The 72089-nt window shown below is 39.4% G+C and overlaps 2 long non-coding RNA genes across 2 annotated transcripts; one reads left to right on the plus strand and one right to left on the minus strand.

Annotated features, from left to right (window-relative positions):
• Window positions 1-2244: 2244 nt before the first annotated feature.
• Window positions 2245-8637, minus strand: LOC114251637 (uncharacterized). The gene is made up of 2 exons (XR_003625115.2): window positions 8090-8637; window positions 2245-4915 (listed from the first exon to the last, which is right to left on the minus strand). It is a non-coding gene; the product is annotated as an uncharacterized LOC114251637 (long non-coding RNA).
• Window positions 8638-17997: 9360 nt separating this feature from the next.
• LOC114251407 (uncharacterized) lies at window positions 17998-32065 on the plus strand. The gene is made up of 2 exons (XR_016325601.1): window positions 17998-18155; window positions 30577-32065. It is a non-coding gene; the product is annotated as an uncharacterized LOC114251407 (long non-coding RNA).
• Window positions 32066-72089: the final 40024 nt, after the last annotated feature.

Here is a 72089-nt window from a genome sequence, read left to right on the forward strand (position 1 = left end):
CTCTTGGGAGTCCGCACGGGTAGGTACCACCGCCCCGCCTATTTCTGCCGTGAAGCAGTAATGCGTTTCGGTTTGAAGGGTGGGGCAGCCGTTGTAACTATACTGAGACTTTAGAACTTATATCTCAAGGTGTGTGGCGCATTTACGCTGTATATGTCTATGGGCTCCAGTAACCACTTAACACCAGGTGGGCTGTGAGCTCGTCCACAAATCTAAGCAATAAAAAAAAAAAAAAAAGGCGTTTGTATATTTCTAATGTGTATTATAAGACAGGTTATCTGATATTATTAAGCGATTACTAATAAGCTTATAGAGAGCACAATGTGAATGTACTTCGCTATGTTGAACGTTAATACCAACTAATCAATTATCAGCATTTCATTAAGATAGACGCCCAGTCGTCAATTCGAGGGCCGCGAATTATGTCAGGGCTTAAATACTCAAAAGATGACAGGTAACTACGTATTTGAGACGTTCACGTGATGATTTCCATGATGAAGACATGACATAGTATTTTTTTTCCTCCTGCCTAAGCTGATAGCCTTGAGAGGCTCAGCGTAACCTTAACTAGTAGATGAGCTCACGGGGCTCAAACCGAAGTGATGCTAACACTGGCCCTAGCAAGAGCAGTGCTTCGCAGAATCTACCACCGGATCGGAAACGCGACCCATTGAGAAGATCCGGCGAGAAACTCAGTAATAAAAATGCATCTGTGTAGTTCACACGCAGTAGAAGTAACATTTTCATCAAGTATTCTATCTCATTTTCTCGTAGGATAAACATACACATGTACGTATATTTTTGTCTCTTTCTGGTGTCACCTTTTTGTTTTATCATGTTTTTAATCTTGACATTGCTTAAGAAGTATCCACATCAAAATTTAAACTAAAAATATATATATCTGTTTTATTGTGCTCATCCTTAGCAACGTTGAAATTGATAGCATCACTGATAACTACTGTATAGAACACATCTTGACTTTAACATCAACTATTAAACTCATTATACTATTCTCGATTAGCAAAGGAATGAGTGGTCTGAAACTTATTTTTTTTTAATTCTCGTGTGAACGCACCAGAGATATAAGGTTGAAATATGAACCGTATTTTACAAAGGTTTTGTTCTCTTTAAATTATATAATGGTACTTACGATCCCTTATAATTATATAATAATGCTTACGATTGCCTCACGGCAGAAATAGGTAGAATCGGACTACGCACTTATGTAATCTGAAACATCACCATCGTTTATCACAGGAATAAGGTTAAGGAAGGTTTTAAGAATTAAGGAGCTATGGGAAGATAGGTAAAGATAGTGCAATTTCAACTGGTCGACAGAGAAATATTAGAAGTTATTGGAGATAGCCGAAGCCATACTTACTTGTATCAGTGAGACAGATTATTACCGTCGTCATGATAACCGCCTTATCGTTGCCGCCGCTGACTACTCCCCGAATCCTGATCACGCAAGAGCCAGTCACCGTTGACGCCCTAGACACGTCCTTACGGATCCATCAGATCCAATAACCTTTGCCTATGCCTTTGCCTTTACCTTTGCCAATTAGAGGCCTTCAGCTCTAGCACTAGGAGCAGGCTTAGGGACCCCGGTAACCGTACTCGTCGAACTCGACAAAGAGTTCTACATGCAACCTAACCCACGCATCAGCTCGCTGAGTTTCTCGCCGGATCTTCTCAGCGGGTCGCGATTCCGATCCGGTAGTAGATTCATTCGCGAAGCAACTGCTCTTGAGATGTTAGGTCTTCTTCGGCGGCGCTCGGGCAGCTGTTAGCTAATCCCACCCCTCCTGGCTGAGCCTTTGCTCGCCCGCCTGTCCTGGTGAAACTGGAAAGGCCTCAGGGCCACCAGTAATCCTTCAATCATAAAAAAGAAGATGATTACCGCAAATATCTTTTGCTTTATTGACTTAAGGTCTGAATATAATTGCCGACTGGGATTTAATTTGAAAGTTTTTTTACTAGCTTTGTATAGGTGAGCTCCCACTTTATCTGATAGTGGCCGTCACTATCAATCGTGGACGTCAGCAATATAATACTGGTTTGAAGAAGTAAACCATAATCTTTTCAAAATTATCTAATCTAGTAACAGAAGTATACACTTACCGGAGTTACTCAACAAAGGGAAATCCACAGGCATGCCAGTACATCCAGGTCATGTAGATGAACCAAATATGCAGTGTTAAAGTGCTTGTGTAGTTCAGTACTAAATTGAATTGAAACGCCAAATAAAAAACAACATTTTACTAAGTACTTTTTTAACGTTACAATCTTATCAACTAGTCTACATAAAACGATATATATGATAGTAGATAGATGATGCCTAGAGACGTCTTTTGTTTTAAATATTACAATGTCCTCGTATTACCTACGATATGATAATAAAAAAGGTCAATAACACTATGAACTACGGGACCTACTTTAAATTATTAATATGTGTTTTTTTGGAACATCAATTTTATTGTATTATCATTAGATTTCTTTAATTACACATTTTTAGTGCGTACTAGCTGACCCAGCAGACTTGGTAGTGCCTCAATCGATAAATAAAAGACCTAAGCTTTTGTATAAAATAAACTTAAAACAAACAAAAGAAATCCGTCCGACGGGGGACAAATCAAAGGAAAAAACAAAATAGTTATTTTTATTTAATTCCGAGCATTTTCATATTTATCTACCTTTTAAACCTTCTCTGGACTTCCGCAAATAATTTAAGATCAAAATTAGCCAAATCGGTCCAGCCGTTCTCGAGTTTTAGCGAGACTAACGAACAGCAATTCATTTTTATATACATATATACATTTCTCTTTTTAGTAAATATATATGTTTGTTTATATATGCGTTTTCGAGTGCACAACATGATTTGTTGTTGTTTAATTTTGTATCAATCGTAAATGATTCTTTTAGGATTGTATTTGATATGTAGTGTTTGTTTGCTTTAGAATTTTATCTGTCTTATCTTGTTACATTAAGTTTATTGTTTCTTTGTTATATGTTTCTCAAAGTTGTAGTATTATCCCTTATTACGTTTCTTAATTCGGTCTGATAGGGAATGTTGCTTGAATTTCGTCCTATTAAAAAGCAATATTTTGCATCGAACTTACAGTATAAGTATAGTATAACTTTAAATAAAGTATCATTGCTCGGAAACTATACTTTAGACTGAGTTCTTGTTGCGAATATAAAATTAGAACAGTATACGAATTTCATTGAATGGATCGTTTTCAATTTTGCCGTCAAAAAAGTAACGATTTCATGAATTTAAACTTTCTCTAACTTTAAATTTTTTTGTATTTAGGCGTGTTCTTAATTAAAAAGTGCTTCATCCCAATCAAGTCAATCACTCATTTATAGCTAATTTTATATAATATTCATTAATATTTTTCATTTTACACATTTGATAACGCCAACACGAATGACAATTTAAATAGGAACTCTTTAATTTATTATACAATGGTATTTAGTTTCACTTTGTTTCTTTTGACATGTTATTTATTTTATCCTTGAGTTTTTTGTCTCGCGAAGTTATATGTACCAATTACTTATGCAATTATTTAATTCAGTTAATCGTGTCTGTGTCTTTCTCGAGCCGTAGACAAAATTAAAGCTAATTTTACGATTAATTATCGCGTTCATTTTTGAAATAACATAACGAAAATAATGAATGCGAAATCTCGCAAATGTTGTTTTGATTTAACGATTTTTTGGTCTGATTTAGAGTTAATTACTTGATCGATTTTCTATTGAAGTACTGTTAGCGTGTTCAATAGTTACATTTCTCGTAATATTAAACGGACATTTTAAATAGAGTTGTTTAACTACGGTTCACAACCCATATCTACTACAAATATCTAAATCTATACTAATATTATAAAGAGGAAAGCTTTGTTTGTTTGTATTGAATAGGCTCCGAAACTACAGAACCGATTTGAAAAATTCATTCACTGTTTGGAAGCTACACTATTCCCGAGTGACATAGGCTATATATAATCTTTTTTGACAAAAATTAGGGATCCTTACTAAAACTCCAATAATGTAAATCCAAGGTGTAAAAAATTACCTAAAATAATCTTTACATCGCGTGCTCTGCGAAAACTATTGATGATAGAATAAAATAATGTACTACGACTTTGTAGAACACATTATTATTTACAAAAAGTGTCGCTACAGCATATGTCTAACTATTATAGTTTTGCTGTAATAAGTGTTCTTTTATTTAAGAAAATAAAACAACGTCAAATATCGTTGAAATTTTTGTTAAAGACCCGAGCAGAGCCGGAGCGGGCCGCTTGTATAATATAATACTATAAGTAGTTAATTTATAATGCAGTATTTTAATGATCTTTGTGCTTACTTCGTGGATGGTAAAATTCCAGTGCGTCTCTCCAATAGAAAATACATTTCTCTTTGAAAACGAAGACACTGCAGTCCAAGCTATAAAACGTCTATATTTAATACAATGACTTCCTATTTTACTATAACTAATTCATTCGATTCGACTAGCATTAATTTTTATTGTTAGAAATGACTCATCCTCGTTGTTATTCATAACAATTCATTTTAACCCATCAAGGCTTAAAAAAATAATTGTGTTCAGTGATGCCTATAGCATGGTTGTAAATTAAGATTTGATATGATAAATTTGAAAATTGTAAAGCCGATTACGACACACACACACACGCGTTTCAGTCAGCTCTCGACTACAATTTTAGCGTCAGCCGATAACGTATTATACAAATGAAAGAAGAGGTACAGTAAAAGACCAACGCATACTATGAAGAATAAAATACAAAAGCACACAATACACTCTGAACAGAAGAGACGAACTCTGTCTATCCTATTGATTTGCCCCGGGTTGTCTACCGCTGAATAGTTCCACATTATTGCGGCCGAGGTTCTTCTGAAACCAAAGGAAAATGTTATCAAACGTAAGTTTTTATTTATTTTTTATTGTTTGATGGGTGGACGAGCTCACAGCCCACCTGGTGTTAAGTCGTTACTGGAGCCAATAGACATTTAAACGTAAATGCATCACCCACCTTGAGATATAAGTTCTAAAATCTGAGTATAGTTACAACAGCTGCCCCATCCTTCAAACCGAAACGCATTGCTGCTTCACGGCAGAAATAGGCGGGGTGGTGGTACCCACCCGTGCGGACTCACAAGAGGTCCTACCACCAGTAAAAAAGTCCTACCACAAGTAAATCACCAGTGTTGTACGCTTCGCTGGGACTGTCGTGAAACCTATCGTATAAAATTAAATGTTTTTGTAATTAAATTCGAATTATGCATGCCCTAAATGCGATTCACTTGAAATTTTGATGTTATTGACAATTTGGGGATTTTACAAGCATCAATGTATCGCTAGTGGCTGGCGATTAATTTTTGGAAAATATGTACATTATTTACACGAGATAAAAAATTAATTAATGTTGATCATGAATTCACGAAGTCACGTTAACGTCTCGTATTTTTGTTTCACGAGGCTTTCATTGCCTATGGTAATAATTATAGAGGTGCAAATAAAATGAGACGTACCATATGTGGATAATGACATAGCGGAATTGTTGCTAACTGGTAATTACTTCGGTATCTCATCTGAATTGGCTCTCAAACAGTGCAATTGATGTGGTCTTCTTGTTCATTATTATTATGAATAAGCACGTTGATATTATTTTTCTAATTGACTTTTTAAGTCCGGATTAAAACAATAAGTATCAGGGTGTGTTGGAAATGTGTGTTGAAAATTAGAACTAAAATAAACCGGGCTATAGTAAATGGAAAACATTTACCAAAAATCTCGTTGATATTATTTTTCTAATTGACTTATTAAGCCCGGATTAAAACAATAAGTATCAGGGTGTGTTTGAAATGTGTGTCAAAAACTAAAATAAACCGGGCTATAGTAAATGGAAAACATTTATCAAATTTAGCATAAAATTAAGTTCATTTTCATTTCGTCAATTGAGAATATAATACAAAGGGGCCCGCCACGTTGCCTCGAGAGCGTCCGTCAATTAATTCTTATTTGTGTTACATTACGTAATTCGGTTATTCGTTACGATTAATTAAAAAATCGCAAATACCATCGCAAGAAAATATAAAAATTGTTTCGTAATATTTTTGATGTCTGTCTTCGATTTCGGTATTTTTCTCAGACACACTAAGTTTTTTTTTTTATTGCCGAGCATACGACCCTCCTGATGGTGAGTGATTACCGTCACCCATGGACATCAGCAATGCCATTTGTAGAGCTAAGCCGCTGCCTATCGTTAAATAACCAAGGACGTCCTAAGAATGAAAACATTTTGCCGCGCACCATCCAGCTATGGAATGAGCTCCCCTCCCCTGTGTTTCCCGAGCGCTATGACATGTCCTTCTTTAAAAGAGGCTTGTGGAGAGTATTAAGCTATAGGCAAGGGCTTGGCTCTGCCCCTGGCATTGCTGAAGTCCATAGGCGACGGTAACCACTCACCATCAGGTGGGCCGTATGCTCGTCTGGCTACAAGGGCTATAAAAAAAAACATGAACTGAAAACTATTTCAAAATACATATATCTAATAATAGTAATGAAATATAAATTGTCAGTTTTCAAAACCGACATCTGATTATATACATTGTTTGTTTAGTTTGAGAGCACAGGTGCGCGGCGTTCCATACACAATGAACGAAATCAACATTTGTATTATAGAAAACATTTACAACACGACCTTGCCGTATACGAGCCGTGGAACAATTTCGAACTATTTGTTGTCACGAGCATAACAATTTAAACTTATAGATGAAAACAAATTATAATGCACTCGATAAAAGTCAGCGTGTGTAAAAGATAAATTCTCAAGATTCCTGTCTAAGTATTAGAAACTGATATTCTTATTATACGTTATCTATTACCGTAATTATCTGCTGTGTTATTTCGTATTGTGAGTACCAACCATCATGTTGCTTATTTCTGCCGCAATATCATTCAGTTCCGGTTTCAGTCTGAACGCATGTAAGTTCGTATGTGCCTGTTTTCGGAGTAAGGTAAATAATAAAAAAGATGTGTGGTGTCGTGGGACACCGGATAGGAATGAAGTTCCTTATTATAAAAATATTAATTTTAAGTTCTATTCGAGGTATAAAGAAAATAAAACTGGAGATTTCGCAACAACCCACGGTCGAATGACGGTAACGTGCGAACTTATTGTGGTACACTTCATTCATGGTTGTTAGTGTATTGCGCAAACGAATGCTCTGAGATTATGGTCAATTAATGATAAAAAAATATGTTATTTTTTGTACGTTATTACAAAGTTAAGTCGTACATTGTGTGCATTACTAATTTGTACGTTACTACAAAGTTAAGTCGTACACTGTGTGCATTACTAATAAAAATCTTACGTTACGGATGTTTTTTCCCGGTTAGGGTACCCCTCCGCATCGTCCCATAAGGAACTTCGTTCCAAAACTTCGTTCGAATAAGGAAATAGGCAAGAAGCGGCTCTGGCATTGCTAATGTCTGTCCATCCATCCAACCATCGGCAACCACACATTATCAAAAGGATCATATGCTCGTTTGATTTTAAATACAATTCAAAAAAAATGAGCATTTCTCGCAATATGATAAGTAAATAAAGTTTCTGGATTTGCTTGATTTTAGAATAATATTCAATGATATAATTTAGTTATTCGGATTTCAAACAGATTGAAATATTTCGATCGATCAACTCTCCAGCGACACACAGTGAGCCAATTAAAATAGGTACTTCAAATTTGATATCATGGACTCATGGTAATTGACATCAATAATGATTAATTAAAAACTGTACGTCGCGCGGTTCCCTCATTATTCATTTCCATTAATTGACAGAGAGCCAATTTAGATGAATCGTGCCGTCAATTTGCGTGATTGAGTTTTTTTTGTATTCTATTGTATTAATAACATAAAAAATAAAAATATCGATAACGTATGAATTTGTTGTAAGTTGTATTAATAATAACATAAATCTATTAATAACGTAAAAAAATAAAAATATTGAAATTAACGTATGAATTTATTGTAAGTTGTGTAATAAAAAATATCGCCGCTTACCTTCATAATAAGTACGTAACATAAAATGAATTAGATCGCCTGTTAACTCCGAAAGAACTATATTCATTTTGCCGTACAAATGTTTGTCATCTTATCTCTTCACTCTTAATTAATTTTCACGAAGCGTCACTTCTGTTTACAATTTACATAGTCACGAATTTTCCGAGTATTTTTGTTATCGACGGACGAAAGCAAACACGACCAATCTCGCTCTTACTTCGTAAACGTATGGCTTCAAGCGTGTCGACTTATTTCCACTATGCACACGTGTTGAGAAGCCTTCAATTGTTATCAAGCCGGTTGCAAATGATTAAAATACGGCTTTATCGGAACGGAATACCGGTCGTAATCGCGTGCGCCGACGTATTGTGCGGTTACGGTACGTTTCCGTGTGTACATCTTGCCAAAATTTAAAAATAGCTCAATGGTTTTAAGTATGTGCGAATAGAACCGACGTCGCGATAACGCGACATTATATTTGACGTGTTGTTTTGATGTAATTCAATATATATTGAACTAGCGGACTCGACAGACGTTGTCTTGTGAATGCATACACAAAAATTCATTAAAGTCGATCCAGCCGCTTAGTTGCAGTATAGATAAATTACGTAGAACATCCAGACATCCTAAAACATCCAGAGTGCGACCCAAACGCATACAAAAAAATTACATAATTCAAATCGGTCCAGCCGTTTGGGAGTTTAGTGACATACACACGTACAGTAGAATTATACTCGTAAAGATTCTCGAATTCGAAGTCTGATTACACATTTTCATTCACTCTTATTTGATCTCTATCCGGCTATATTTACGCTTTACTGGGACTAATCTCTCTATATATAAAAATGTATTGTTGTTCGTTAGTCTCGCTAAAACTCGAGAACGACTGAACCATTTGGCTAATTTTGGTCTTGATTTATTTGTGGAAGTCCAGAGAAGGTTTAAAAGGTAGATAAATATGAAAAAGCTCGGAATTAAATAAAAATAACAATTTTGTTTTTCCTTTGCTGTGTCCCCCGTCGGACGGATTCCTTTTGTTTGTTTTATGTTTAGAGCATATTCTTACCTGAAGGGTAGGCAACGCACTGGCGTAAACGCTGGTGACCGTGGGCGGCGGTGAATCATTTACCATCAGGTGACCCGCCTTGCTCGTTTGCCTCTTAGTTGTTATAAAAAAAAAAATGTTTATTTTATACAAAAGTTTAGGTCTTTTGTTTATCGATTGAGGCACTACGAAGTCTGCCGGGTCAGCTAGTGCTAAATATAATACTTAGTTTAGTTAGTTAACCATTAGTTAATTGGATCATGTAAATAATATGTTCACGAGCAAGTTTACGAACTTCGGCGATCACTAGGGGGCCGGTGTGCCAAACAATAACGCAAAAAAATGATGTAGGTATAATATATTTCGTGATAACTTGATAACACAATTTTGTCTCGCGTTCTATATAGAACTAACCTTATCGCTTCGTGTTTAGTACGTTTAAGAAATGATAAAGCGATGAACAATTCCTAATCTGGCGGCTTTCGTTTTTAATATCTGTCGTAGTAATATAATACGCGTAGTTCTGATAAGAACAACTGTTTGGTATTGTTTATTGTATGATAGCACTAACTAATGTCGTTAAAAGATAAACTAGTGCAGGATACGCACATTGCGATAAGCAATTGGATACTTTTTTCGAATTATTTTAGCGTTTCAAAGCGCTTTTTATTTATTTATTGCTTAGGTGGGTGGACGAGCTCACAGCCCACCTGGTGTTAAGTGGTTACTGGAGCCCATAGACATCTACAACGTAAATGCGCCACCCACCTTGAGATATAAGTTCTAAGGTCTCAGTATAGTTACAACGGCTACCCCACCCTTCAAACCGAAACGCATTACTGCTTTACGGCAGAAATAGGCAGGGCGGTGGTACCGACCTGTGCGGACTCACAAGAGGTCCTACCACCAGTGCTAAAAGATATTTATAATTGTAGCGATATTTATTTTGGCGATTCATATATAAATACATATTACGTACAATTGAAAGGTCCGCAATAAACTCTTGTTGCGAGGAGGTGGTAATTGACATCAATAATGATTAATTAAAAACTGTACGTCGCGCGGTTCCCTCATTATTCATTTCCATTAATTGACAGAGAGCCATTTTAGATGAATCGTGCCGTCAATTTGCGTGATTGAGATTTTTTTTTATTCTTTTGTATTAATAACATAAAAAATAAAAATATTGATAGCGTATCAATTTATTGTAAGTTGTTGCGATGAGGTGGTCACGACCCTCAGTATTGAGGAAACCGAAGCAAGAAGAAGACACTTGAAACGCGCTAAGGATAATTTTTAAACATTTTGCGTCACACAACCGCAATCAGGTCATCATAAGTGTCTAGTGTGTATCGCTCATTGGATGATAAATTCTGTGGAGTCATTACCTAAATGTGATACGCACAATGCATTATAGTTAATACCTATACAAGTCAAAGTATCAATGAGTATTGGTACTTATCAGTGAGTGACTTGTCCGATATGATATTATTCGATTAATAATGTAGAATGAATTGACAGGTAAACTGTAAGCCGAGAGCATGATTACACGAATTTTATTAAGATGTGTAAAAATACGAGTAGGTACGTTTAGTTAATTTTTTTTCTTTCAGATTTCATGTTTAGTGTAGATATAGTTTGATAGAATTTTATTAACTTAACAGTAAATATTTTTTTTATTGCTTAGACGGGTACACGAGCTCACATCCCACCTGGTTGTTAAGTGGTTACTGGAGCCCATAGACATCTATAGCATAAATGCGCCACCCACCTTGAGATACAAGTTCTAAGGTCTCAAGTATAGTTACAACGGCTGCCCCACCCTTCAAACCGAAACGCATTACTGCTTCACGGCAGAAATAGGCAGAGTGGTGGTACCTACCCGCGCGGACTGACAAGGGTCCTACCATCAGTAATTACGCAAATTATAATTTCGCGGGTTTTGATTTTTATTACACAATGTTAATCCTTCACCGTGGAAGTCAATCGTGAACATTTGTTGAGTACGTACTCATACGTATTTCATATGAAAAATTGGTACCGGCCTGGGTTTCGAACACCGGTGCATCGCTCAACGTGAATGCAACGGACGTCTTATCCTTTAGGCTACGACGACTTTGAACCCAGTCCAGCCATGCCCAGCCCGGCCATGCCCAGCCCGGAAATTAGCCGATTTTATTTTAATGGGATTTAATTTTTTTATCCTATCTATTCTGATAGTCTTGAGAGGCTATTTCAGCTTCTCCTTGACGTGTATGTGAGCTCACAGAGCTCAAACCGGAAGTATTGTTAACACTGAACCTAGCAGAGCAGTACTTCGCAGAATCTACCATCGGATTCGTAACGCGACCCACTGAGAAGATCCAGCGAGAAATTCAGTGGGCTGTATCTACTCAGTGGGTTAATTTACTCGTCGAGCCCTTTGTCGCAAGCGACGGGTTCGATGAGAACGGTAACCGGTGCTTGAGGTACCTAAAAGCACCGTTAGTGGATCGGGAGGATCCGTAATGACGTGCTTAGGGCGACGTCGACTGTTTACCATTCGTTCCACAGGATCGGGTATAATAATTTTTGTTACATGTCAATTAAGTGTCCAGTAGGTTTTAAAAAAAATGGTACTCACCCGAAGAGGGGATAATAATATGGCCTAAAAGACCTTGGGTATGAAAGTAGAGTAATATAATTAGAGCGTGTCCTAAAAAGACTTTGATGAACTGTGTGACAGAGGATATCCAAGAGATGGGTGTGTGTGTAGAGATGATGTGTGGTGGTCCTGAATGGAAAAAAGAAGGTTCAGGATCGTTAATAATTATATCAACGAGGTAATTAATTATATTACGTAACTAAAGCAGCACAAGATAAATGTAAAGTAAATAAAAGAGTTTAATTAAAATTTGAAAAGGCTTATGTAACAAGAAAAAATTCTTTATTTTTCTCTTCGAATATCTTTTGATATGAATATAACGGCGAAGCTCCGTAACAATGGTTTTAAATTTCCGTCATTTCCCGCATAGTATAAAATAGCTGACATAAAATTTTAATGAACGATGAGGTAATTGTGTCTTTCATCTGCGAACTGTGTTTTACGGAAGGTTCAGTGATGATGATGAAAATCGACGTATTTTATCAACCAGAATCGTGCTGTACTCTTTATTTTTTAATTTTCAATTCTTGATCTAATTGTTTGACTTCTTTTCTTAATAATTTGACAATAAATTTGCTTTACATGCTGAAACGATTGTCCTATATTTATATAGTAGTCCTAATAAAGTATTCCCTGCTTCGATGCCCTCAGAACGAGGACCTATTCACAGCTTTTCTTGTTAATAACTTACCGTAAATAGTAGGAAAGACAAATTGAATGCCGTGAAACGGCGATGAGTTTGAGCCCACTGAGTTACTCAACGGATATTCTCAGTGAGTCGCGATTCCTAGCCGGTTGTAGATTCAGCGAAGCACTGTTCTTGCTAGGGCTAGTGTTAGTAAAATCTTTTAGGATGAGCCCGTGATCTCAAGTACCCACTCGGGCGTAGCTGGCTACCTTAGGCTACCAGCGAATAGGTAGGAAAAAAGGGAAAGCTCATGAGGTAGTCTTAGCTACATAGTATAACATGAACTTGGCATAATATTGAATCTTTTTAAAAACTTAAGCTTTATTATTCTTACTTTAAAGGACTCTCTTTAAGCGACTCTCCTCACCTATTGCGGATTCCGTGTACAGCACGCCGGACTAACTTATCCATTCTGAAGGAGCTCGGAATTACGAAAAGGCTGTCCGCTATCTGCTTCCAACGTATTTCGGTCACGTCGCTCGTAGATACCCCGATAACTTGGAGAAGCTGATGGTAGTTGGTCAGGTTGACGGGAAAGATCAAGCGGACACTCACCTAGCCGCTGGTTTGATCTGGTAAAGACGCTCTTCGGCCTGCTAATAACCGAGACTATAAAGACCGCTGAGGACAGGAAGATGTAGGGAAGTATAGTGCATCGAGTGGTGAATATTTTAAACTAGACACGGCCTTCAGCAATGAAGAGATCGACTCAGAAGAAGTTTCTCGCTAATTTGGTCTCAGTCCAAGTTAAAAGTGTTAATTGCATTAAGGCTTTCTTGAAGCGTGCATGCTTTCTTTTGTCGCAAGGTAGGTAGTGGCGTTCATGTTGTGACGTCATTGAATTCTGGTAATCGCTTAAAAATATGTAATTGGAATAAGTTAACACTTATGCAATAAAATCTATATGGAAGATTTACATGAACGAATAGACAGAAGAAGTGAAGAGACATTGTTCTGATTCCAAAGAGAAATGTTTAAAATTACGCCTGAAAGATAAAAAAATAGAGTAAACAATAATTAATGTAGTTGAACGTCAATTATGCAGAGCGTGTTCACGAAATAAGCACAAAGGTTTTTGTGTTGCAAACAAAATTTAAAATTCTCGATGTTAATTGAAGCATACGTGATTGAAAATATCGATCGAATCATGTATGTAGTAGTATAATGTATGTCTATGAGGCAGTGCACTCTTTTGTATGTGGTAAACGTAACAATGAGCTGCGAATATTTATTAAAAATTGATTCTATGCTCTTAGCTTATTTTGGTACTGCCAAATTATTTTCATAATATAGATAGATAGACAAACGTTTTATTTGAGATTCGACATTCTATATATCGATAATTTCCAGACTTATCGAATCACGTTGTTTTGTCTTATTTTAAAACTACGAAATCTAAAAATCCTTTATGATGAAAATTTCAGGCATAGTCTTTGACGCTAACTCAAATTTAGAATCCTCAAGAGAACGCCAAAGTCCTGTCCTGTGAAAACAATGAGCTTCATTAAATAGACGCTTGCCGTGGTAAACTGAGCTCCCAGTACGTCTCATTTATTTTAATCCTTCGCAACTAGTATTACGATCACCTAGATTAATGTACCATAATTTTATTTCACAATAAGCTAAGCAGTTTTTCGGTGATTTTAATGGGCAGATTGAATTAGATCCGGAAAAATTGCATTATTTCATTTTAAAATTACAACCAGTGGATTATTGCAGTGAGTTGGCTATAAAAACGAAATAAAAGAATACACTAATTCTATCCGCCATTGTAGCTCCAGAGTTCAATTTATCAAGTGACATCAATCTGCAGACTGTACATCACTCCCCAATACTTCTACATCACTGTGACGTGGCTGTCCTTCAAACTAGATTTGAAAATAGTCCTTATACAGACTGGCAAAGTAGACAGTGTATTGGTTTTGGCACTGTCGACGTTAACCTGTCCTAAACAATAAAAATATTTTCCCGTTACAAAAAAGTTTGGATTTGGATCAAAGTCCACAACAAAAACAAAACATAGAAAAATGATATCTATATATATAATAATGAATTGCTGTTCGTTAGTCTCGCTAAAACTCGAGAACGGCTGGACCGATTTGGCTAATTTTGGTCTAGAATTATTTGTGGAAGTCCAGAGAAGGTTTAAAAGGTAGATAAATATGAAAAAAACTCGGAATTAAATAAAAATAATAATTTTGTTTTTCCTTTGTTGTGTCCCCCGTCGGACGCATTCCTTTTGTTTGTTTTATGTTTATTTTTTACAAAAGTTTAGGTCTTCTATTTATAGATTGAGGCACTACGAAGTCTGCCGGGTCAGCTAGTATTTAATAAATTTTTATTTTGTACTTTTCATATCTGAAATCGGATGGTGTGTAATACAATTCGTTATTATCAAAGGCCGTGTCCATTACAATCATTTTGTTGCTGTCGAAACTGTGCATGGGGGGATTAAAACCGCACGCGTTCCGGGAACTTCAAAATGAAATTTTATTCGGTTGCTGGAATTAAATTGATATCGGGAAAATCGAAATGAGTGCATATTCATTTTGAATAAACAAAGTAGAACGTGATAATGTGTATTCATTATCCTTATGTTATGTTTAAATTATGTTCGTTTATCGTAACAGATACAACAACACTTCGTCTGTCGAAGACCAGAAAAGATCGGAGCGGCCGCATATTGTTAGAACTACAAAGGCTGTTAATGCTGTTAATGCCAGAATTCCTCGAAACCCCATTAGGAAGCAAAAAATCTTATCGCGAGAAATGAAGATTCCCGCTAGGACTCTGTCGCGTATTATAAAAGAAGACCTGAAGCTCGGTGCTTATCGTCGATATACAGGACATGCCCTAAACCAATATTTACAATTAAAGAGAGTGAAAGGCAAAAAAACTTCCTCTTTACCGATGAAAAAAATTTCACGATTGAACAACACTACAATAAGCAAAATGATAAAGTGTACGCTCACAGTTTTAAAAAAGCTGCTCAAGTGGTCGGAAAGGTACAACGTGGTCATCATCCTGCGTCAGTGGTGGTTTGGTGGGACGTGGGACGTCATTAAAGAGTCACAAAATTACATTTTTGTGAAAAAGGAGTGAAAACTTCAGCCAAAATGTATTAAGATACAGTTTTGGATAATGTTGTGAAAGCTCTCAGCAATACACTTTTTTAAAATATACCGTGGACTTTCCAGCAGGACTTTGCACCTGGTCACAAGGCACGAACTACCCAAGCCTGGCTTGAAACCAACGTTCCGGGCTTTATAAGAGCTGAAGACTGGCTCTCATCTAGCCCAGACCTCAACCTTTCAGACTTCAAATCATGGTCAGTTTTAGAGGACATGGCCTGCTCTAAACGACGCGGTGACATTGAATCTCTTAAAAAATCTCTGGAGCAAACAGTGGCGAAATTTCCCTTGGAAACAGTGCGTACGTCCAAAGATTCGTGGCCAAACAGATTAAAGGCTTGTATAAAAGCCAAAGATGGACATTTCGAATACTCCTAGAATATTTTTTTGTTTTTTGCTGAGAGTTTAATAAATATGTAGTATTATTGTGTATAAATTTTAATATTATAACATTACTTCATTAAAAAAAATGCATTATCATCTGTAACAGAACTTATTGGCTGAACTCGGTATAGGTTACAGCACAATGTGAATACCGCCTCTATTTATCTATTTTATTTTCTGTAAACAATATTTTGTTTACATTGTGTATTTTGTCTTTTAACTAAATTTATTGGTATTAGAAGAAATGTTTTGTTTCGTTGTTTTATTAATTCTAGCACATTAAAATAATTTAACCCAATTAACATTAACAACAACAGGTTAACAGTGAAATTGATGAAACTGAAAATAATAAGAAAAATCTTTTCTATTGCTTATTATCGACTATTGTACTATAGTCAGCTAAGTTTCTTGCAATGATGTTATAGTATAACATCATTGGTTTCTTGTATAACAATTAACTAAGGTGACTTGTATGAATAACGCATCATTAAAACGAAATTTATGTAACATTCAAGTGTAGATAATGTTAAAGGACAGATTAAAAAGCTCACTTTCTGTCATTCATTTCAAAAGCCATTTTGAACACTAACGAGTCTCTGGATAGATTTTTCATCTTTTGTTTCTGATCGTATCGCAAAAATTCCGAGCAATATCATTCATTTTTGAAGCTAGTGTACCTTTCATTTGAGTTTCGCGTTGTGTGGGATGTTTTGTATGGAACGTACTTCGTCAGTTTAAAGGTTCATAGACCCCGAATCTATTTTGATTGAATTGTTGATTTGATATTGTTTGTTCTATAAATAAAATCGGAATGCGTTGGTGTGATAATTACCATCTTACCACCACTGCAGTATTTCGAGCCGTATAGATAGGTACTAAAACATATGGGTAGGTACATTTAATTTTAAGGGGTACATTAAATTTTTTCTAAGCTCACGGGCTCAGCGTGAGAGAATTGCTAACATTAGCCCTAGAAAGAGCAGTGCTTCGTTGAATCTACTTCTTCTTTCTTCTTCTTATCAGCCCATGGACGTCCACTGCTAGACATAGGCCTCCCTCAAGCCTCACCACAAAGACCGGTCCTGCGCTGCCTGCATCCAGCATCCATCCATCCATCCATCCATTTTATCTACTACCGGATAGGAATCGCGATCGACTGTGAACAACCTCTCGAGGTCACTAGAATAGGTAGGGAAAAAAAGTGAAAATCCAGCAAAAAACTCAGTGATCTGTGTCTATGGGCCAGTTCGCACGTCGTACTCTTCGTCGTAATCGACGAGTTCGACGAGGACGGTGGCCGGTCCTTAAAGAGCCTAAAAGCACCAAGAGCTGATCCGGGGAATCCGACAAGATATGTTTTGAGCGACTTCAACTTTGCTTTGCCCCGTCGCGTGGGTCGGATATGTAGTTAGTGGTGGCCACAATAACAGCATTATCGGGCCGCGCCCCTTTTTCAAAGTAACGTTCTGACGCTTGCTTAAGATACTTACGTAACGGTTCTAGGTTGCCCAACCCTTCAAATTATAACGCTGTTATCGTTTCATGGCGGGCTCACATAATCAGTAATTACGCACACTATAAGTTTTGCGGGCTTGATTTTTATTACACAATATTATTCACTCTGGAAGTCATTCGTGAACATTTGTTAAGTTTCAATAGAAAAATTGATACCTGCTCACGGGATTCGAACATCGGCACTGTCGTATCGCTTAATACGAATGTACCGAACGTCTTATTCTTTAGGCCATCATGACTTCAAGAGTATTTAAAAAAAGAAATACTCGTTTCTGCGGTCTCCCGATACATTCATTGAATCCGTACCTGTACACGCCATATGTTTAGGGTGTACACGAATAGGGCGCAGACGGCTTCCAGATGCACCCCAGCAAAGCGTGCCATTATTCAATTATCATCTGTAACGTTTACACGATAAAACCTACATTCGAAAAACAGGTTAACCGAAAAAAAAAAGCGCTCTTGTATGAATCGTTCGGCCTTTCTCGGCATTTTGTCGTTGGTTTTTGAGCGATTGAAAGCTGTGCGGTGTTCTGGCTTGTTTTTTCTTCGTATTAAAGGTGTAATCGTAAGGTTTGCGCAAGATATCAGCTGCAGGGGAAGCGAAGTGTTACCTGTTTTCATAACACTACACTACGTGTGCGTAGCTCGATTTACATGTGAGTATCACGTGTTTTCATATCATATCGGTTGTGTTCACATTGATGTTCGTTAAGAGTACAATATATTTTTTTGTCAATTTTTAAGCTGTGTGTTTAGAAGTTAGTTACGATAATGTATGAAAAATAAGTATTGAACAATCTTAGGTTCGAATTATCGATTAATATTTAAAAACTGAATCCTTAACTAATTTGATTTTTTTATTTTTGGTAAATGTTTGATATTATTAAATTGTCATCGATCCTTGAAACGTGTGCAAATTCTCAAGTTAATCGTTTTGAAGTCGACATGTCCGATTCAGTGTGCCTAGTGCGAGTTTTTTAACGTTCTCGATAACGTAAAAGTCAACTCAAAGGAGACGGAAAATTGTGGGCCAAAAATGTAATAACTTGGAATATAGTCTAAAAAATTTGTCATATTTTTTTATATAAGAATATAAAAAATCACCTCAATCCTCTTTCTGGGACCGGAGAAAAATGAGAAAGTTAGTTTGTGTCGGTATAACGGTGTGATCGATTTAATAAATCGATTACAGGATTATAAAAAGAAAAACATTGCACTAGGTAATTAATGCAAAGTAATTAAATGAGCGATTTATACATATTGTATAAATCGCTCATTTAATTACTGTGTGTACTGTGTTGTATACAAGTGCGGTATGCGCCGGATTTAATTGCGATTATATACATAAATGAAGAAAAAGTCTATTATTACTTAGCAAAGTAATATGATTATCGATTTCAAATCGATTAAAATCGATTGTATTTTTGATGACAGCTTTGACAGTAAGCTGACATGTTTTTTTTTTTTTTTTTTTTTTTTTTCCTACCTATGCTGATAGCCTTGAGAGGCTATTTCAGCTTCACCCTAACGTTAGTAGGTGAGCTCGCGGGGCTCAACCGGAGAGTTGCTAACACTGACCCTAGCAAGAGCAGTGCTTCGCAGAATCTACCACCGGATCGGAAACGCGACCCACTGAGAAGATCCGGCGAGAAACTCAGTGGGCTGTGTCTATGGGTTAGTTCGCTCGTCGAGCCCTTCGTCGCAAGCGACGGGTTCGACGAGGACGGTGACCGGTGCTTGTGGTGCCTAAAAGCACCGTTAATGGATCAGGAGGATCCGTAATGACGTGCTTTGGGCGACGTCGACGGTTTACCATTCGGTCTACTGGGTCGGGTATGTAATTTCCAGCGGCTACGATGAGAGGGTTCTCATGTCGTGCCGCCTTCTCGAAATGGCGCAGCGATGCCGACTGTAGATACTTACTAAAAGAGTCGAGCTCCAGGTCGTCGTGGAGATCCACATTCCTAAGGAACCAAGGCGCTCCGACGGCTATCCTGCAGAATCGTGATTGAATAACCTGAAGGGATTTCAAGTGGGTGCGGGCTGCGTGAGCGAACACTACGCTTGCATACGTCATGACGGGGCGTATACAAGTTTTGTAGAGAGTTACCTTATTACGGAGGGACAGTTTGCTTCGACTACAAAGCATTGGATAGAGTCGTCCTAGAATAAACGCGGCGCGGTCGCGTACCGTTTTTATATGGGGACGGAATGTCATCCCTCTGTCGAGGGTGACGCCTAGATATTTGACCTTCGAGACCCACGGTATGGGCTGGCCAAAGAGAGTGATGGGACTAACGGCGGAGGTGTTTGCGCGCCTACTACGGAGTGGGATGCTCGAAGTGATGTTCGGAGGGCGACCCCTTTTGAAGAGCACCGCTGCGCTTTTCGTGGGGTTGATGTCAATTCGCCACTTCCGGAACCACTGTCCCATGGTGGCTACTGCGATCTGGAGTCGCCGATGAAGCAGCGACATCTTCCTACACGAGTAGTAGATAGCCGTGTCATCGGCGAAGAGCGCTAGATGGGTCTCCGGAGACCGGGGTATATCATTGATATACAAACTAAATAATAACGGGGAGAGCGCGGAGCCTTGCGGGACTCCGGCGGTCAGTTGACGGGGACGAGAACGAGTTCCCTCTACTCGATATCGAAACGAACGGTTCGACAAGAAGTCTCGTATGATGAGCACGAGTCTGTCTGGCACTCCCATGTTGTACAGTTTGTAAATTAAACCGTTGTGCCAGACTTTGTCGAACGCCTTCGCGATGTCGAAGAAGAGGGCGCCGGTCGGGATTTGTTTACGCCTATTTAGTCCTATCAGAATGTGCTCCGTGAGGCGGTGCACTTGTTGTACGCACGAGTGTTTAGAGCGGAATCCGAACTGTTCGTCTATGAGAATTTTGTTCGCGGTAACAAAATCCCAGAGGCGTTTCCTAAGGAGCCGTTCGTAAATTTTTCCTATCGTCGAGAGGAGACTAATCGGACGGTAACTAGAAGTTTCGTTTATCGGTTTGCCCGGCTTATGTATACCGATAACGTCCGCTTCTTTCCACACCGCGGGAAAGATGCAGTGCGTCATAGCGGCATTTAAAATTGTAGCCAACATTGCTATCAGTTTGACTGGCAAGAGTTTTAGCGCGCGGTTGTGGATGCCGTCGGAGCCGGGTGCCTTCCTAGGTTGGAGGTTGTGGATCGCGTCTTTAACTTCGTCAGTGGTAATGGGGGGTAACGCGTCCGAGGGCGGCAGGGAAGCTCTGCGCTCGACCTCCCTGTCGACTAACTCGGTGTGTTCGGGGTCCGCGTGTTGAGTGCTGGTGGTGCACTGCTCTTGCAGTGCATCGGCCAGCAGCTCAGCCTTGTCATCGTCATCGAATGCCGGTGGTTGGCCTGAAGGGCGTATGAGGGGAGGCATAGTAGCGGTAGTTTCGGATTTAAGAGTCCTAGCTAGTCGCCAGTATGCTTGGTGGGAGGGCGCGAGTTGTTCTAGATAACTATGCCAATTATCGTTACGCGCGTCGCTTAAGCGGGAGTGGACTTCGCGTTGTAGACGACGCATCTGAATCCGGTTTGAATGCGTGGGAAGACGATCGTAGGCCCGGATTGCCGCGTTCCTAACTCTTAAGAGATTCCTAAGATCGGGGGACAGTCTGATGCGGTGGAAGCTGTCCTCCACATCGACTTCTTTTGAAGATCTAATGATCGCGGAAGAGATGTGATCGGTAATGATGTTTATGGATTCGACGGTGTCCTCGGGGGATGGATTCGAATCCGGGCCGTAAGGGAGGATTGGCGGAGCGGCGTCGGCTAGGCACGTGCCCAGCTTATTCCAATCCACCATGGTCCTCGTAACAGTGACTGGGTTGTGAGGGCGACCGAGCTGCATAACGACAGGTCGGTGGTCTGAGTCGAGCTCTGACATTGCTTCGATGGAACGCAAGCGCAGAGTTACGTTCCTAAGCAATGCCAGGTCTATAGTGCTCGGACGGAGCGCGATGTTATACGGATAACATGTTGGAGTTGGGGGACCGACTATTTCGAAGGTGAGGTCGTCTATAAACGCGTCGAGACGCCTACCGTTGACGTTTGTACGATGGCAGTTCCACCTAGTGTGGTGGCAATTTAGATCGCCTGCCAGGATGACAGAGTCTCCCATGCCGAACAGTGACTCGATGTTACTGCTCAGAAGGGGCTTGTCCGGGGGGAGATAAACGGATGCGATGACGATCGGCTGGTGTCCCGTCAGCGAGATACGGCACACTGACGCCTCGATATGTGAGAGCGAGGGAGTATCGAGAGGGACAACGTGCAGGGCCCGCCTATAGTAAATGGCAGTCCCGCCTTTGGAGGCGGTGAGTCTGTCATTCCTAACCATGACGTAATTCGCGACTTTCGGGTCGCGACGCGAGGGCTTCAGACAGGTTTCCTGCACTAATAGAATATCTACAAGATTATCGCGGAGGAATTCAAAAATTTGATCGCGTTGCCGCGCGAGTCCGTTAGCATTATAGAATGCTAACGTAAGGGAATACGGTTTTTCTCTACCTTTTTGCGCCATTGATTACCGGTAAAGATTTTATAACGTACGCGACACGGACTTGTAGACGTCCATGTGATCGAAAGCGGCCGCGAGCCGCTGTTCGGGGGTTACCGACCTACGTATCGCGTCTGCGAACGATCGCAGACGGTCGAAGTTGACCGCGGTGACGAAGTCACGCACGAGCGCGAAGTCGTTGACGGCAGAGGGTTGCGGGGGACGGAACGCGGGCGCGGGGCGAGGTGCGAGCAGGGGCTGGGGCGCGGGGCGTGTCACGAGCGGGGGCGGGGGTGCGGTTTCCGTTCCCGCCTTCGTATACGGCAGCGGCTTTTTCCACGCTGAGACCGTGGGAACTGCAGCCGGCACGAAGGCGGGTTTCGGCACTGAAGGTGCCGAAGTCTTTGGGCCGACGGTTCGCGGAGCTGGGTGGGTTGGACGTTTTCGCGGAGCCCTGGGACATCCACGGTAGTTCGCTGGGTGCCCTTGCTTAAGGCATAGGACACAGCTTGGAGGTTCGGTCGCGGTTTCCCTATCTCTAACGCAATCTAACGTAGCGTGATCGCCGAGGCATTTCACGCAGCGGGGGCGCGCGTGGCAATTACGCGCCGAGTGGCCATAGAGTTGGCACCTGTAGCACTGCCCGGGAGTGCCACGCTTATGGGGGGCTTCGATCGAGATCCCGGATAGGCCGCAAATTGTCGTGAGACATGCGATCTTCTTTTTGGCCTCCGGGGTGGGTTCTAACGCCACGAGTATCATATTATAGGGCTGTTTGCCCCGCCCGCTGTGCATCCGGTGCACACTAACTATCGGGAGGGCCTGAGCGGTCAGATCCTCCTTTATGTAGTCGATGTCGAGTTCTTTAGGGACTCCGCGTATTACTACGCGGAGCTCGCGGTCCTCCTGAAGAGCATAGGTGTGGAAACCTATGTTCTCCTTTCGGAGGTATGCTGAGAGGGCCCTATGGTCGCCCGGCGTTGCGACCTTTATCTGAATCCCATGCGCGACGTTACGCGCATGGGTATAATTAATTTTATTTGCCTGAAGGGCCTGGGAAACTCGGTTCCACGCAGTTTTTTCCTGGAGAATAAGCGGGGGCGGGGCAGCTACTTTAGGAGCGGGCGCGGGTTTGGGACGCGGCGGTGGGGTTACGCGGCGAGCGGAGTCCGACTCCGGTGTCACGACTACCTGCGGGCGGGAGGCGGTCGCGGATTTTGTCTGCTTCGTCGTGGAGCTCCGGGACTCCACGGCGCGAGTACGCTTTTTACCGCGCGTTACGGTTTGGAACCCATCCGAAGTTCCAGGCTGAGGGCTTGACGCGGATTCAAAATCCATCTCCGATTCGGTATCGGAGCCTGAACTTGAAACGATCGAGGTCGCGGCGGACGTAGCGCGTGATGACGTAACCGACGCGGGCGCGGGGGTGGGGGTAGCGCTAGGCGCTTCGTGAGTCGCATCGTCGGAACGAGCGCTCGAACTTAACGCGGCGGCGGGGGGCGCGCGGCGTGCCTCCGAGGCACGGTTGAAATACGCGGCGACGGACGCGGGGGGGGAGGGATTGCCACGGGAGGCCCTATAAGCTAGGTACTCGGCCCTAATTGACGGGTACCTATCCCGGAGGAACCCGACAATATCCCTAGCACTATCTTCTTCCATTCTTCGGTCTTCTTGCCCGGGGGGGGCGGCCCCGGGACTTTTGTTGAACTCGCCGAAAGGCGAGGCCCCGGATAGGATTTGTAACCCCCCTGTGCTGCAGGACAGCAAGGAGCAGGGGGGGGGAATGCCTATGCCGTGAAAACGGCAATCGGCGGGGAAAAGGAAAGGAACCCGCTCGGGCTGTATAGTGCTACAGCAGGCAGAATCGCGAGCGGGGGTCTAGTCTTGAAAAAGACTGTTGTTTTGGGAAGGGTTAGGAAATCGCTAGCCTGTGAGTGCCACAGGAAGCCTGATCGTAGCGATTGGTTTTGCCTTGAAAAAGGCAGTTGGTAAAGGGTGGGTTCGCGGTTACAACACTTTAGCGCACAAAAATGGACTCCGATACGCAGATCGCAAGCAACCAACGGATCGGAACGTCCGCACTACCGAATTGTAAGCACGATGTATTCACGGTCACTACACTGTCGTGCACAGCTGTGAGTTCAGAGACGCAGCTCGCAAGCGGGCCACGGATCGGAAAGCACGTCCGCGCACGACCGAGTCGTGAGCGAGAATGAGCTGACATGACGTTTGTTCATAGATTATATAGTACCATGACATGGGGTAAATTGGGATCCTGGGGTAAATTGGGACAAACCTGCGGAAGATTCTCAAAGTACCTGTAGCACGGAACCTACCTAATTTTGTTTATGTTAATATTTATCAATGTATAGAAGAAAAACTAAGTTAACTATGGAAGTACTAAATATGAGTTAAGTTGGTCCCAAAAATTCGTCAAATTAAATTGAATATAGTGGTTGAAAAGTGCGTTTTAAAACAGCTTAAAGAACTTTTAAAAAAAGTAATATTATCGTTGTTTTTTCAATAAGATCACAGTTTATATAAGTTTTTAATACACCTGGAAATACCACAACAAACGGTAAGTTGCAATATTCTTATTTTAAATACAATATTTCGACAAAATAAAAAATGAATATTTTTTCCTTTCTTTTTGGGGAAAATTGGGACGTATGTGGGGTAATTTGGAACGAGACTGGAAAAATTAGGGACGAGAAAACACAAAATTGGAACGCCAAAAGACAAAATAGGGATGGCTTGTTAGGGTTGTCACTGATATCTTATAATAGATTTTTTAGCTTATACTATCACTCAATTGCGTGATGTAAAGAAGGTTAATGTGTTTATCAGTTAGTTTATGTAAGTACTAGAGGTAAAAGAAAAGTATATATATAATTACATTTTTTCGCGACATTTACCTTGTAATATCTACCCGGTCGTATGTCCTTTATAGCAATAAAATAAAATTAAAAATAACTCAAACGAATCAAAACTTTTGTTATTTCTATTCACGCGTCGAATCATGATTTTTTTAACATTCACAACGCACTAACAAATAAAAACAGGCCTCAGATTTTAAATGTAACATTAATTAAAAATCCGAGATATCTAGGTTCCAATTATGAGTGAGTGAATTAATTGAGCTTAGTTAATTAGCTTAGAAAGAATTTCTTTTATTTTTGTTATTATGGGCAGTAATCAGATAAATCTGCTTTTTTATCTTATTCACCTGATATCTTACTCTTGCTCAAAGATTATTTTGAAAATGTTGATTAAATAAAATTGTATAATGCATTTCCAGTCCTTTTGTTTTCTATTTTTTATTCTATTTTATGATTTTGTTTCAGACTTGTGATTTTTAAGGAAATGAAATAATAATTTTCTAAAATATAACATGCACATACTTTTTTTGATCATTGTATTGTTGATTATCATTCACGTCACATCGCTTCGGAATAGAAACCAGCTTAATTTACACTATGTTGTGTATTGTGCTTAAATTATGGATTGTATTCATCATTTCGGTCCATATAAATAATTGTATGGCACCTACCTACCTACCTATATATCGCAGTACCGCGAACTGACAACCCTTACAAATATCCCAATTTAACCCTTACCCGTGTCAATTTACCCCGAATGCGGGGTAAATTGGGATGGCCATTATTTTTCCGATTATTTCTTTAAATTGAATAATTAAAATAATGTAACGGTTTTTATCACCTAGGTACGTTCAAGACTCAACTTATTTCTTTGGTTGAGCAGTAACTATTTAATTGGAACTATTTTAAAATTCAATCTGAAGTTCGATTTTGTCCCTATTTACCCCATTTTACGGTAACCGGCAAACTTCTTGAGCAAATGACCTTGACTGCGCAGAACCGAATTTTAGATCACTTTGGTGGTGAGGGTGAGGCGCGACGGCAGGGGAAATCGTATCGAGCGCTTTATTGGTAGATCAGTCGAACCTTGCGCCCCGCACCGCGCCCTCATTCCGCTTGCTCCAAAAGTACGCTTGCGTACAGTGGAAAGTCTATCGTTATTAATCGTTAAGTTATTTGTTATAATTACTTGTGGACTTTGTTGCCATTGCTATTTGTTGAGTGTTTGTTGATTTTTTATAAAACATACACTATGCCGCGACAAACTGGTGTAGTATTCAAAAGAAAGGGTAGAAAAATTGTGTACGACGTATATTGCTTCATTATAAAACAGGGGAAGAATGACATGGAAAAAGTATAACAGATTTCGGAAGCAACAAAAACATCAGTGAGTACTGTTAGGTGCATTATTAACGAAGCTAAAGGCTCTGGCTTGCTCGCCGTGTTTCGGACTCCGGGTAAGAAAAGATCAGGGAAGAAGAAAGTTACCGGAATGGATAGTTTCGTTCAATCTGTAATAAAAAGATGTAATCATAATAACTACACAACAAGCAGCGAAACTCCGTACCGTAGAAAGGCTTCGAAAATTTTAAAGAATATATAAATTTTAATGGCTCGTAATGAAGTTTACGACGAATTATGAAAGAGCTAGGCTTCAGATGGAAAAAAAACAGAAAATAATCGGAAGCTGGTAATTGAAAAAAGTTACATACGATTACTACGAATCAAATGTCTTCAAAAAATAATTAATTATAGACAAAAAAGAAGACCGAACCGACCGAGTTGTAAACTACACCGATGAGCCCTATGTCGACTCATCACGATGATAGCGACTCGGGTTATGAAAACAGTGATGATGATAATGGTCAAGATTATGATAAGGAAAATTTTTTTACAAATACCAGCTTCGCTTCAACTGAACCAAGACCTGGCAACAGCTCTAGTTTTGACTTAATAGAAGGAATATCTATTTTACCCCAAGATTAAACTATTATAATTATTAACCTATATTTTTTGTTGATGTTCTAATAAATATATAAATAAATACATATGTTGATTTTAATAATTTAATTGCATTATGACGCAGAGTAAATAATGTTTTTGCACGTGAGTGTACCATGCGCGAACTTACCCCCACTACGTCAACAAATGCTCAAGAAGTTTGTCGGCTATTATACAATTATTTTTTGGCGCTTGTTGGTTTTTTCTGCTCTACTCGTTTTGTATCTTCGACGCATTTTGAGTGTGTATCTAACGGGCTGTTTTTATATTTTCAACGATCACTACTTTATTATTACGGATTCCAACTCTGCCAGCCTTGTACGGCAATCTACACTGGACACCGAAGATCGCTCACACGTTTGACTTGAAATTGTTGCATTGGATACTGTTGAAATTATGGATCGCTGTGTGAATTGTGGGATAGCAATTCCATATTCCATACCTGATATATATCATTGATATTCATTCATAATATGACATTTAAAAGATTATCCAATGGATATAATAAACATTTACTTATGCTTAAATAAGTTATTATTCAGCTCTTTTAGAGATTGTAACATAACCTAACTTTTACTAAATCTTTATTAACTCGGCTCTCAGATTGAGAAAACTTTTATAATTTTCAGCAAGGTACTGATAAATCTGAATCTATTAATTCATATTAGTTTCATCACGTTACATTCGGGCCCAAAAATGTATGTAATCGTTTCAGTCTCCTTTGTATGGAGCTGGAACGTTTGCCTACGTTTGGCGCTAGGGGCGCTGTTTCAACTGCATACAAATTTGTGTTAACTTTTTCGCTATCGAGAACGTTAATAAACTCACACTAAGTAAACTCGTGACGGGGCAAGGCAAAGCCGTCATTGCCCAAAACATGTCTTGTCAGATCCATTGCGGTACCTTTAGGCTCTTCAAGAACCGGTCACTGACCTCGTCGGAATCGTTGATTACGACGAAGACTTCGACGAGCAAACTAACCCATAGATAGACACAACTCACTGAGTTTCTTCCCGTATCTTCTGCGTGGATCGCAATTTCGATACGGCGGTAGATTCTGCGAAGCATTGCTCAAGCTAGGGCTAGTGTTAGCAAATTCTCTCAGGTTGAGCTTGTGAGCTGGCTTTTTTTTAATGCTTAGATGGGCGAATGAGCTCTCAGCCCACCTGACGTTAAGTATAAATAGGCGGGGTGGTGGTACCTACCCGTGCGGACTCACAAGAGGTCCTACCACCAGTAATTACGCACATTATAATGTTGCGGATTTTATTTTACCTGCGAGAAGATGGAATAGCTCCTTAGGCTCTCAGCGAGCTCAGCAGCTCTATAGGTAGGGAAATAAAAAACACAAATATTGGACGTGCAGCAGAAAGCCAATTGCAAGCTGCCAAAGGAAATTGACAGAATACTTTAGTTCCATGTTTGTGAGCCTATGCGCCAACATAAGATCTTCGTGGATCCTACAAACTTAAAATCCATAAAGCGTAAGTCCCGTGAGAAGATGACGAGACGATCTTGACACAAATGTGTCTATCGCGCCCCTAAAAACTGCAAAGAAAATTTGAAACTTAAAACACAACAAGAGATGAGAGAATACAGAAGTTTTCGTTAAAATACTCTTTTCTCCAAACCATTTAGAACATACAAGTATTACTGTTTCGCTAGTATTTGCTGTCGCTCCAGCTTAACCCATGCGTCAGCCCGCTGAGTTTCTCGCCGGATCTTCTCAGCGGGTCGCGATTCCGATCCGGTAGTAGATTCATTCACAAAGCAATTGCTCTTGAGCTGTTAGGTCTCCTTCGGAGGCGCTCGGGCAGTTGTTAGCAAATCCCATCCATCCTGGCTGAGCTTTTGCTCGCCCACCTGTCCTGCTGAAACTGGAAAGGCCTCCGGGCCACAAGTAATCTTTCAATCAAATAAAAAAAAAGTCGCTCCGGTGATTTCATTTTGAAAAGCTTCACAAAACGACTGTTTAAAATTTTAATGATCACTTCGTTTGGTACGAACAATTCGTAGTGCAGAATAGTAATTAACATACACGTACATATAGGGTGCGAGGTTTTGGACGAACCAGAATCGGGATTAATTTGGATCGCGACATGTAAGCGCACTAGGTAAATGTTATTATTCGAAATGCTTGTTACATTTACAAGGGGATTGTACGATTCGAATGGAACTCGTTGGTGATATGATCGTTCAACCGAAAGGATTCAATACATTTCAGTCCACGTCCAGCTTTCTTTTTTTAATAATAGTACCTACTCGTAACTGGGAACAAATCACGCATGGTTATACGGCCCCAATTTATGATTATCCGTGTTATGGGTAGGTACTAGGGCCTTATAAACATACTTATATATGTTTAAATATATATATATGTACACTATCTTTTGCCCGCGACTTCGTTCGCGTGGAATAGTTACTTTGGCATAACGCTAAATTTTACCTGCACTTCATTGACGTTGAAAATGAAAATATTTTTGAATTATAGAATATTAAGGAGCTATTTAAACCCCTATTTTGAAACATTGTTTATTGGTGCTCCATTTGTATTGGTCTTATCGTGATGTTATATAACCTATAGCCTTCCTCAATAAATGGGTTATCTAACACGGAAATAATTTTTCAAATCGGACCAGTAGTTCCTGAGATTAGCGCGTTCAAACAAACAAACTCTTCAGCTTTATAATATTAAGTATAGATAATATGTAGATATTAAGCTCCCAGACAAAGAGCAAACAAACCTGTTCATCGCACAATGTTTCCTCGATGTGAGAATCGAACCCACGACCCTCGGCACAAAAGCCAGGCCCGCTAACTACTGCACCACCGAGTCGTTGCCAGCATGGTTGACCTAGTTTTACTGGTAGAGCGTTTTGTGGCACCTTGCATAACACCGTCCTACTTATTTCTGCCGCGAAGCAGTAATGCTTTCTTGTTTGAATGCTGTTTGGGGATTAACGGCAAAGGGAAGATCTTCCACTGAGCGGGTGAGGTCACTCGGTAGATCGACGGTCCAAACATTGTTGTTCAAAACTTTTATACCTATACATATGTAAGCTTACCTGGAAAATGTTGTTGACGAAATTCAGGCATCTATAAAACTATCGCCACAACTGGAAAAGTCTTTGTTGAATAAATGCTGATCTTATGTAATATTGTAACGGTGTAATAGTTATCGTGACGGGCTTATGATGCCGTTAGGCGCTGGTGACCGCTTAACACAAGTTTGCCCATGAGCTTGTTCCTCTTTTTTTTGTTTATTGCTTAGATGTGTGGACGAGCTCACAGCCCACCTGGTGCTAAGTGGTCACTGGAGCCCATAGACATCTACAACGTAAATGCGTCATCCACCTTGAGATATAAGTTCTAAGGCCTCAGTATAGTTACAACGGCTGCCCCACCCTTCAAACCGAAACGCATTACTGCTTCACGGTAGAAATAGGCAGGGTGGTGGTACCTATCCGTGCGGACTCACAAGAGGTCCTACCACCAGTAAACCTTATATCCTCAGATCCTTATAACTATGCTATGGATTGGTCTTATTTCTGATCTGTTTTTGTTATCGCTTTAAAAATACCTAAAATAACTAGTTAAAATAAATTAGATGCAAGTAGATGTTTCGGAAGATTCTACAACTGAAAATTTAAAATTTAATTTCAGAATGACGTCAGACTCAGCGGCCATTTTACCGGAAGATGACGTCATTATCAATCGGCGGATGCTCGCACACGATCTGCACAAAGCCCTGATTAAGGTGTTCCTATGCAAAGGCAGCCAGTTAACTCAGAGTATGACTTCAGCGCAAATTAATAATTTGCTAAAGGAATACAGTTATATAGGCAGCGATTTGAGGTATATGTCGTCGAGGCGTCGCGATACTTACAGTTACAATTAGATTAATTATTTTCTTGAACTGTATCGTCGTTCAGAAGGATGTCAGATGTTTGGTCTTAGGGAAACGATTTTTCCCATTTCGAATATTAAATTCAAATGTATTTATTTGACAATATATTTAGATATTATAATTAAGCAATAAAGTGACGACAAAATTCGATACCTCCAATGAACACTGCTCTAACTCCAAATTCGTAGGTTTACAGGAGGAGCGTTTAAACGAAAAAAGTTGATAAAATCTTTATTATTGCAGATATATTTATGGTTTTTTCTTGTGTAACTAGCTGATTTATTCTTGCTTCGAACCCCATCAATAATGATTTGCAATACTTTTAAAATAGTGAAGCGATTTGCGTGAAAAACGAAAATTTCAAAATTTTGAGTTAGAGTAATGTTCATTGGAGGCATCGAAATATAATGTGTAGCAAAACGTGATATTCAATTTCTCTTTACGATAGAAACTGAGATTTATTATTTTATAAAACAGAAAATTATAAAACTGAATATAAATATGTAAAATAAACGTATTAAATATTCAAACCAAATTGTAAGAACTAAGTTCATCTTCATGTCAGTGTTTTTATGATTTTTATACATTTATTAAAAATATCAAGTCTTTTTACACACGGGTATTATTTCGTGATTGTGATTTAGAGGCGTAACTCTGATATAATTATAACTTCATAGATTTGATATGATTTTTCACTGCAGCTTAAAAGTAGTTGTTATTATATACAAGCATTTTGTTAAACACATCTATAAAATTATACTCTATGTTGCAACACCAAAAACAAAAAAGACCACATAAATATTAATTTTGACTTTTACATCGAAGTTTTTGTCACACACAATGTTTTTGAATTTCAAGACTTATAATAAGTTGATTCTAAACGAATAATGATCCTACTGAATCACAGCATTGTGAATTGTTGTCACGCTTAGATTTATTAATTTGTATTGTAATAAAAGTCAGACATAAAATCCTTTGAAAGATTTGATAAAATTATTGTGCATTGTATAATAATTTCTACAAAATAGTCGTTTAATCCCAAAAAGTAAATATAGTTTTATTATATTTTAATTTCATTATCAATTACGAAATAAATTTATTTTATAACCAAAATAGGCTTAGTGTATTATTTTAAGTTATTATTTAGTATTCGCATATGATACAGAGAAATATTATTATGTTCTTATAAAAAGTCTTTTCGCATTATATTATGTATGAACTTGTAATAAAATCGCTTTGGCTATACTATTTGTATCTCACTGGTTTTGATATCTTTAAAAGTTTAAATTTTAAAGAAGATAATTCGTAATTCAAATTAGCAAAATGTGTGATTTTTATTTATTTTTCGTACTGTCAAAATGAGTGAATCTAATGAAGAAATTAAATACATTTTAAAATTTTACTACCAAAAAGGTAAAAATGCAACGCAAGCCACGAAAAAAAATTTGCGATGTTTGTGGACCTAGTGCAGTGTCTGTGAGAGTAGCACAAATTTGGTTTAAGCGTTTTCAATCCGGAAATTTTGATGTCAAAGATGCACGTCGCTCTGGTCGCCCTATTACGGATAAAATGGATGTCATTTTTGAAAAAGTGGAGCAAGATCGGCATATCAGTAGCTACGACGTAGCTAAAGAGCTGGGAATTGACCACAAAACAGTTTTGGGGCATTTGAAAAAAACTGGGTACACAAAAAAAGCTCGATATTTGGGTACCTCACGAGCTCACTGAAAGAAACCTAATGAACCGTGTACTCATTTGTGATTCTTTATTACGACGTAATGAAACCGAACCATTTTTGAAGAAGCTGATAACTGGTGATGAAAAGTGGATCACGTACGACCATAACGTGCGAAAAAGGTTATGGTTCTTTGACCGGTCAGGCTTCACAGACTGTGGCGAAACCCAGGTTAACTCGCAAAAAGGTGATGCTGTGTGTGTGGTGGGATTGGAAGGGCATTATTCATTATGAGCTGTTACCACCAGGCAGGACCATCGATTCTGAAGTCTACTGCGAACAACTGATGAGATTAAAGCAAGAAGTTGAGAGAAAGCGGCCGGAATTAATTCACAGAAGGGCTGTGGTTTTTCATCATGATAACGCTAGACCTCACACATCTTTAGCCATTTAGAAAAAATTAAGAGAGCTTGGCTTGGAGGTGTTAATGCATGCAGGTGTTAATATAGTCCTGACCTTGCACTTTCAGATTTTCACCTTCAACTATATTAAAAAATTTTGTAAATTTTCTTAAAAAATGCGAAGAATTTTTTTCCCCAAACAATTATTTACATATTATAGATTACTGCCATAAAGATAAACGGGGTATTTATTTCTTTTGGATAATAAACAAAAAAAGTTTTTATAACGTTTTTTATTATCTACTGCTAAACTTTTCAAAATCATAGATAAATAAAAATTATACCGAAAATTATTATAATTTAAATCATTAGATCTGTCATCTATACATTAGGATCTGTGAAAGCATGTACAATATAATAATATAATCACAGGCTATATTTAAAACCGAAACATCGGTTTTGACGAACCATAGACGTTAATGAAGTTTTCTTTAACTTTAATAAGTTATAGTATAGAGAGTATAGAGGATATATCTTATGGGTTCCCGTAATTTTTAATAACACGTATATGAAGAATCAGTGTCCATTATAAACTTTTATGAAGGTAAAACTAAAGTAAAATTGTATCTTTATTTTATTTTGTCAGAAAGAAATCAACACTAACACATAGTTCGCAATCTTAAATACTTGAACTAACTTGAACAAAGATATAATTTAATAAGCGATTGATATGATCTCAAGTTTTACCTTGTCTTATCTTATTTATGATAAGCTTATGAGGTAGAGTGTGAAAACGAAACAGTCAATGTAATTTAAATTTTCATTCACATATCATATTATTTATGTAGTATTATTGCGCTAACTTGTACGTAAAACAATAAACATAAACATAATAGTGAAATAGATTTTTCCTCTGTTTACGATCTTTAGTGTGGATTATGACGTAAAAATTACTTTAGCTTTGGCTAGAAGTATCAGATTGTCTTTTTCTTTGATTTCGGTGACTGTTCCAATAAATCTCACTTGTACACTTGTGAAGTGTGAATAATGGCCTCATTGATAGTTTAGTAACCGCTCTGACCTTTTCCGAGAGTTTGTTAAAGATGTATGGTCTTCGGTGTCTGTTATCTGAGACCGTAGAAAATCCAAACTCGGGAACATTTTATACATAGCCACAATTAGAGCCTTTCCTATTTTTTCTATTTTAATAAAATGGCTTTTGTATTCGCTTGAATTTTTGTTAAGGTTTCGATATTTATCGATTACAAATTTGATCATATACCTATTCGAAGATTTGCAAGCCAAGTAAATGTTCCTTCGAAGTAAGGTGCTTTACAAACTTGCAAACGTCCGGTCATGACTTATGCAAGTGTAGGGTTCGCTCAAGCGGCCCGCACTCAAATAAAGACCCTATAAGTAATTCAATCCCATTTTTGCATGATAGCTGTCGGAGCACCGTGATGTGTGAGGAACGTAGATCTTCACGGCGACCTATAATTGGAATCCATGTGTGTCTGAAGACAGCGTCGGAGCGATTTTCCGAAAAAGCGGCGCGACGATAATTGCTAATTCGATGTTTGAAAAAATACTTTTATTTCATCTTACCTGCCACTTCAATTTATTTTAACGAACATTATAATAATATAGTGATCGCCTTATATCAAATACTGACATTAGTTTCCTAGATTATAGTAAAAATAAACGTTGTCTTGTTCTTTTATTACCCTAGGTCCTAGACCTTGGACACAGACATAGCGGGAGTATAACCATGCACGCCAAGCTATGAATCTATATTTTTCGATACAAAACTAAAAAGTATGGCTAGAAAAATTTTTTTTCCTCGACTATTGACGATTACGAGAAAGTAAATATAGAGATCGAATCGATCGACATCTTAATGAGGGCCATGAGAAACTGATGTAGGCAGCGTAGGATTCGCCAAGCTTAGGGACAGTTTTAGCCTTGCAGTGGAAGTCGGTAGGCTGACAATGATGATGTGTGTTGGAACCATTCTCGAAAACCACAGTAGTAGGAGTGCTCCGTCCTTGAAATGATTAAAGTAAAATAATCACATTCGAACATTTATAATTATTTCCACTTGTTTGCGTTAGACGCTCATCTACACGATTTCATGTATACGTAATTTTTTTTTTCCCTACCTATGCTGGTAGCCTTGAGAGGCTATTTCAGCTTCACCCTAACGTTTGTAGGTGAGCTCACGGGGCTCAACCGGAGAGTTACTAACACTGACCCTAGAAAGAGCAGTGCTTCGCAGAATCTACCACCGGATCGGAAAGGCGACCCACTGCCCCCCGGAGAAGATCCGGCGAGAAACTCAGTGGGCTGTGTCTATGGGTTAGTTCGCTCGTCGAGTCCTTCGTCGCAAGCGACGGGTTCGACGAGGACGGTGACCGGTGCAAGATACGTTCATATGAATAGGTCCTCTATACAGTAACGACTTGAATTCAAATCAATACAATTAAACTAGATGGCGTTGTTGGCGTTGGTTCGTTTCAATACGTATGTGGTAGGCAACGACCCAGCAGGATCATTCCCGATCTTGCGGATTCTGTCCGAATGGAAAGCAGTCGACGTCGCCAAAACTCGTCATTTCGGATCCTCCCGATCCATTAACGGTGCTTTTAGGTACCTCAAGCACCGGTCATCGTTCTCAATACAATAATTAAATGCCTTAACGGTTAACAACATATTTGTTTAGGGGCACTCGCTACAAGATAGCGCTAGTTTACATACAAAAAAATATTTGTCTTAAAGTATCGCACTTTCAGGGCCCTGCTGTTTTTTTTTCCTACCTAAGCTGATAGCCTTGAGAGGCTCTTTCAGCGTAACCCTAACTAGTAAGTGAGCTCACGTGGCTCAAACCTGACGACGTTGCTAACACGAACCCCAGCAAGAGCCGTGCTTCCCAGAATCTACCACCGGATCGGAAACGCGACCCACTGAGAAGATCCGGTGAGTAACTCAGTGGGCTGTGCCTGTGGATTAATTTAGTTTTTTTTTGTATGGAAACTAGCGCCATCTTGTAGCGAGTGCCCCTAAACAATATGTTGTTAACGTTAGGGCATTTAATTATTGTATAGCTAAACAAAGAAAATAAAAATAATAATAAATCATACAAATCTTTATTTGTTACAGAAAATTTACAAAATCCTTCATTAAAAATAAAATATAGGATAGGTAATATGTTACTTCCAACTACAGGAGCAGTGAGAAACTAATCGAAGCGAAGCGATCTAGTGGCCGACGCCCGTAAAAATGTTTGTTGAGTGCTTGAGTTGCTTATCTAAAACTAATTTATGTGTATTGTCTATATAACCTAGCTTAAATTTTAATATAGGTATTTGCGTTTTTTTCGCTTTCGATGCATGCAATAGTGATATTGTACACCTAAGGGACATTTTACTCCGCATACAGATTATGGGATCTGCCGAGAATAAATGCGGCACGGTCGCGGATTGGTCTTATATGTAGGCGGAATGTCATGGATGCATCCGGGGCGACACCCAGATACTTGATCCTCTTGGCCCAGGGTATAGGTTGGCCGAGTGATCGGGGGTGTGTTATTTTCACTATTATTTTTCCACACTATTCGTGTATTTTTTCAAATCAGTGTGCTTATTTAAAAATCAACTGGCGCACGAAATAAGTCCTTACACGCATTTGTGTTACATTTGCAGTTTCAGTATGTACTCACGACAAGTAAATATATATAAAAATCAGCCCTCTCATCTCTTAAAGCCACAATATAGATACGGATTGAAGATGATGCTATAAAGTAAGTATTGGTTGTTCATCCTGAGGCGAATTAGTCGCTACTTGACTTTAATGTAATATGTGCTTGATTAAGTCAATGAACATTATCTTCTTTTTTTATTTTCGAACCGTGGACCGGACCTCCTTGCCAAGTCTTTGCGCTTAGGGGACGCGTGGGGTATGTGGGACTTGATGTCTTATATTGAACATTATCTTGAATTAACTTTAGTTTTATAATTTTTTTTAGTTTCAGCATTGGCAATAGAACATGTAACTTCATTCGCTAACCGTTTCTGAATTGGAAAGCAAAATGATAATAAACTGTCCACTCAGGTCAATCAAATTTAAGTCTTCAGTCTCATATTGATTATGCCAGGCTTGGTCGTTATAACGCAAGTTTTAGTGTAACTAGGTCACTGAATCGCTGCAGCTCAGAAGGCCAGGGCCTTCCGCAGGTCTAAAACGTGTATCGGGGGTATTTCGAATTTCCTGTTAATTCTAGTTAATTCTACCGGAAAACTGTTATACAATTCAATTGAGATTTCTATTCTAAAGTCGGCATTTATGTGTGTCAAACTACAAAATTCGACTAACTTGAAATAAAGCGAAATACGCTTAACCATACAGGCCGAATAACAAATAGTCTCAACCTTAGGCCGTGACTCTGTCCCTGGTGAAGGTCATTGGGTAACCCGAGGTGACTGTTCGGTGTGCTATCAGCACTCTAACGCACTGCCGAGTAGTAGTGAATGAACAAAACAGCGACCGGTTGACAGTATATCGCATTCTGACCGGGCAGGCTCAATTCGTTACGCCCACTCAGCCGGTCGGGCGTCTTTGCGATGAGCGACTTGTCTGGTTGCAGGGTTGACAGCGATAGCTCCTGGGCTAGTCCGTGGCCTCTGCTATCTTGGCAGTCACACGGACGTCGCGCTCGTCGTCGTTATGGGGACGTCGTAAGAGCCATGGTTCGATCAAAACAAAAAAATTGTGCCCCTGATCTTGCTTATGCCTATCAGAGGCGCTGACAACATAACTAGGTAGGGGCTTACCCCAAGTACGAGAAATCCCGCAGTCAATACTACAATTAATCCCGCGGATCCCTCCGAGGACGCCCTTCTACGGAATTGTCGAAGCCCAGTTTCAGGGCCCAAAAAACACCCAAATATATCCAACAGTATCCAGTCATAGGGCTATCCTCTTTCTTATCCTATTAAAATCGCAGTATCCCGTCTAACTTGCGTAGGAATATCTATATTTTTGAAGAAACAAAAGACTGTGTACAACCGTTACTGCTATAGGTATCTTTTTTTTTTTTTTTTTTTTTATGATTGAAAGTTTACTGGTGGCCCGAAGGCCTTTCCAGTTTCACCAGGACAGGTGGGCGAGCAAAGGCTCAGCCAAGAGGGGTGGGATTTGCTAACAACTGCCCGAGCGCCTCCGAAGGAGACCTAACAACTCAAGAGCAATTGTTTCGCGAATGAATCTACTACCGGATCGGAATCGCGACCCGCTGAGAAGATCCGGCGAGAAACTCAGCGGGCTGATGCATGGGTTAGGTTGCACGTCGACCTCTTTGTCGAGTTCGACGAGTACGGTTACCGGGGTCCCTAAGCCTGCCCCTAGTATTAGAGCTGAAGGCATCTAATGCAAAGGTTATTGGATCTGATGGATCCGTAAGGACGTGTCTAGGGCGTCGACGGTGACTGGCTCCTGCATGATCAGGATTCGGGGAGTAGTCAGCGGCGGCAACGATAAGGCGATTATCATGACGCATAGCCTTATCGAAGTATCGTTCCGACGCTGACTTCATGTATTTCCGAATTGATTCGAGGCCCAGGTCGTCGTGTAGGTCAACGTTCCTCACGAACCACGGAGCCCCGACAGCTAACCTGCAAAAGCGGGATTGTAGGGATTGGAGGGTGTCTATGTGTGTGCGGGCCGCGTGAGCGAACACCACACTCGCGTAAGTCATGACGGGCCTTATGCAAGTTTTGTAAAGTGTCACCTTGTTCCGAAGGGACATTTTACTCCGATTACAGATCATGGGGTAGAGTCTACCGAGAATAAACGCGGCACGGTCACGGACTGATTTTATATGCGGGCGGAATGTCATCGATGCATCCAGGGTAACGCCCAGGTACTTGACCTTCCTGGCCCAGGGTATGGGTTGTCTAAAGAGAGTAATCGGGGGTGTGAGATTCCTCCTCCTAATCCGGGAGGAAATCCGTGTGGAGCTTCCCCTCTGAAATAGCACCGCAGTACTTTTCGCTGGGTTGATGTCTATGCGCCATTTTCGGAACCACTGTCCTAGGGCTAGGGCTGCGCTCTGAAGCTTCTTCGCGATTAGGGACTTATTTCTACTAGAATAGTAAACAGTCGTGTCATCGGCGAATAAAGCTAAATGGGTCGGCGGCGACCGGGGAATATCGTTGATGAATAAGCTAAATAGGTGAGAGGACAGAGCCTTGCGGGACTCCAGCTGTGAGAGGTCGTGGGGAGGAGCGGGTTCCCTCGACTCGATATCGAAAAGAGCGGTTCGACAAGAAGTCCCGTATGATGAGCACGAGACTATCCGGCACGCCCATGTTGAATAGTTTGAAAATCAAACCGTTGTGCCAGACTTTGTCGAACGCTTTTGCGACGTCGAAGAAGAGAGCTCCCGTGTATAACGGTTTTGGTCGATTAAGCCCCACAAGAATGTGCTCCGTGAGGCGGTGCACCTGTTGAACGCATGAGTGATTTGTACGGAATCCGAATTGTTCATCGATGGGAATGCCCTTGGATGAGACGAAGTCTCTGAGGCGTTTGTAGAGCAGACGCTCATACAGTTTGCCTAGAGACATGAGGAGGCTAATCGGGCGGTAGCTCGTCGGATGATTTTTTGGTTTACCGGGTTTATGTATGCCGATAACGTCCGCTTCTTTCCACACCGCGGGAAAGATACAGTTCGCCATAGCGGCATTGAAAATAGATGCCAACATCACGATGAGTTGGACGGGTAGAAGTTTAATAACGCGGTTAGATATACCGTCGGAACCGGGAGCCTTGCGAGGACGTAGGTCTTTGATCAAGTCTTTAACTTCTATCGGGGTGACGGGTGGTAACGCATCCGATGGTGGCAAGGAGGCTCTGCGTTCTACCTCACTGTCTACTAATTCTACATGAACAGGGTCCACGGATTGAGTGCTGGGCGTGCACTGGGTTTGCAATGTATCGGCCAGCAGCTCTGCTTTTTCGTCATCATCGAACGCCGCGAGTCGGCCTGAGGGGCCTACGAGGGGGGGCATAGTTACTACCGTATCCGATTTGAGAGTACGAGCTAAGCGGTAGTAAGACCTTTGGGAGGGCGCGAGTCCTTCTAAGAAATCAGACCATCTGGCATCTCGGACTTCGGCGATGCGAGACTTTACGTCGCGTTGTAGGGCACGCATTCGAATACGATTTTCCGCGGTAGGATATCTGTCGTAGGCGCGTATCGAGGCGTTCTTAGCTCTAAGGAGTTCCCTAATATCGTCGGACAGTTTGAAGCGGTGAAGGAAGTCCTCCGCTACAATTTGTTTCGATGACCTATCTAATGTCGAGGTGATGTGTGACGTTAAGATGTCTATGGCTTCAGCGGTATCCTGAGGAGACGGGATAGAGTCCGGGTTAAACGGGAGCGATGGTGGATCAGATTCAGCCAGGCTGATGCCCAGCGTGTGCCAATCCACCACAGTCCTCGTGACGGGAACGGAATCGGGAGCGCGACCGAGCTTCATAACGACGGGACGGTGGTCTGAATCTAACTCTGAAACTACTTCGATCGAGTGTAAGCGCAGAGTTACGTTTTTTAATAACGCTATGTCGAGTATATCCGGGCGATGCGCGATATTTAGCGGGTAGTGAGTCGGGGTTAGCGGAGCGACGATATCGAAGGCGAGATCATCGACTAACGCGTCAAGCCGCCTGCCATTCGGGGTTGTGGTGTGTGAGTTCCACCTGATGTGTTTACAATTTAGGTCGCCCGCCAGAATGACAGAGCTCCCCATACCGAGCAGCGCCTCGATATCACTGCTTAGAACGATCTTATCCGGTGGAAGATAAACGGACGTGATAACGATCGGCGCGTGTCCGGTCAGTGAGATTCGGCACACTGATGCTTCGATATTAGCGAGCGCGGGAGGATCGAGCGGGACGCAATGCAGGGCTCTTCTATAGTAAATGACGGTACCACCACCACGGGCAGAGAGCCTGTCGTTCCTGACCATGTTATAGTTCGCGATTTTAGGGTCACGGCGCGCGGGCTTAAGTAGGGTCTCCTGCACTAAAAAGATATCAATTTGATGGTCACGCAAAAAGTCAGAAACCTGATCACGTTGATTTGCGAGACCGTAAGCGTTAAAAAAAACCTATCGTTACGGATAGGGGCTTTATTCTACTTATATACGCCATTGATTACCGGCGGAGTGAGGGGAGGACGTACGTATTTAATGACGCGTATACGTCGGCGTATTCCTGCACAACGGCGATAAAGTGTTGTGCAGTGGAGGCAGCGCGAATGGCGTCGCCCAAAGCGTTAACGCGCTCAAAGTTGATCGACTGAAAGAAGTCGATCGCTAAAGCGAGATTTTCGGACGCGGTCGGAGGACAAGTCGCGGGAGAGGGACGAGTCGCGGGGGCGGGACGAATCGCGGAGGAGGGAGTTGTAGCCGTGTTCGTGTACGGCAGCGGTTTTGCCCAGGCCGAGACACTGGGCACCGCCGCCGGAACGAACGCTGGCTTAGCCTGCGACGCAGAGGGTGCCGAGGCTTTGATGTCTGGGCCGGAAGCTCGGAGGCGGTTTTGGCGGGCGACGCGGCGATTTATTTTAGGGGCTCGGGGGCAACCACGGTAATTCGCGGGGTGACCCTGTGTTCGACACAGGACGCAGCTAGGCGGTTCCGTCGCGGTTTTTTGGTTGCGAGCGCAGAGGGCCGTGGCGTGATCGCCCAAACACTTAACACATCGGGGGCGCGCGTGACAGTTACGGGAAGAGTGCCCGTACAATTGACAGTTATGGCACTGGCTAGGAGTGCCTTTTTTATGGGGGGCTTCGATGGCGATACCGGAGAGCCTACAGACGGTCTGTGTGTTGAAGATTTTCTTACCCTCGGGGGTAGGCTGGAGGGTGACTAGAACCATATTATATGGCTCCCTACCGCGACCGGTGTGCATACGGTGCACAGAATTCACTGGAAAGCCCTGTTCTAACAGGTCGGCCTTGACGAGCTCTACATCTAACTCTTTAGGGATTCCGCGTATTACAACGCGGAGTTCGCGCTCCTCCTGGAGCGTATAAGTATGGAAACTTATACGTTCCTTGCGGAGGTAAGAAGAGAGGGCCCTATGGTCGTCGGGTGTTTGAACCTTAATTTGAATGCCGTTCGCGAGGTTACGGGCATTCGTAAAATTTTTATTTTTGGCCTTAAGGGCCAGGCAAACTCGATCCCAAGCTGCCTTCTCCTGAAGGATAACCGGGGGAGGGGTCTGGGTTTTATTTTGTGCCACCGGACGCGGCGACGGAGTGGCACGGGCTGGGGGCGCAACGGGAGTCTGAGGGCGGGGGCGCGACGCGTTCACGGCTTTGCTAATTTTAGCGGCCGCGGGAGCTCGAGACTCCGCGGCACGCTTCTTACCCTTCTGTACCAGGGTGAATCCATCCGTCGATGAGGCGGGGGCGAGGTCGACCTCCATGTCCGAGTCAGAGTCGGAGCACGAGGAGGCGGGTGCAGGCGACCTACGAGCAAGTGTAGGTGCTTTAGAGGGCGCGACGGAGGCCGCGGATGATCGCTCAGCTGAAACGATGGTCACGGCGGACGACGCAGCAGCTTTTCTCGCCAGTATAGGCGACACGGGAGCGGCAGGCACGACAGAGGCTGCGGTGCTCAATGCAGAAGCTCTGCACGCAGGTACAGGCGACGCAGGAGCAGCGAGCGCGGCGGAGTCCTCGAGAGGGCTCGCAGTGTGATTGGCCTTGAAGGCCAGAAACTCTGAGGCGAGCTGTGGGTGGCGAAGTCGGAGGAATTCCGCGAATACAGCGTCCATGATCGCTGAGTACCCAGGTGGGGCGGCCCCGGGTCTTGAAAACACTCGCCTTGCGGCGAGGCCCCAACTTCTCGGACCTGAGCGGTTCTATTGAACACAGGTGGCAATGCGGCGCGATTACTACAGGACAAAGAAAAAGCACAACAAAACAGAAATTCCAAAAAGAAACAAAACAAATAAATACTTGCAGGAAAACACTTTGTCGGCAAATGTTCCACGAACACAAAAATAACTAAAACAAAACAAATAAAAGCTTCCAGGAAACACACTTGGTCGGCAGATGTATCACGAACACAGGCCGCGCGAACAATGGCCGGGCTAACAAAAGCCGGGCGAACAAAGACCGGGCGATCGAGTGGACGATGAGCACGTCCGCACGTGACGGGTGCCTCTATCGGAATGCTATAGGTATCTATCTATCTATCGATCGTATCGCATCCAGTGGCCCGTTGACAGCCCCATGTAGCCCGGTACTCAGCCCTCAGTGCGGCCATGCGTTAAGATGCCACTTCTGAGAACGACGTTCAGTAAACGATTTACCTCGATCTAGGCAAGCTATTTTCAGTTGCCGAGCTTTCAAATTGCATTTAGATATTGCAGCTCGAAAATGGAAAACGTTGTCCGGAATATTCCTTGTCACGTTAGGTAGGGAGGGGGTTTTTGGAAATTGTTATTTTTTTTTATCATTGCGCTTGTCGAGTAGACACGAAATCAAGCTCGGTCGGATATTGTGAGGGCTACGAAAAATATCACGTTTTCAGAACCAAACAGATATATAACAATAATTGTAAATAGACGTGCTTTACCAAAAACTGACGTCAAATAGAAAAAAAAGATATTCCAAAACAAATTAATATACACTAAAGACAATAATCATCGAAATCGGTTGTGTGATATTGAGTAATTGAGTTGTTCATCTATTTGTCGCGCACGTACTTAATGCAAATTTAAGACTTATATATTTTTCTCATGGATACCATTATCAGAACAGGACTAAAATGAGACGACACGGGAAGCGTCAGCTTTCTAATAAAAAAATAATCATCAAAATCGATTCAACCCGTTAAAAGTTATGAGGTAACAACATAAAAAAAACATAGAGTAGAATTGAGAACCTCCCCTTTTTTTAAGTCGGTTAAAAAAGACAGTAAACAAAAACATGACAAATCATCTATTACATTTTTCTGAAATACGAGATAAGGTTGCTATTAATAGTAACCGTAATAACTTCATACATTCTGCCACTTACTAGATAACACAGTACAACAAAAAACCAACTGTCATCCCTATGACAGCGTATAAAACTATAAACCACATTTGCATCATATTTTCTTGTTCCCTCATAATCAGTATCGATGGGTTCAACAATGTTGCAGAATTAATTATGCAGATTGTCAAGATACATAAGTATACCGCTATAAATATAGTAACTATTTCATTTGGTAAAATTGAAGTAAGTTGTTTCATAATACCGGAACCTTCGATTTACTAATCTTTTTCGATCTACTAATCCCTGGCATTGGCATTGCTGATGTCTATGAGCGACGGTAACCACTCACCATCAGGTGGGCCGTATGCTCGTCTGCCATATAGGTAATGAAAAAAAAAGCTACATTACATATTTTGTATTTAACATCATCGTGGCGGTGACAGGAGTACAATGTGCCACTTTTGCCAAAAGGTGCCAGTTTTTTCAATAATATACGTACTTAACATCACAGGAGACCAAAGAGCTGGCAGCTACCTCGGACAAAGAATTAGCCTAGCTATTCAAAGGGGGAACGCTGCCACTATCTTCGGAACATTGCCTAAAGGGACTCCTTTTAATAATATATTTTAGTTATTATATTTGTTTTTTACTTTTAGGTTCATTTTTCATTAATTTTTATTTAAAAATAGCGAACCGGGCGAACTTTGTTCCGCCTTAGGGGCAATAAATGAGCAGACTTTTGATCAAGGTCAATTTTTTATTTGGATAATTAATGTAAATTAAAAAAGCAAGTATTTTAGTTATTATTATTATATTTTCTTGTACTTCTTCAGTCCTTTCACTCGCAAAGTTTCGAATCCTAGTTGCATTACGGTTTCGTCGGGAAAGATTTGATCGTGTTGGTACCTATCTCGGCACAATAAGCTAATCGAAACTTGAAATAAACACATCAACCGGTCAACTTCAAAATTCTACTATAATTAACCATAAACTACATTACGTTTAGCTGTCAGTTGCGTTTTGTTATTCCATATCTGTTGCGTTTTGTTATACCACATTTTATGTCACATCCCACAGAAACGTGATAAAAAGTATCCTATGTCCTTCTCCTGATCCTAAGCTACCTCCCCACCAATTTTCAGCCAAATCAGTTCAGCCGTTCTTGAGTTATAAATAGTGTAACTAACACGACTTTCTTTTATATATATAGATATAGATTAGAATTAGTAATTTAGCATCGAATCGTATAATGTAATGAGGCGGGTTTTCCTTATTAATTAAATAAAGGAGACCTTTATATGATACTAGCTGACCCGGCTGACTTCGTAGTGCCTCTATCGATAAATAAAAGACACATCAAGGGGACACATCAAAGGAAAAACAAAATTGTTTGTTTTTATATAATTCCGAGCTTTTTTATATTTTCTCACCTTTTAAACCTTCCCTGGACTTCCACGAATAATTCAAGACCAAAATTAGCCAAATCGGTCCGGCCGTACTCGAGTTTTAGCGAGACTAACGAACAGCAATTCATTTTTATATAATAGAGATAGAAGATAGATTTAAAAAAAAGAAACTCCCACATTGTACGATAATTTCATATCCATTTATATGGGCGTGTAAAATTCGTGACCGTATGAAATGCATTCCCCGCGCTCTCACTGAGAATCGATGGATCAAATAATGTTATACAATGTAGAGACCAAGGGAGTGCTTGTTGTTGAAACTGTATTAAAACTTTCGCGTTTGAATGGAAGTAGTTGCGTTGATGTTGGGGATCGCGTACGTCCGACACCGGTCAGTTATTTTAGTACGTAGTTTAATTAATCTAATCGGATTAATCTGTAAAATATTTTAATTATGTCGAAAACTCGCGAAATCCTTCGAAGCTACTACTATTGTGACGTTTTCATTAGCCACGACCTTTTGTAGATTGGATGCGGGTCTGATGAGGCAGGGATATAATTTTTGTGTCTTTGATGTTATGTGACAACAAAAGGGTTTTGCAGAGAATATTAAGCGAGCGAACGCCTCGGATCTTGTGACGTTTTAAAAACCCGCGCGATATGTCACTACCATCCAGCTAATATTTGCTAAGATACATTAATTTGGAGGGTAGTATTTTTTTGTCATCACATTGCCGTTTTTGCTTCATGTCTATCTATAGTGCTAAAATTAACATTAAAGTTTCGGGTATCTCATACCCACCTCGTAGCTGGCGTAACAATTTCTCACTTCGTTCATGCCGGGTTAACTAGTGTTAACCCGGCATGAACTATGCTAGTGCAAAACAATTTGAAGACATTTAAACAATTTTTTTATGTGCTTTTGCTTGGACATGTACTCAGCACCTACATGGTGATAGGCGGTTACCGGAGCTCATAGATAAGTCCGGCTGTCCCACTCTTTAAGCCATTAGTGCGTTACGACAGAAATATCCAGGCTTATACTTACGAAAAGGTTTCTATTCTATGTTTAAGTTACTAGAACTGAAATTATTAAAATCGGGGGATAAAACTTTTCATATTTTAATTAATTCAAGATATTGTTTGTCAAGTTTTGAGGCTAATTTAGATTTGATCACAATTCAAATGGCATTTTGTTCAGTAATTTGTTAGAGTTTTGTAGGTATTTATATAATGCCAGGACACATATTGATTTGAAAAAAAAACTGCGTGATAAACCTTACACTACCTAAAGAGCTCTAAATAGGTGAACTCGAAATAGATGAAAATCTGTGGGTACAAGGCTTATGCGGTGGACGCATCAGCACTTCCCAACTAAGCTCTCTCTCAATATTTGCTGAAAGAAAACCCCCACCCTTATCATTGATCAATTCCGGTCTTTTTTGTTTCTTCTTTGAATCTCATCAGTTATTCGTTGTGGAGAATGGAATCGATGGGTTTTCCTCGCAGTAAAAGCTAATGGACGATATCCTTCCAATACTAATAAATACCCAGCATTATTTTGTAGCGAGCTAATCCGGGTCTCGCTACAGTTTTTGGAATTTTGACTGTCATCTTTGAAATTTATAATTACATAGTATATTTGTCCTTGTTCCATCGTTCCTGTTTCAACATGTTTTAATAGAGAATCGCAAATGAGTGTACGATTCGTTAGGTATTTCAATGAGCTCAGGCGGTCTTTAAATATCGATCTTTTTTGGGTGTCCAGTCTTTTCAAATCGATCGAAATTGGGTTAAAAATGGATCAAAATAAACAAAAAATATATATAATAAAAATATGTTATTTTTTGTACGTTATTACAAAGTTAAATCATACACTGTGTGCATTACTAATTTGTACGTTATTACAAAGCTAAGTCGTACACTGTGTGCATTACTAATAAAAATCTTACGTTACGGACGTTTTTTCCCGGTTAGGGTACCCCTCCGCATCGTCCCATAAGGAACTTCGTTCCAAAAGTCTCTAGCTCTCATAATTGGTACTACGTGGATCTGGATCCATTTTTTCAAAGAAATTACACCGATTTTATCCATAGCCGGTCGACCCTAGGGAACTTCTACTCTGGCATCGAAATATCCGAACAGAAAATTCTTAAGCCAATTTTGTGTTACTCTCACTGACGTTGCGATAAGTGTATGAACGTCATAATATTTTTTATAGCTTGACTCGCAGTTTTCCTTTTTCTGCTGATTTAAAAATATTATGTTGGATTTATTCATTAATCGTCGCGGACAGAATAACACTAGAAAATAAACTTTATCATATTTTTTCTGTTTTAAAAATACCGTATTGTATGTTTAATAGTATCAAAATCATCAGGTTAAAATAAGTACGACCATGATTACTGCAACTTCTAGCTCACTGAGTTTCTCGCCGGATCTTCTCAGTGGATCGCGTTCCCGATCCGGTGGTAGATTCTGCGAAGCACTGCTCTTGCTAGGGCCAGTGTTAGCAACGCTTCCAGGTTAGAAGCCCCGAGAGTTTACCTACTTGCTCGGTTACGCTGGCATAGCCACTAAAGGCTATCAGCTTAGGTAGGAGGAAAAGCAACTTTATACATATATTTAAATAAAAAAAATTTTTTCTCGAAGTAAAAAAAAAAACTGAATGTACTGAATGTACACGTACCGCCACAAATAGAGAGAGATGGAGAAGCCTCTCAAAAGCCGCAACTAAACATTAAGACATACGTAACTACGACCACTCCGCCAGGAGTGTACGACTGAGAAGAAAAAAAAACGGAAAATTTGCAGCTCTTCTTAGATTACTTATTATTATGAGATTAGTGAAATATAATAAGCATGTGTAAATACACGTTTTTGAGACAAATTTAAATATGTAGAACAATCATTTCGCATTCAATCAAATTTCAAACCTCTCACTCATTAAGAAGTTAATTTAGAACAAATTATAATATTCCACTAGAAGAAATATAGAAAAGACTCAACGAGTTAACAGTTCAGTAGAAACAGTTCGTGAATACATAGTTAGACTCAGTAATTCCTGTCGTGTTTCAAGCAAATCCCCACATTCTGCCAAATTATGAGTTTTAAGGAGGCCTAGAGTAAGCTATAGACAAAGTGACGGATGTAATAGATAAAGTCGAACACAGAAAACTGAATAAGGAGATTGATAAGTAAGGAAGGACAATAGAAGTATTCCAAAAGGAAGAGAAAGAAGGAAGACCTCTCTAGAAGTGGAGGCCATTGAATTTTGTCTTCGTTTAAGCAATGTTGATTATCTCAATGTTAATTTCATGATAAGATATGGGTGCTTGTATATCCAGCTTAAGATGTAAATACATAATTAAAAATAATTTTAGTTACGTTACAAAAATTGTAATGTACATTTTGCTATATACTTTGATGCAAAATGCAAATCAAAACAGAGCAAAACATGAGCAGCCTTACGTTTGTTCAAAGGAAATGAATTCGCTTTTCCTATTTAGAAGTTTGCATCCGACGTTAATGAAGGCCGCGCATTGAAACTGTTTATAACTTCAGTTCCACTGACCGCTGTGACTACGGATGAGTTTCGTTTTGTTTAAATTACTTTTAAACGTTGTGTTACGGAAATTGCTACGAAATCCTCATTATTGCATCGTAGCATACAGCATAGTTAGGAAATATGTTGTCGCCACCGCCCTGCCTATTTCTGCCGTGAAGCAGTAATGCGTTTCGGTCTGAAGGGTAGGGCAGCCGTTGTAATTATACGGAGATCTTAGAACTTATATCTCAAGGTGGTAGATGATTATGGACTCCAGTAACCACTTAACACCAGGTGGGCTGTGAGCTCGTCCACCATGGTAAGCAAAAAAATAAATTAATTTGTAAAATATTTTAATTATATTGAAGACTCGCGAAATCCTTGGAAGCTACTGCAGTTGTGACGTTTTCATTAGCGATGATCTTTTATAAATTGGATGCGGGTCTGATGGGGCAGGGATATCATTTTACATATTTAGGAAATATGTTGTCCTCCAGTCCAGTTGACAACATATTTAGGAAATATGCGTAATTATAATTTGCGTAATTACTGGTGGTAGGACCTCTTGTGAGTCCGCACGGGTAGGTACCACCGCCCCGCCTATTTCTGCCGTGAAGCAGTAATGCGTTTCGGTTTGAAGGGTGGGGCAGCCGTTGTGACTATACTGAGACCTTAGAACTATATCTCAAGGTGTGTGGCGCATTTACGTTGCAGATGTCTATGGGCTCCAGTAACCACTTAACACCAGGTGGGCTGTGAGCTCGTCCACACATCTAAGCAATAAAAAATAAAAATATGTTGTTAACTGTCGTCGTTGTGGATTGAACTCAAACTGCATTATATAGGAAGCACTTATTTATTCCACACGCACCTTAAAATCGTATACATTAACAATCAATTGATTTTTATCTTTGAACCTTTTAAAAACGTAAAACACATTTTTTTATATAATGACATTTTTCCCTCAATCTGACAGCCTGTCTTTTTTCTTAGGCATGTCTCCCGTTGCTAGTCAGTGTGTGAAAAAACCATTCACCACACATATTCTGCATCGACTTTTATTTAACTCATCTTGATGATCGCAATAAGTTAAAATTTTTAACGTCTGTATTATAAACGGAACCATTTGAAAAATATCCCGAAAAATTCATATCCTTCGTTTACTGCTGGAGATATGCTTACCACCATTTTCCTTGTTTCTCCCACAAAGCAGTCATGTGCTTTGTTTTTTTTTTAATTGCCTTTGAAGGTAGTCGCCAACGCTGCTCTGCTCATGGTGAGTGGTTACCGTTGCTTATTTATATAAAGAAAAAGTATAAATATTTATCTTAGATAAGATCCCTCACCTGTAATTCAATGAAGAGAAATAATGTAAAAATTGTTTAAAATATTAATTTTAATAGAGATATTAAGGCCTTTAAATGTTGTTTTCTACATCTATACTAATATTATAAAGAGGAAAGATTTGTTTGTTTTCTATACTAATATTATAAAGAGGAAAGATTTGTTTGTTTGTTTGTTTCGAATAGGCTCCGAAACTACTGGACCGATTTGAAAAATTATTTTTCCATTAGAAGCCGACATTGTCCCTGATGAACATAGGCTACTTTTTTAAATTGTTTTTAATTTTTTTTTTTTTTTGGTTTCATGTGTGTTTTAATGTTTCCGAAGCGAAGCGAGGGCGGGTCGCTAGTCTTACATATTTATATTACAGGGTAGTGAATATCTTGTTAGATGAAATTATTATAGTTTTAATTTTATATTGTCAATAAATTCGTATTTATCTTACAGAAAAAGCAATTAAGTCTTTCATTGTCTGGAGTATTTGATAACATAATCACAGACCGCTGGATATTGCTGAGAAAATTCCTAAGGAGGATATTCTTAAGCCTTGTTCGAAGAAGAACATGTCGTAGCGTTCAGGAAACAACGTCGATGGGAATACATCGCAAAACCGGATATTACGTGGTAAAGTAGAGAACGCGGTGATTTAGGTACCTAGTACGGATGAATAGTGTGTACTTCGGTGATGTGTGGTGTGATGGTAAAAATGAGATGGCGGGATAATCTCAAATATTTCTAAGAGTAGTTAGGTGTGTAGGGCAGGGCTGTCATTATACATTATAATTGAGAATTCGCCTTGTGTCTCAATGATGGCCTGCCTTCACATCTGTGATGTCCAGGCTCTAATTAAAACAGCCACTTAAAACCAGATGTCCTGTGAGCCAATCTGATCTATCTTAAATTACTATATACTATAACAAACTCAACTCATCGGTAGGCAGCGGCTTGGCTCTGCCCCTGGCATTGCTGAAGTCCATGGGCGACGGTAATCACTCATCATCAGGTGGGCCGTGCGCTCGTCTGCCTACAAGGGCATAAAAAAAACAAATAACTGTGAATTTTACAAAGAATTGTTTATTAATGTTGATTAGATTAAAAATGGTTATAAATTCCATTTATTATAACTAGTCAGGTCATAAGTACTGTCACACAGTAAAAACTTTTCTTTTAGAATGCTGGCCACAAAAAAGTTTATTGAATTCGAATTTCGAATTGTTCATGAAAATAAAAATGTATACTTTTAGAATTTTACTCATTTTTAAATATGGAGTGGACGCTTAAAGAAGACCGTGTTGCAGTTATTGCGTTGCATCGTTGCGGTTACGCGCGAATTCAAATTTTTAACAAACTGAAAAATTTGAATATAACCAATAGATTCGTTTATCGTACCATCAAACGATACAATGAAGACTCTAGTGTAGATGACAGGTCAAGAAGTGGTCGCCCTCGGTCTGTTAGGACTCCAGCAGTGATAACAGCTGTGAAGGCGCGAATTCAGAGAAATCCCAAACGTAAGCAGAAACTGTTGGCCCTTCAGATGGGGTTAAGCAGAACCACGGTGAAAAGGGTGTTAAATGAAGACTTAGGGCTTCGGGCATATCGAAGAAAAACAGGACATCGTTTGAATGCTCGTCTAATGGACCTGAGACTGAAGAGATGCCGCGCTTTGTTGAAGCGTTACGCGGGAAAAAAATATCGGGAAATTCTTTTTTCGGATGAAAAAATTATTACCGTAGAAGAGAGCTACAACAAACAAAATGATAAGGTGTACGCACCCAGTAGTGAAGAAGCGAGCAACCGTATTCCGCGTGTCCAACGAGGTCATTTTCCATCCTCGCTCATGGTATGGTTGGGAGTTTCTTATTGGGGCTTAACAGAGGTACATTTTTGTGAGAAAGGTGTAAAAACGAATGCAGTTGTGTATCAAAATACAGTCCTGACGAACCTTGTGGAACCTGTTTCTCATACCATGTTCAATAACAGGCACTGGGTATTCCAACAAGATTCGGCGCCAGCTCACAGACTGGCTGGCGGCGCGTAAAATCGACTTCATCCGGCACGAAGACTGGCCCTCCTTCAGTCCAGATTTGAATCCGTTAGATTACAAGATATGGCAACACTTGGAGGAAAAGGCGTGCTCAAAGCCTCATCCCAATTTGGAGTCACTCAAGACATCCTTGATTAAGGCAGCCGCCGATATTGACATGGACCTCGTTCGTGCTGCGATAGACGACTGGCCGGCAGATTGAAGGCCTGTATTCAAAATCAAGGAGGTCATTTTGAATAAACTTTAGTGTCATAAGAATCTATGTTTTGTTAAATTCATTTTGGTATATGAATGGTTACATAATGAATAAACTTGTTTCAATTATTTTACATTAAACATGTGACAGAATTTATGACCTGACTAGGTATGGATGACTTTTATTTTTACAGCTGCTTTGTTGTTGGTACTGTTTTGTTTTTATGGAATGCAGACGACAAACCAGTGGTCTGATCTTAAGAGCGTCATCCTAATATGAGCTGCTTTTTGAATGAATACTTAGCAAACGGCATCGCGACAAAGAAATACAATATTTAAGTAAATCATGCAATATAAAGTTCGTCGAGTATCTATGAAGTATTGAGCACATGCTTTTTTTTAATATTACAATTATTATTTTTGTTCACATACATACTATTTACGTATCACTAAAACCGCTATTAATACTTTACATTTTTAATTGGATGCTGTATATGTGAATAGGATAATTTTGGTAATTAATTTTAAGCAAACTAAACTGCAATTTATGATCGCAATTCGCACGCACGACCCTCGGCGCAACAGCGAGGTCTGCTAACTACTGGACCACCACCGAATCGGTTAGAAATCACAGAGAATTTTTCATTTAATTGTACATAGATATATATTATACAGGTTGCAGCTACCCATGCGTGTATAGAGAACTAGAGCCGTGAATAAAAATGATTCGTTAGTCCGTATACCGTACATGACAAAGAGCAATCAAGTTGAGATCCAATTATTTTATTGTCGTCCCAGTGATGAATGTGACAATGTTTTCGTTTTATTTTTATTTTATTACTAGCGACCCGCCCTCGCTTCGCTTCGGAAACATTAAAACACACATGAAACCAAAAAAACAAAATAATTTTTTTTTAAAAAAAAGTAGCCTATGTTCATCAGCGACAATCTCGGCTTCTAATGGAAAAAGAATTTTTCAAATCGGTCCAGTAGTTTCGGAGCCTATTCGAAACAAACAAACAAACAAATCTTTCCTCTTTATAATATTAGTATAGATAGTTACATTAGGGTTTTGGAATACGATAAAAAAATGTTCCTGTGTACATATAAATGTTATTTTTGTTCACATTCTCTAATGCACACATAAATTTACAAAAGACATAATTTAAATTGTATAAAAAAGGCTAGCTTAGCTTAAACAAGCGTTTACACAACGCTATGGACGGTTGAGAATCATACAAAAAAACAGAACAGAATAAAAATAAAATTTAAACGTTAAGGTAAAAAGTATGAGATCAAAGGTGAGATAAGTTGAATTTTTTAAGTTTTAAGCTATTGCATAGCTTTTATCGCGGGCTTTGAGCGCGGCGACCGAATCAAGAAATTCCGTAACGAAAATAAAACCTAACACCCCCATTCCGTCTAGCATGTAGCTCGCGTTCAACACATTCACACGTTGCGCTTGTGTAGTGTTTGTGAATAAGCGCGTAGCGTGACGTCGCACTGCATGCGCATCATGAAAAGTCTGCCCATCTCTTTCTCGCGCAGTCTAGCTTATGAGTGTGAAGGGGACAGTTAATGTTTTGCTTTTGTTAATGTTTCTTTATATAGCGTGGTCTTATTTTATTATCGTTTTAATATTAAATTATTATTGTCTAATTATAATTGCATAAGTTGATAAAAAATGCTGAGCTTTGCCGCGCCAGTCCCTGAGTGCCACACGAGTTTTTTTATTAAAAGTAAACATGCATAGTTTAAAATTATGCGAAATGTGAATTTTATTATATACAGCGACCCGCTCTCGCTTCGCTTCGGAAACATTAAATTTTATTATTGATAGCTGAGTCTCGCGATGTTACCCGCGGCTATTGTCGTACCGTGGGTGACTCCGTGGGGCGAAGCCAGTCTAAAGAAGTAGCCTAAGTTACTCCTTATATCATCAGCTATTGGTGAAAGTCTCATCAATATCGGTCCAGCCGTTCCAGAGATTAGCCGGAACAAACAGACAGACAGACAAAAAAGTACTGTTGTACATATACTTACGCATTAAGTAAAAAGTGGTTATTTTATTATTACACACAGACACTCCAATTTTATTTATTTCTACAGATGACGTCATCGTCTCCTAAAACATGAGACGGCCATGTCGGGTACCTACTCGTATCGAGCGATGCATCTCACAGCTAGAGCTATCAATTTTTCTATTTCCACTATGAAAGAATCGTCGTGTAGTAAGTGAAATGATAAAACGTAAAACTGAAATGAGATATGGACCTCGAGTTGCAAGTTTTGGGTGTCAGACATAAAAATTAAACAGACCAACTTTATTCACATTCTGATTTAATCTGCCAATGATGCGTCTTATTCATCTATTCTCTTCTGACCGCCTATATTTAAAAGAGAACGCCTCTTTTAAATATGTCTCAGCCGGCCGGTCACGTGGCTTAGTCATGTGACTTTAAAGGCAGTCAATTGAGCAACTAATAAACAATAATATTTAAATGTTTTGCAATACAAACCTCATATTTAATAATAATTCTTAATATCTACAGGACTTTATATAATCATATTAATATAAAAAATCATAAGCCTTACACAAGGTTAGTTTGGCATTTACGTTTTAATGTCTATGGGCTCCAGTAGCCAATTAACACCAGGTGAGTCGTGAGCTCGTTCATCCATTTTTTTTATATAATAATGATTGGATATTAGATATGATTTTGAAGTGAAAACTTCTTTAGAATCGTTGTGATTTCAAACCGGATGCAACGGAAAAAACGACAGGTAAGAGACACAAATACAAAAATGTGTAGGATGAAGCCAGCAAAGAATGAGACAGAAATATACATACTATTTAATACAGCGCCATCTGTGAGATTTTTTAATACTAACGTGTGTATGAAAGCTCTTGTAGTGAATTTTAATTTAGGATTATACGTGAAATTAAAATATCAATTCACAGAGGGCGCTACCTTACAATTATTTACTAATGACAAAATTTTACATATACTTAAGACGTTTAGGATAATTGTATTTTAATTTTGAAAGGTTTCACTTCTACCACGTGTGAATTGCACACATTTTGTATTTTTTTTTATGAATTTCCACATATCCTTAAACGACGTGATCGGCTTGTATTTTGGGTTGAAACAAGCTTGTACATATCTACTTGAGATTCTGTCAGCTCTGTAATTCAGTCTCCAAACTTGTTAGCTTATTCATGGATCTAATAATACCTTTGTGCTTTCATATTAAAATGTTATATTAAATTATTTTCAATAGATTGTGTTGTGAAGAGACTTGATCGTTGGGTGGACGAGCTCACAGCCCACCTGGTGTTAAGTGGTTACTGGAGCCTATAGACATCTACAATGTAAATGCCACCCACCATGGAAATGCCATGCCACCGCCACCACAATGGAAATGAGTTCTAAGGTCTCAGTATAGTTACGACGGTCACCAACCTTCAAACCACCCTTCAAACCGAAACGCATTACGGCTTCACGGCAGAAATAGGCAGGGTGGTGGTACCCACCCGCGCGGACTCACAAGAGGTCCTACCATCAGTAAACACTTAGTGATAGGGTCCCAAAGTAAAACGTATGATTGCTTCACTTCATTCTCGTCCTGCGGACAGAATGGAAAGCAGTCGACGTCGCCCAAAACACGTCATTACGGATCCTCCCGATCCACTAACGGTACTTTTAGGTACCTTCAGGACCGGTCATCGTTCTCGTCCAGCCTGTCGCGTTTCCGATCCGGTGGTAGATTCTGCGAAGCACGACTCTTGTTAGGGTTCGTGTTAGCTACGTCGTCAGGTTTGAGCACCGTGAGCTCATCTACTAGTTAAGTTTACGCTGAAATAGCCTCTCAAGGCTATCAGCAGAGGTAGGAAAAAAAAGCTTCACGACAGAAATTGATGCACATACCCACATGAACGCACCATACTGACAATTACTATTTTGTTATATTTGACAATTACTACTTTGTTCATTTTGTTATATTGAGGGTCAATAGAGAGTATACCAATATAAAAAAATTACTTTAGCATGAAAAATAATTTCACTCGTGAGAAAAAATAAAGTACACCAAAGACAAAATTTAATCAAACGACTTCTAAGAAATACAATTTATGTAAGACGAATAAGATTTTCAATGGAATCGTACAGCACTTAAGTTACGAGAGGGATTTCGCAAAGAAAATAGTTCATATTCGTTTATAGAACTTTTCGCTTACCATCTAAAACACGTCTTTTTTATTTTTTTTATTGCTTAGATAGGTGGGCGAGCTCACAACCCACCTGGTGTTAAGTGGTTACTGGAGCCCATCGACATCTACAACGTAGACGCGCTACCCACCTTGAGATACAAGTTCTAAAGTCTCAGTATAGTTACAACGGCTGCCCCACCCTTCAAGCCGAAACGCATTACTGCTTTACGGCAGAAATAGGCAGGGCGGTGGTACCTACCCGCGCGGACTCACAAGTGGTCCTACCACCAGTAAAAAATGTCTAATCTGTAGACATCGTTTTATTTCTAAATGAAAGTTTTGAAACGGAAAGTTTCTGTGGGTATAATATAAAATGAGCTCGTCTGATTTTAGTTGTTTTTTTCTGTAATTTATTTTACTGGTGTTAGACTTTATTTATCCTAGCTATTTTTGACGTGAAGCCATCATACTTTTTCATAAAGTTTCGTTCAGATTTGATTCGTTTAACTCAAGTATTTTGATGAAGTTTCACGTTCAAATTTAAGATGGATATTGGCATCGTATATTCTGAAGTTCCGTGAAAAAGTCAGAAAACTTTAGTCACGTATAACCTATATTTAACGGAATCCTAAAATATAGGTAAGAATTGCAACGCTTTATAGTAAAAAAACTGTCGAATGGAACCTTTAGAAACTAAAAAGTAACTGTCAGTGATGCATTGCGCTTTTATAATTAGAACATAACACAAAGTAGAAATTTATTTCCATTTTAACTTATTGTACGGTCTTTTGACGTGACTAAGAGATGTATGGAAATGGCATTGCAAGGTAGAGTAGGAACAGGTCGACCGAAGAAGACATGGATGGAGTGTGTGAATAACGATATGAGAGAGAGAGGAGTGAGTGTTAAGATGACGGCTGATAGAAGAGAATGGAATAGAAAAATTTAATGTGCCGACCCCACCTAGTGGGATAAGGTGGAGAAATAGAAGAAGAAGAAGCACGGTCTTTTGAAATCTTTCGACGTCGCCCAAAACACGTCATTACGGATCCTCCCGACCTGATTAACGGTGCGTTTAGGTACCTCAAGCACCGGTCGTCGTCCACGTCGAACCCGTCGCTTGCGACGAAGGGCTCGACGAGCGAATTAACCCATAGACACAGCCTACTGAGTTTCTCGCCGAATCTTTTCCGTGGTTCGCGTTTCCGATCCGATTGTAGATTCTGCGAAGCACTGCTCTTGTTAGGACCAGTGTTAGCAACACGTCCGGTTTGAGCCTCGTGAGCTCACCTACATGTTAAGGTGAAGCTGAAATAGCCTATCAAGGCTATCAGCATAGGTAGGAAAAAAAATGAAATCTTGTATAACAAATACCCGATATTTGAATTCGTAAATTGCGCATTATATTTCCCATTAAATAGTAATGAAATGGTCCTTCTTCCTATAAACTGTTTCCATTAAAAACAAATACATTGTTTTAATATTACAGTCGTTTGGATTCTGGGAAGACACTCACATTTACTTACGTCTAAACTGTATACGAAATTTTATTATGAGAGATGTCAATTTAAGAAGCGGTGTAGTAGGTAAATTTCAATGTAAATGATCAAATCCATCAAAGAGATCAATATTGTCTGCTCGGTTAACTTCTCAGTAGTCTATTCAATCTCGCTATTTGAAGCCGTATTCAGAGGAATTGAGAGAAGCATATTGTATTACTGAAAAGTCTATTGAATTTCGCAACTTCAATATAGTACAGTGTGCTTATTGCGAGTTTTTTAACGCTCTCGATAGCGTCGTCGGGTCTTCGCGTCCCCTTGCGGAGGCACGGGTCGGGCCTCGGGGCAACCCCCTCTGCCCGGGCTTAGACACCCTGCCTCACGAGGCAGGGGTGATGAGGTTGCTGATACGATTCTTGAGTGGGTCGAATCTTGTTGTGTGGGTCGAATCGAGAATTTGGCATGTTGTTTGTCTTACTGTTCTCTTCTCATCTCTCTTCCTTTTTCTTTCTTTCTTTCTTAAAAGTTAGCTCATTATTGTATGGAATGCGATCGTTTGCTTGTGTTTGCTGCTAGGGGCGCTGTTCCAACTGCATACAAAATTGGGCTAACTTTTACGCTATCGAGAACGTTAAAAAACTCGCACTAAGCACACAGATTATAGAACGAATAGATCCCATATGTATTATTGGGGACGGCGTTTTTTTAGGTGTCATCTTTATAGCTAAAGATTTTTTTAATTAGGTGTTTTAGTTCTCCGAGTATTTAATATTCAAGCAAACATTTCATTGTAGTTTCAAGTATTCTTTGAGGATTTGGATGAACAACGAACTTGCGGTTTGGTGAGGTGTTAGGTTTGATCACATTTAGTCGTTTTTTTTAAGGACTGAATCATTACTCAATGAAATCTTGAGGAGAGTTCTGAGAAATAAGCAGTTTTTTTTCCTTATCCAATCGCTTGGAGCGTAATGGGCTATTCCAGCTATTCTCGGACAGGAGTAAGCAGAGGCTCCAATCGAAATTTGAAAAATCGGCTTAGATTAGTGGTGGCAGTATACTTGTTGTTATGAAGACAGATAAATGATATTAAAAAAAACACGTGTGGCATTCGGATTGCCACGTTAAAACTATTGAATGAATTGAAAGCGGGTCGCGATAAAATATAATAAAATAAAAAAAATTAAATATAATAAAATTCATATTTCGCATAATTTTAAAATAGGTATGTGTACTTTTAATAAAAAAAACTCGTGTGGCACTCGAGGACTGCCGGGGTAAAGCTATTGTATAGCATTTTTTATCAACTTATGCAATTTTAATTAGACAATAATATATTAATTTAATATTAAAAAATAATACAATAAGACCACGCTATATTTATAAACATTAACAAAAGCAAAACATTAACTGTCCCTTCACACTCATAAGCTAGACCGCGCGAGAGAGAGATGGGCAAACTTTTCATGATGCGCATGCAGTGTGACATCACGCCGCGCGCTTATTCACAAACACTACACAAGCGCAACATGTGAATGTGTTGAACGCAAGCTACATTGTAGGCGGAGTGGGGGTGTTAGGTTTTATTTTCGTTACGAAATTTCTTGATTCGGTCGCCACGCTTAAAGCCTTAAGGCCTTTTTATAAACCTATGGTACAATTATTAGATATTAATGATATCAAATACTCCCGACAAAGAGTGACTTAGCTCCGTTTTCTTTATTATAATACGAAAACAACACTTACACCCGTATCTTTAGTCGTTTACACGAGCTTAACTCGACTCGACTCAACCTCCAACGCGCGTTTTGGTATGATTAGTCGTAAAAATAAACTCCACTCAAACGTCCTTGGAAAAATTTCCTAACCGGAGTGAAGTAAGCGAACTGTCAAGTCAAGGTACGTCGCGACGTACCTCGAACGTTCCTCAAGGCTGGTTTTCTATCAATGTCCAAATAGTATGTGGACCGCAAATGGAAATATACGATATTGTTGTGCAATGGCCTGGATCTGTGCATGATTCCCGCATATTTTGATAATTTAAGTTTGATAATATTTATTAATAAAGTAAATAGTTCGAGGTTAGACATTTGAAACTCTTTATTTTATTTACCTACATAAGAGACATATTTTGCTTACTACCTGATAAATAAAGTCAATGCGATTATAAGTTTTATTTATATAATAATAAACTGGTGGTTGTGGAAAAGCACTTCAACAGCACGATGCAACCAAAATCACACAAAAGCGGCGAATAAAAATACAAAGCCGGATCCGAAATCTAAAATAATAATAGGTTAGAAAATAAGTAATATACTTTCAGATTTACCGCACGCACACATATTTACGAATAACTCAGCAACCAAAACATCAAACAAGTTCATCTAGTGTCAAACAGACAGCGGCAGCCTGACTTTGACATTAAACAATGACCATAGACTACAGAACTCTATGGGTTTGATGCTAGCTTCATCAATTTCATCATTATTACCTCACTTGAGGACAGTTGAGGAATATTGTAATGGTCGACTAAAAATACCAAACTCGAGTAAGTTTGGAGGGAATTCTCGAGCATCATCGGATGAGTTAAGAGTGGAGGACTATTTTACGAAACGTCTAAAGATACGGGCATTAGAGCCCTTAATATCTATTAAAATTAATATTTTAAACAGTATTATTATATTATATAAGATTGAATTATACTCTTCATTGAATGACAGGTGAGTGAACTTGTCTAAGAAAAGTTTTAAAAAAATTATAAGGTTATACTTTAGAGGTATTTAATCTTAACAGATTCAATTGCATTTTAAACACTATGTACGGTCTGTTTGTTTATTGCACAGTAATCTGTCAAACACCAATTCGTTGAAATGAAAAATGAGTTTAGTCGAAAAAAATTACTCTCAGATAAATAAACGCTTCGCGGAACCTCTTAGAGTTTTAGAGCACTGTATATACCCTCGGTCCGTAGACGGAACTTCGCGTCTATGTAGTACCTACTGCAGCTCGGTATATAACGATCAATAACAGAGTAAACTAACAACCCGACAACATTGTACATCTCGTATATCTTTGGATAACGTCTTCTGGAAATAGGTACACAGAATACAGAATACATTATACAGTACAGAATTGAATCTAATAAAACATTATTGAACGTACTATAGTTAAAAACAAAAGATTAGTTTGCTTAACAGTGAACAAGAGTGTTACAATGTGCGGCTTAAAACAATATCTTTCAACCTTGTACATAGTATGCTTTGTACATATGCTGGTGGTATTATATTCTGCAATGTGAGTATATTTTTGTTTTGAATTGTATAGATCTTTTTTTTTATTGCTTAGATGGGTGGACGAGCTCACAGCCCACCTGGTGTTAAGTGGTTACTGGAGCCCATAGACATGTTATAAATGTCACTACCCACCTTGAGATATGAGTTCTAAGTCTCAATTTTTAAAGTACAACGGCTGCCCGTTTCAAACCAAACACATTATTGCTTCACGACAGAAACAGGCAGGGCTGAGGAACCTACCCATGCGGGTCTCAGATGTCCTGTAAGTATTCAAATACTTATATATAATATATTTATCGTAAAATTATACATACTTGCATACACAAAGACAGGCAGGTAAATACAATATTGGCAGTAGGGCGTTTTTTTCAATGCCTTTATAGGTGAACGGAATTACAGCTCACCTATTGTTATGCGGTTACTGGAGTCCCAATATCAGCTTGGGCTAAAAGCTGGGGCAGCCATTATACTGCATAATAGAGATTTAGCTCTCATGTCTCAAAATTTCGTGGTGGCATTCACGCTGTGACACTTACGGTGTCACGTCTAACAAAAAAATATATATATTCTTACATATACAACAATTAATTCAAAGTAAAATAAAAAGATAAAGTACATAAAATATAAAATGATATCATTGAAAAGATGTCTAAGAACAATAAGATAAAAATTAAAATGACCTTAACGGTTTAATCTCGCGATTTTTATTGTCGTCATGTTATTTTTCGGGTTTTTCTTAGAAAAATACTGATATTCATTTTTATTTGAAATGTTATCGCGGCAATTTCCTAATTAAATAATTATTAATAATTTTATTGGTAGGTAGGACCTCTTGTGAGTCCGCACGGGTAGGTACCACCCCCTGCCTATTTCTGCCGTGAAGCAGTAATGCGTTTCGGTTTGAAGGGTGGGGCAGCGGTTGTAACTATACTGAGACCTTAGAACTTATATCTCAAGGTGGGTGGCGCATTTACGTCATAGATGTCTATGGGCTTCAATAACCACTTAACACCAGGTGGGCCGTGAGCTCGTCCACCCATCAAAGCAGTAGAAAAAAATTATTAATAATAATAATACAGAATATCTAATCGATGTTGTTGAAACTGAAAATTCTTAGAACGTTCAAACACTATTTCATTTAAAGGTAACGAGATGATGACCGAGCTTTGCTCGTTTTTTTTTGATAACGCCATCTTGTTGTGTGTTGTGAAAAATTGTATTATTATTCGCCAATAGATGTCGGGAAGAGTTGATTATTGAAAACGCGAACAAAACAACATTTTCTGAAAATAAATCGTAGCTAGAGCGATTTATCGCCCCCGAAATCCCCTGTATACTAAATTTTATGAAAATCGTTGGAGCCGTTTCCGAGATTCAGATTACATATATATTATGAATATACAAGAATCGCTCGTTTAAAGGTATAAGATATAAAGGTACCGGTTGCCTTTAGACATTTGAATAACGCCCACTTTGAGAACTGAGATCGAAGTCTCAGTAGTTTGAGGAAACGGTCGTTCAACCCTACATAGCCGACAGAGTAATACCTACCCACGTAGTACAAGAAAATAAAATGGTTCGGCGTTTTACTCTATTTTCCTTTAAGCGATTTACTAATGATGTTGAAGTTTTGAAGTTTGAATTAGATTTTTATTAGCCAACTAGCTGACCCAGTAGACTTCGTAGTGCCACAATCGTTAAATAAAAGACCTAACCTTTTGTACAAAATAAACTTAAAACAAACAAAAGGAATCCGTCCGACGGGGGACACATTAAAGGGAAAACAAAATTGTTATTTTTATTTAATTCCAAGCATTTTCGTATTTATCCACATTTTAAGCCTTCTCTGGACTTTCACAAATAATTCAAGACCAAAATTAGCCAAATCGGTCCAGCCGCTCTCAAGTTTTAGCGAGACTAACGAACAGCAATTCATTTTTATATATATAGATAGATATGTGCAAACGCTCTTCTGCCTGATGTTATGCGGTTGCTGTTGTTGCTTTGCGGTCGAAATAGGCAGAAGGGCCATGTTGCTAGGGAAAAATCTTGCTCTATTAAACGAAGTTCATACAACACGCATCCGTCATAGGTCGTTTTCGCTCACAATTTTATCTCAAATTTTGTTTGTCATTGGCAAATTGATAATTAGTAATTAGAAAGTGCCTGATTAGTAAGTAAAGCTGGAGACTGTCGATTTTCGTTCTAAGAGCAGAAATTTAATAATATCGGTAGGCAGCGGCTTGGCACTGCCCATGGCATTGCTGATCTTCACGGGCGACGGTAACCTTTCACCACCAGGTGGGCCGTACGCTCGTCTGCCTACTATGGCAATAAAAACAAAACAAGAAATCCGTAATATTATATTGATTTAAAATTGAATAGTAGTTTATAGGATGCAAATACGTCAAAGGAGTTATATGTCAAAGGAATCAAGAGTAAAACAAGAAAGCGCCTTTATAGCCAAGCCATTTAAAATGATTTTAGCTTGAAGAGCTAATTTTCAGGCGCTTGTGTTTTTCAAATAAGTGTTTTTAACTTTTTATTTATCGCAGTATAGTCTTGTCTGTTTGAAGAAAAATTAAACTATCCTGTGTTCGTTTAAGGAGCATTTTCGTTTGGCATCCCGCACAAGCTCCCAGTCCTTGGAGTGTGCTCGGGCTAATGAAAAATCAGCTCTTAGTAACCAAGCAACGGAAAATCGTGGAAGGCGCCGAGTTACAGGAGCGATATTTATAGTAGAAATCGATAACTCACTACTCTATCGGGCATCGTAAGACAGTGAATATAAAACAGTCAAACAGCTTTCAGGTTATGATTTAGTAGTATATTTACTTTTTTCCCCTCGGACTGCTAGGTGATCTCACGGGCTCAACCTGAGAGAGCTTGCTAGCACTGGCTCTGGTAAGAGCATTGGTTTTCTAAATCTAACGCCGGATCTGAATCGTGACCCACTGAAAAGACCCGTCGAGAAACTCAATGGGTTGTATCTGTGAAAGAGATAAAGAAGTAATAATTACAGTATTTGTCATCTTCAATAGACTAAAATAGCTTAGTATGTTCTATGTCATATTTGGAGTCTATAGATTTAAGCTAGTGCGTCTTCACATAGCTTGTTAAGTAAAAAAAAACATTTTTTGATATTTCATTAATTGACATTCTTCAGCTACTGGGTCCCTAGCTAATGTTTGATATTTGGGAGTCTTAACGACGAAAGGAAGATCTTCCACCGAGCGGGTGATATTGCTCGGTAGACCGACGGTCCGAATGTTGTTGTTCGGAACTTGTATATATGCGCTTTATCTTGAAAATGTCGTGAGCGAGATTCAGGCATCTGTCAATTATCTTGCGTTGTATGATGGCTACCCGCCACATCACTCCCCTCCGAGACTGGAGGTCGTGTCATTTTTAGTTAGCGTTGTCCGTGCTGAGATTAGCTTGCAAAGGCCAGTGCTGCTCGAAGCCTGCGGTGAGTCGAGGCTGAGCTTGAATGCTGCGTGATTGTCGCCAGTGCTGCTTGAAGCCTGCGGTGAGTCGAGGCTGAGCTTGAATGTTGCGTGCGTGTCGTGCGTAGTCCATGTGATGCAGAGCTGCCACGCCGGAGATGTGTGACCCCAAGCGTTGATGATCCGTTCGTGGGCTGCGATGAACTGTAGCGGCGTGATGAGGCAGTGAAGTTGCGTGCCGTAGGACCAGGAAGCGCGGTAAGTCGGCTGCGATGGTCCTGTTGAGGCTGCGATGCTGGCTTGCTGTGGGACGACTGTCAATGACGTGCTTTTATCTGCGAGAATGCGGGGATTGTGGTAGCCGAAGTTCTTGATGCGCTAATGATGAATCAGAAGGTTGCGTGTTCACATCTCGTCGCAGGTCACCAGTTTGGGAGTCTTAACGACGAAAGGAAGATAGCGGGTGATATTGTTCGGTAGACCGACGGTCCGAATGTTGTTGTTCGGAACTTGTATATATGCGCTTTATCTTGAAAATGTCGTAAGCGAGATTCAGGCATCTGTCAATTATCTTGCGTTGTATGATGGCTACCCGCCACAGATATATTTAGATTTCTATATAGCTAGCATGTTTATCCAGCTATCCAATCAGCTTCTAGTATCTTGCAGTCCCATCCAATCACCGTAGCTTGAGTCGCCGAGCTAACCTAAGCATATTATCGCTATCACATTCTTCGCTTCAAACTTTTGTAGACGATATTGCGTTTACTTTCCATTTCTGCTTGCCGTTATTATTATTTGTATGCAGTTTGGCTTTCATTTCTTATTAGTCACACCAATCTACTCTGCTGGTCGATCTTATATGTAATTTGAATTTGACTCAATCGCTACCAAAGTTCATAGGATCACCGGCTAGGCAAATCTAATGATATCCCTTAAAATTTCCTTTAGAGTGATCCGGCTGTTGCGGAGTTTCTAGAGAACACACACACACACACACACACACACATAAAACCTGTGTATTATTTGAGTGTGACAATTACACAATTAATGTGAATGAAGTTTTCCGATATAAATGGAATAAAAATGAAAAAAACTTTATTCACTGTGGAGTCCTATCTAGTTCACTTTGTGCTCCACCAGACATGTTATTCTATTAGCAAGAGTCTATATGAGATAATACGACAGGACGACTAGCCGGTCGGCTTGAGGACTTATCAATTAAGCACCGCTTCACTGTTTATAGACGGTTGTTGATTACATTAATTTGGTGTTAACAGTAGATGTTTAGTTATCTGTGAGTAATGTCATTTGATTACATGTATTCTTAAGTGATCTTGGCTGTATGTCATATTTTTCCATGTTCAATAATGTTTGTTCTTAAATCTCGCATTTTAGTTCAAAAGGTGTACTACTTCGAATGCATATGAGGCGTTTTAAACAATTAAAATTCTGCAGTGTCTTGTTTATAAATAAGAGTAAAATTTTTGATGATTCTCGATTAGAAATTTTTCGATTACAGTTCTTTTCAGGTTTTCAGATAATAAATATTATATATAACTAATATTTCTCTTATAGACTTCCGTATAGACTCTTATAAACTTTCGCGCAGTTAAGTGTAACCCACAAAGTAAATGAAATTAGGTTTTTTCAAAGTAGCCTGAGAGATAGATTGCAGTATGTTCTCACAAAAAGTAGTAGCACCAGTTAGAGCGCTATTCACTTAATACCAATTCATTCTCAGGTGTAGTTTATATATTTGTAGAAAAAGTTATCCCTGGTTACTGGAGTTATGACGTAAGTGCTGCCACCCAGATTATCACATTAATTTAATACTGGTAATATAATAATAATACCAGTAGCCTTAAAGGACTATTCTGGATAAACCAGTCGGGCAGGCGAGTTCAGGGGCCTCAGCCTGAGAAATTTTGCTAAAATCTGCCCTAGCAAGAGCAGTGCTTTGTTGAATTTACCACAGGATCGGCATCGCGATTCACGTAGTAGATTCGACGAGAGACTCAGTGGATTGTGTCTATGGGTTAGTTCGCATGTCGTACCATAAGTACGTTCGAGGACGGTGACTGGTGCTTGAAGAGCCTAAAAGCACCGAAGATGCATTTGGACCCAAAATGACGTGCTTATATCTCCCGTAAAGTGGACTGACCAGGTCAAGGCTGCAACGGATTTTCTTTTACACGTAAGCACCAGATGCACAGCCGGAAGGGAGGAGTAGCACTTGGTTGTGAAACACCTTACTGAAAGCATGACTACCCCGACCACTCTGCCAGGAATGTAGCGATGATAAAGAAGAAAAATAAAATAGAGTCGTTTAAATAATGATTAGTGACTGTCCCCATTGCGTGCCTGAACCGTAATTCTGATGGCAGTAAAATTTGGTACACTGGTTCTTGGCGTTCCAGAGATAGTTTTTCTCATAGCAGCACCATAAAGGTAGATAGTGCGTGAATAGTTTCAACTGTTTTAAGAGATCGATGTTTTTATTTTTGTGACCGGGTTTACTAGTAGACCAATAAAAATGTGTATTGATGACAATGCCACGTGCAAATAATGGGCTCAGCCGGGAGATCGGTCGTTAAAAAAAACATTTTGCATCTATTTTGTTTACAGAAATGATTTTAAAAAAAATATATGGCAATCTCTATTCATTTTTATTGTTTGGCAAAATCGTGAATGTAAAATAGTCATTGGTTAATATAAGTGTTTTGGATACTATCTGTCGTGTGTGTTGATGATACTTTAATTTGTTTTTTTTCTTAAAGCAGAAAAAGAGCCACTGTATACAGTTCGGATAAAAGACGAGCTAGATAGAAATAGTATATGTATATCGTGAACTTATTAACACATTTGCATTCAATTTGTTTTATTCAGTATGAAAATTGGCCTCTTGCGATTCTATTGTTGCTAATGTCGGCTTTACAAAAATCTTTGAATACAAACATACACAAATTATGATATCTAAAAAATGACTAAGAGCAGAATGAGATGATTTATTTGAGTCTGTAATCAATTGGGATAAAATCAATTCTCAGTAAAATTGTGTTTGTTACTGAGACTTCAATGGACTTTTTGGAAGAACCTTAGAAGCCACGTCCAACGCCTGCTTAAAATTCTCACATTTGTGAAGCTCACAGAATGATGTTTAATGATTAATAAACCACAGTTATTTCACTTTTAAACCGGATGAAACCTTAAGCTAATATAGTAAAATTATTCACATAACGTCGCTCCCATGTTCCGGCTAAATCAAATGTTTTAAACAAAACATAAGTAATTAATGTACAGACAGGGTTTTTGATTTTCTCGAACCTCAAACGAAGAAAAATGAAACCCTTGGTGGTAGATGAGGATCCAGCTCACCCAGTAAGATAACAGCTGTCAATGGACGCCGAAATCACTCTAATTTCAGGTTTAAAATGTTACTTTTGAAACTATGTACATCGAGATGTACTATAGAAACGGCTTAAATAAAATTAGAATATCATCAACGTAGTCAAATTCAATAAAATATACATGATTAAGTATCATTCAAAACCAACTGGTCAACTCTTGATAAAATTTAATTGGGAGCATACGAAAAACACCAGCTATCAAATTTAATAACATCCATCGAAATCGATTCGCCTAGAAAAAAAGTTTTTTTTTTTAAGTCATTACCGGATCGAAACAAACCAAGCTAACTGAATTTAGTTAAATGTTTTATTTTTATCCTTTTGATTCTGGTCAAGATATTACGATAAAGTAATAAAATTACTGTATTCAATTTAATTCAATTCATTTATTTATCAGATAACAATAATCCATCAATTGACATACACATTTAAATCAAAATTAAATTACAAATGGTACATTAAAAAAAGAAAGAATAATAATAAACAAGTAGGTCTTCTCATATAAGATTATAATATGTATTAATTAAAATGTTAAAATAGTCAAATATCAAAATCTGTAATACAGTAAAAATGCTTATTTTAAAGCATTAAATACGAATTGTACCGTTATATTTATTTACCTAAGAGGCTATCATTACTTATGTTAGTCCGCAAGTGAACCCCGGCACAATAGTTCTAATGCTAATTAATGCCTTCAGGATGCTGTTAGGGCTGACCCGGACCCAGCGAATCAGGAATGTGCACCGTTTCCACAAGGTATTTTTATTTTTTTATTACCCTTCCTAATTGGGACCACATGGGAAGCGTCAGCTTTCTAATAAAAAAAGAATCATCAAAATCGATTCATCCAGTCAAAAGTTATGAGGTAACAAACATAAAAAAAACATACAGTCGAATTGAGAACCTCCTCCTTTTTTGAAGTCGGTTAAAATGTGCTCGATTTTTTATATTGTCATAGATATCATTACCTAGTCAGGTCATAAATTCTGTCACATGTTTTATGTAAAATAATTGAAACAAGTTTATTCATTATATTGTAACCATTCATATACCAAAATGAACTTAACAAAACATAGATTCTTATGACACTAAAGTTTATTCAAAATGACCTCCGTGATTTTGAATACAGGCCTTCAATCTGCGCGGCCAGTCGTCTATCGCAGCACGAACGAGGTCCATGTCAATTTCGGCGTCTGCCTTAATCAAGGATGTCTTGAGTGACTCCAAATTGGGATGAGGCTTTGAGCACGCCTTTTCCTCCAAGTGTTGCCATATCTTGTAATCTAACGGATTCAAATCTGGACTGGAGGAGGGCCAGTCTTCGTGCCGGATGAAGTCGATTTCACGCGCCGCCAGCCAGTCTTGTGTGCTCTTCGCTCTATGAGCTGGCGCCGAATCTTGTTGGAATATCCAGTGCCTGTTATTGAACATGGTATGAGAAACAGGTTCCACAAGGTTCGTCAGGACTGTATTTTGATACACAACTGCATTCGTTTTTACACCTTTCTCACAAAAATGTACCTCTGTTAAGCCCCAATAAGAAACTCCCAACCATACCATGAGCGAGGATGAAAAATGACCTCGTTGGACACGCGGAATACGGTTGCTCGCTTCTTCACTACTGTGTACGTACACCTTATCATTTTGTTTGTTGTAGCTCTCTTCTACGGTAAAAAATTTTTCATCCGAAAAAAGAATTTCCCGATATTTTTTTCCCGCGTACCGCTTCAACAAAGCGCGGCATCTCTTCAGTCTCAGGTCCATTAGACGAGCATTCAAACGATGTCCTGTTTTTCTTCGATATGCCCGAAGCCCTAAGTCTTCATTTAATACCCTTTTCACCGTGGTTCTGCTTAACCCCATCTGAAGGGCCAACAGTTTCTGCTTACGTTTGGGATTTCTTTGAATTCGCGCCTTCACAGCTTTTATCAGTGCTGGAGTCCTAACAGACCGAGGGCGACCACTTCTTGACCTGTCATCTACACTAGAGTCTTCATTGTATCGTGTGATGGTACGATAAACGAATCTTTTGGTTATATTCAAATTTTTCAGTATGTTAAAAATTTGAATTGGCGCGTAACCGCAACGATGCAACGCAATAACTGCAACACGGTCTTCTTTAAGCGTCCACTCCATATTTAAAAATGAGTAAAATTCTATACAGTATACATTTTTATTTTCATGAACAATTCGAAATTCGAATTCAATAAACTTTTTTGTGGCCAGCATTCTAAAAGAAAAGTTTTTACTGTGTGACAATACTTATGACCTGACTAGTTATATACTAGACTTGACAAGAAATGTATATTATGATGTTGATAAAGTTACTCTGCGAACGCCGGTTCCATTAAATTCCATTCGGTGGATCTGTGGCGAGATGCTCAGACACGACCGGCTTACTTTTAATTAGATTTGCGTCATACGAACGTATTTATATTTTATTTCGTATATGCACTTTCTGTCTTAGTACTAGATTGTAATTAGAAAAGTAAGTGTTGTCCAGATTTTTTCAAATACTTCGACGTTTAAGATATATTACATATTCTATTTCTGTCGTCATATATTTTTATGTGTTGCCTGGAAGCCATTATCTATATAAGTACCTATATATAGGTATATATAAATATGAATTGCTGTTCCTTAGTCTCGCTAAAACTCGAGAACGGCTGGACCGATTTGGCTAATTTTGGTCTTGAATTATTTGTGGAAGTCCAGACAAGGTTTAAAAGGTAGATAAATATGAAAATACTCGGAATTAAATAAAAATAACAATTTTGTTTTTCCTTTGATGTGTAGGACAGATTCCTTTTGTTTATTTTAAGTTTATTTTATACAAAAGTTTAGATCTTTTATTTATCGATTGAGGCACTACGTAGTCTGCCGAGTCAGCTAGTACAAAATAAATTAATATTCGACTGTATATTATTATTTTAGGTCTGGGAGCGATTTGCTGTGCCTCTATTATTTACGACGACTACCAAGGTATTAAAGAAATGTATAAAACACAGAGCTGATCGAACCTCCGTAGATCCTGAGATTTAACTGGTGGTAGGACCTCTTGGGAGTCCGCATGGGTAGGTACCACCACCCCGCCTATTTCCGCCGTGAAGCAGTAATGCGTTTCGGTTTGAAGGGTCGGGCAGTCGTTGTAACTATACTTAAGAACTTAGAACCTATATCTCAAGGTCGGTGGCGCATTTACGTTGTAAATGTCTATGGGCTTCAGTAACTACTTAATACCACGTAGGCTGTGAGCTCGACCATCTATCTAAGCAATAAAAATAAAATAAAAATGTAAAATTACCAAAGCTGCGCGACTTTCCCGCATCACCCAAGAGAGTGCGACAACGCGCCATTTATGCATGTTACAATGCGTGAAACATTAAAACAGTGACAAAAGTAAAAATTTCGATCGCTATTGTTTTGTTTTAACGAGTCGGGCGTCGTGAGCGTCGTGAGTGCGGATGAGTGGTCACCATTACCTATCGATCACTAACTTAGTTATATCTAAACACTGCGAGAATGTTCATTAATAATTTGTTCATCATTCATTACCTGTGGTAGGGCGTATTGTAAGTCCTCCGGTAGATATCACCATCCAGCCGATTTATACCACGAAGGAGGTAGGTGGAAAAAGGCGGGACAGACATTTGTTTATTATAAGAAAACTCGTTTGGATTTATAGTTCTCTTAGAACGTGCTTATACCTCTAACAACTAGCATACTCTAATCAGGGTTTATAATTATAT

Source organism: Bombyx mandarina, chromosome 03 (assembly GCF_030267445.1).
Source record: "Bombyx mandarina strain Sakado chromosome 03, ASM3026744v2".
Lineage (NCBI taxonomy): Eukaryota > Metazoa > Arthropoda > Insecta > Lepidoptera > Bombycidae > Bombyx > Bombyx mandarina.